At 49.8% G+C, this 72089-nt stretch overlaps 2 protein-coding genes across 2 annotated transcripts in view; one reads left to right on the top strand and one right to left on the bottom strand.

Moving 5' to 3' along the window:
* Positions 1-13979: 13979 nt before the first annotated feature.
* LOC119976114 (p53 apoptosis effector related to pmp22) lies at positions 13980-34122 on the top strand. The gene is made up of 3 exons (XM_038816293.1): positions 13980-14324; positions 31591-31728; positions 33186-34122. The coding sequence occupies exons 1-3, from the start codon at positions 14129-14131 to the stop codon at positions 33392-33394; spliced, it is 543 nt and encodes a 180-aa protein (XP_038672221.1). The 5' UTR covers positions 13980-14128; the 3' UTR covers positions 33395-34122.
* A 35485-nt stretch (positions 34123-69607) lies between these two features.
* The window catches only part of LOC119978165 (endonuclease domain-containing 1 protein-like), a 9341-nt gene continuing 6859 nt past the window's right edge, over positions 69608-72089 (bottom strand). The window contains exon 2 of the mRNA XM_038819602.1: positions 69608-71137. Within this exon, the coding sequence (XP_038675530.1) occupies positions 70418-71137 (720 nt within the window). The 3' untranslated portion in view covers positions 69608-70417. The remainder of the gene's footprint in view (positions 71138-72089) is intronic.

The following is a 72089-nucleotide window of genomic DNA, read 5'->3' as shown; positions in this document are numbered from 1 at the left end:
GGCCTCGCCCCTGAAGGTGCGGAGGATTCCGCTCCGGGGCGGCCCGACGCCGGAGTGGTTCACGCCATTCCTTCGCGCCGGAGTTGCCCGCCCCACCGGTTTTCACAGAATCCCGCCCCTGGTAAGTAATACAAGCTATAAGGGTCTGGCGACAGACGAGCAACCTGCTCCAGGGATTACTAGCTATGGAATCAGACGGAAGTCTGCCTTAGTGCATCACTAGGTGTGGGAAGCGAATTGGAATGGAACAAAGGCTGGCCGAGCCAGCAATGCTCACATCCCATGGATGAAAATATTTTTAAATATATTCATGAGGGGAGGAAGAAACTTAATAAATTGGGTAACATAATTGTATTTTCAAACTCAGGTTCTTGGGGATCAGCGATATCCAATGTTCTTCACAGGACAGACGACACAAGGCCCTGCCCCGCGTGGAGCAACAGTCAGCGTCTTACTAGCGGGAGAGGGAGCGTAGTGCATAGTTGCCAGAGGGAGCCGTACCCTGAAGATGCCTCAGGAGCAGTTTTGGACTTCAGCCAATATCTGTGAAACCTCCCACTCCGTAGAGACAAGTCAGTCCGCACAAGCAAGCTTCAACATGCAGCCTTCCCGAGCAAATGGATCCCTGTTTGCTTTGAAGTTTAGCTCTTGGCTCATTGTTGATGGTTTTCATTGGGATGGTAATTGTCATTCAGCGATCTTTCTGTCTCTGTCTCTGTCATTGAGCTGGTCATTGGCTTCAGGAAGCAAAGTACTGTACACACCCCTGTCAGCATCAACGGGGCCGAGGTGGAGAAGCAAAGTACTGTACACACCCCTGTCAGCATCAACGGGGCCGAGGTGGAGAAGCAAAGTACTGTACACACCCCTGTCAGCATCAACGGGGCCGAGGTGGAGAAGCAAAGTACTGTACACACCCCTGTCAGCATCAACGGGGCCGAGGTGGAGAAGCAAAGTACTGTACACACCCCTGTCAGCATCAACGGGGCCGAGGTGGAGATGATGACAGCTTCAAATTCCGAGGTGCACATCACCAAAAATCTATCCTGGTCCACCCACGTTGACGCTACGATCAAGAAAGCACAATAGCGCCTATACTTCCTCAGGAAATTTGGCACGTCCATACTGACTCTTACCAACGTTTACAGATGCACCATAGAAAGCATCCTATCGGGCTGCATCACAGCCTGGTATGGCAACTGCTCGGCCCAAGACCGCAATAAACTTCAGAGAGTCGTGAACACCGCCCAGTCCATCACACAAACCTGCCTCCCATCCATTGACTCCATCTACACCTCCCGCTGCCTGGGGAAAGCGGGCAGCATAATCAAAGACCTCTCCCACCCGGCTTACTCACCCTTCCAACTTCTTCCATCAGGCCAGAGATACAAAAGTCTGACAACACACACGAACAGATTCAAAAACAGCTTCTTCCCCACTATCACCAGACTCCTAAACGACCCTCTCATGGACTGATCTGATCTCTTCACACATCCTCTCTACTGAGTGGTACTACAATCCTGTATGCTTCACCCGATGCCTGTGTCTACATATTTACATTGTGTATTTTATGTTTGCCCTATTATGTATTTTCCTTTTACGTGCAGAATGATCGGTTTGAGCTGCACACAGAACAATACTTTTCTCTGTACCTTGGTACGCGTGACAATAAACAATCCATAATAATAATCACTTATTGCCACAAGTAGGCTTCAAATGAAGTTACTGTGAAAAGCCCCTAGTCGCCACATTCCAGCGCCTGCTGTGGGAGGGGGGGGGGGGGGCGGTACGAGAATTGAACCCGCGCTGCCGGCATTGTTCTGCATTACAAGCCAGCTGTTTAGCCCCCTGTGCTAAACCAATCCAACCTCTGTCTCTCTCTCTCTCTCTCTCCTTCTCTATTTAATTTGTCTGTTGAAAACAGAATTCACGTTTTCATTACTCCTCTATGCTGGCCTTGACTTTCCTCTCCATGGGCCACAAACACAAAATCCGACACATTCTTCCTCCTCGCTGCCCGTTCACTGTGTTGGGATAAAGACTTGTCTCACCTTCTTCTACACCTACCTCGCGAATAGGAGAGAAGGAGAGCCCTCTGTGTCTTCTTCCTCATACTCAGCAGAATTTGATGCTCAGTTGTTAATTCCAGGCGCGAGCCCTCACTCCCCTTCTTATTTCCTGGTGCCACCCAACAGACAGCCCGGGTGTTTTCCTCTTGGGAAGCCACCACATCTTCCTCCATCCATTCTCCTGCTGAATTTTACATTTGCCAGTCTCTTTGTATTTTAAGTCTAGCCCATGGCCCAGTTGGTAGCACCCTTGTTCTTGGGTCAGAAGGTGGTGGGCTCGATCGCTGCTGCAGAGACTTGAGTACATAATCTAGGCGGACACTCCAGTGTAGTGCTGAGGGAGTGCTGCAGTGTCAGAGGTGCCATCTTTCAGATGAGCCATGAAATGAAATTTCTCTGAGCCCTCGAAGGCAGACATGGAAGATCAGATAGTTCCATTTCGAAGAAGCGTGGGACAGCTTCCCCCCAGGACCCTGGACAATATTTATCCCTTGACCAACATCACTGTGATGATTGTCCCTTTAAGGGTGACGCAGCAGATTAAGGGTCACCTGGCCTGGGGGACCAATGGAGACTCCGAGAACGGAATCACCCCAGGGGGAGAATCCATAGAATCCCTACAGGGCAGGAGACCATTCGGCCCATCATGTCTGCACCAACCCCCCGAAAGAGCACCCAACCTGGGCTTAATTTCCTCCCCTTCCTCGTAATTCCATAACCCCACATCTTTGGTCACTAAGGGGCAATTTAGCATGGCCAATCCACCTAACCTGCACATCTTTGGACTGTGGAAGGAAATCGGACATCCGGAGGAAACCCACACAGGCGCGGGGGAAATATGGAAACTCCACGCAATCACTCAAGGCCGGAGTCAAACCCGGGTCCCTGGCGCTGGGAGGCAGCAGTGCTAATCACAGTACCTAAGGCGATTTGATAGAGATGTTCAAAATCACGGGGGGTGGGGGCTGGTCGGAGCAGATAAGGAGAAACTGTTCTTGCTCGTCAAAGGAGCAAGATCAAGCGGGCACAGATTTAAAGTGATTTGAAAAAGAAGCAAATCTGATGTGAGGAAAATCATTTTCACACAGCGACTGGTTGGGGTCTGGAGTGCGAGGCCTGGAGGTGTGGTGGAGGCAGATTAAATCAGCCATTCAAGAGGGCATTGGGTGATTATTGGAATAGAAATGACGTGCAGGGGTATGGGGAAAAGACAGGGGAATGGCGCTAAATCAAGATGCTCATTTAAGAGCCGGTACACACACGATGGACCAAATGGCCTCCTGCACCGTAACACTTCTGTGATTCTGTGACAAGACAAAACAATACAAGAGAAGAGAAGGCAAGGTTAAGCAGGGATTGGACAAAGGTGTTCAAAATCAGGAAGGGCGGGTTGACTCCCAATGGGTCAGAATGGAGGAGAGTTTGGGTAGACGGTTGGGATTGAAGGCACTAGTGGCAGCGTCGCTCCCGACGGCCCCGGGGAGATGCTCAGGGAATCTGGTAGTAATAGCTTCGTTGAGAATTTGGAGGCAGTTTCGACAGCACTTCGGGTTGGGGGCAGGGTCAAGGGAAATGCTGATTTGGGGGGAACCATAGATTTGGGCCAAGGAAGTGGGATGGAAATTTTCAGAGATGGAAGAAGAAAGGAATTAGGACACTAAAATCTGTTTCTTGGGAGTCGCGTTTTGCGGGATTGAAGGAGCAGGCAGCGAAGTATGGGCTGGAGCAGGGGGAAATATTTAGATAAATGCATGTTCGAGACTTTGCCAGAAAGGAGATACAGAGCTTCTCAGTAGAGCCAGCTTCCACATTGCTGGAGGAGGTGCTGACGACAGGGGGACTGGTGAAGGGGGTAGTATCGGCGGTTTACGGGGCTATTTTGGAGGAGAAGGCGCCACTAGAAGGGATCAAGGAAAAGTGGGAGGAAGAGTTGGGAGAGGGTATGGAGGACGGGTACTGGCGTGAGGTATTCCCGAGGGTAAACTCCTCCATCTCATGTGCGAGGTTGGGGCTGATACAGCTGAAGGTGGTGTATAGAGCCCACCTTACAAGGGCGAGGATGAGCCGGCTCTTTGAGGGGGTAGAAGATGTGTGTGAATGTTGCAGGGGGGCCCCGCAAACCACGTTCATATGTTTTGGTCCTGTCCAAAGCTAGAGGATTACTGGAAGGAGGTGTTTAGGGTAATCTCTAAAGTGGTGCACGTGAAACTGGACCCGGGCCCTCGGGAGGCCATATTCGGGGTGTTGGACCAGCCGGGGTTGGAAACGAGCGCAGAGGCAGATGTTGTAGCCTTCGCCTCGTTGGTCGCCCGAAGGCGGATCCTGTTAGGGTGGAGATCAACCTCTCCACCCTGTGCCTGGCGTGGCGGGGGGGGGGGAACCTGCTGGGATTCTTGACTCTTGAAAAAGTCAAATTTGAGCTGAGGGGAAGGATGGAGGGGTTCTACAATTCATGGGCGTTATTCATTATGCACTTGTGAGAATTGGATCACATCGAACATTGGGGGCTGGGAATGCTGGGGGGAGGGGGACTGTGTGTGTTAATGGTGACTATGGGTGATTCCAGGTTCCTTTTTGTAATTTGCTTATGCGAACATGCGGGCCAACGTCTAGGGTTTGGTGGGAGGTTGGTTTCGTTGTTATTGATATGGGGATTGACATTGCATCCGTTACTGATTATTTTTTATTGTTGGGTGTAAATTTGGGAGAAAATAAAAAAGGAGAATAAAAAATATATTTTTCTTAACAATCAGGAAGAGCCCAGACGGGAAGAAACTGGTGCCATTGGCAGAGGTCAAGAGGCAGAGGACGCCGATTTGAGGCAGTGGGGGAAAGACCTGAGAGGCGAAATGAGGAACAGCTTTTTTTAGGCAGCGAATGATTGGGATCAGGTATGCATTGCCTGAGAGTATCGGGGAGGTAGTCATGGCTTTCAAAAGGGAATTGGATCATTAACTGAAGAGAAAATACTTGTAGGGCTATGGGGAAAAGGCAGGGGAGTGGGTCTAACAGGGAGAGCTGGAATGGATATGATGGGCCCAATGATCCTCTTCTGTGTTGAAACCCTCGTGAGTCTCTCAAGGGTGGATCATGTGCCTGTTACAAAATCCCACGGAGCTCAAAGTACTTACAGGGATAGAAATCCAACCAATCCCAGTTTAACGAACCAAGACATTTTCAATGCTGACTCAGGCCTCTAATGTTTTGAAACCAGTGTTTCCTTCACAGTTACCTGGGCAACGTAATGTATTCTAAAGACTGCGTTTATTTGCAGTTTAACATGGATTGTTGGCATGTGAAGTGATGATGGAGGGCAGGTTGATTTGAGGAGCGGTAGCTATTAACATGTTTGATTAATTATTCATGCTCATCAGTATGAGAGTATCAGTGGTCAGCATTTCTGCTACATTTGGCTCACGGTCTTACTGTCAGCTATTAAGGAGACTTTTTAAGGAAATACAGATTAGAGCATATATTTCTGACTGTGATATATGTAGACTACACATTAAGGGTGAAATTCCAGTGTGTAATATTAACTTTTAAACAATTTACAGTACAGTCATCTGATAGTACAGAACTTTGCGAGTTCCTGAAAATAGAGAAATGTTGCAGCTTTTCATTTGACACTTATCAGGACACTTCGCAAGAATACCAATATAAGGGGAAAACAACAATTTGTGCTGTGTGGGAAGAGAGTGCTGATTGGTAGGCAAGTGTGCGACTTGCCAACCAATCAGCACTGTCTTCTCATACAATACAAATTTTTGTTCCACCCTTATATTGGCATTCTTGCAAAGCGTCCTGATAGGTGCAAAATGAAAAGCTTCGACGTGCCTCTTTTTTTTAAAGCAATACTCAAGTGTTTAGCATACGTGTGAAATTTCCCTCTCCACTATTTTATGGGAAGTTAAAATAACTGGGTTAGCATCTCTATTGAAACACTGGACAAAGGAACCTCATATTAGCATGTTTATGCTCCATTTTCTACAACATTTCGCAAATTAATGATTAGCCTTTCATCAATTAAATCTTTTAAATCAATTAAATACCCATCGCGGATAGGACACTCTTGAAGTCCAGAAATGTAAGAGATCATTTTCTGATTATTAATTTAAATTACTCGAAGCAATGGCAGTGGGGTGTGTCGTCTACAAGATGCGCTGCAGGAACTTGCTAAGGCTTCTCCAATCGGCCGTTCCAAACCCATGACCACTACCATCCAGAGGACAAAGGCAGCAAATGTATGGGAACACCGCCACTTGCAAGTTCCTCTCCAAGCCACGAACCATCCTAACTGGGAACTTTTTCGCCGTTCCTTCACTGTCTCTGGGTCAGAGTCCTGGACCTCCCTCCCTAACTGCACTGAGGGTGTACCTACACCACACGGACTGCAGCGATTCAAAAAGACAATTCGCCATCACCTACTCAATTAAGGGCTATTAGGGAGCGGCATTAAATGCTGGACTAACCACCAGCGCCCACATCCCATGACCAAATTTTTTAAAAGCCCTTGGACTCCCAGTTTGGTGAAATTTCGCAATAGAAACGGAAATTCAGGAACTTCTCCCTCTAACATCAAGCACGTTCGATGTTTGGCTAACACTAGGAATCCATCAATCTCCCTGCTTGTTCATTCAGGCTGAACGGGGTAGTGTACAAGACTCGCTGTTTTATTCAATCCAGAACTCTCGACTCGAGTTCCTGGCGCATCACCGAGCCAGGTCCCTGCTACACAGATGAGTTTGCATCATATTGAATTTCACATCAGAACTGGCCCAATCAAACAAGAGCAGTCCTTTTGTATGAAATAGGCCCGGCTGAAAGAAACAAAGGAAAAACATTAGGTGGAAGTCACAAATAGCGCCAACAAACTACAAAAAAACACCAGCAAGGCTATTTAAGAAAAGAAAAGATTTTCACAACCCCAGGACACTAAAACACTTGCTTTATAGCCAATGAAGCCCTTGAATTAGAGTTACTTCCGTAATGCAGGATATGTGACAGCGGCAATGTCCACAGAATCTACTTTAGTGATAAATGTTGACCAGAATTCCATTCTTCTTCAAAATAGCACCACACGATTTTTCAGTCCACTTGACGGGCAGCAGCTGAAGCCTTAGTGTAACATCCAGGCTTGGGCTGACAAGTGGCAAGTTACATTTACGCCACACAAGTGCCAGGCAATGACCATCTCCTACAAGAGAGCATCTAACTGGATTGGATTAGATTGGATTTGTTTATTGTCACGTGTACCGAGGTACAGTGAAAAGTATTTTTCTGAAAGCAGCTCAACAGATCATTCAGTACATGGGAAGAAAAGGGAATTGAACAGAATTCAAGAAAATACATGAGAATACATAATAGGGCAACACAAGATATACAATGTAACTACATAAGCATTGGCATCGGATGAAGCAGACAGGGTGTAGTGTTAATGAGGACAGTCCATAAAAGGGTCATTTAGGAGTCTGGTGACAGTGGGGAAGAAGCTGTTTTTGAGTCTGTTCGTCCGTGTTCTCAGACTTCTGAATCTCCTGCCCGATGGAAGAAGTTGGAAAAGTGAGTAAGCCGGGTGGGAGGGATCCTTGATTATGCTGCCTGCTTTCCCCCGGCAGCGGGAGGTGTAGATGGAATCAATGGATGGGAGGCAGGTTCGTGTGATGGACTGGGCGGTATTCACGACTCTCTGAAGTTCCTTGCGGTCCTGGGCCGAGCAGTTGCCATACCAGGCTGTGATGCAGCCAGATAGGATGCTTACTATAGTGCATCTGTAAAAGTTGGTAAGGGTTAATGTGGACATGCCAAATTTCCTTAGTTTCCTGAGGAAGTAAAGGCGCTGTTGTGCTTTCTTGGTGATATCGTCGACATGAGTGGACCAGGATAGATTTTTGGTGATGTGCACCCCTAGGAATTTGAAACTGCTCACCATCTCTACCTCGGCTCCGTTGATGCTGACAGGGGTGTGTACAGTACTATGCTTCCTGAAGTTGATGACCAGCTCTTTAGTTTTGCTGGCATTAAGGGAGAGATTGTTGTCGTTGCACCACTCCACTAAGTTCTCTATCTCCCTCCTGTATTCAGACTCGTCGTTGTTCGAGATCCGGCCCACTATGGTCGTATCGTCAGCAAACTTGTAGATGGAGTTGGAACCAAGTTTTGCCATGCAGTCGTGTGTGTACAGGGAGTAGAGTAGGGGGCTAAGTACGCAGCCTTGCGGGGCACCGGTGTTGAGGACTATTGTGGAGGAGGTGTTGGTATTCATTCTTACTGACTGTGGTCTGTTGGTCAGAAAGTCAAGGATCCAGTTGCAGAGTGGAGAGCCAAGTCCTAGGTTTTGGAGCTTTGATATGAGCTTGGCTGGGATTATGGTGTTGAAGGCGGAGCTGTAGTCAATAAATAAGAGTCTGATGTAGGAGTCCTTGTTGTCGAGATGCTCTAGGGATGAGTGTAGGGCCAGGGAAATGGCGTCTGATGTGGACCGGTTGCAGCGGTATGCGAATTGAAGTGGGTCAAGGCGTTCCGGGAGTATGGAGGTGATGCGCTTCATGATCAGCCATGATCAGGTGACAGGGTAACTGTCACCATTTGACATTCAATGGCATTACCATCGCTGACTCCCCAACAATCAATCCTGGGGGTTACCATTGATCAGAAACTGAACTGGACTAGCGGATGAATATTGTGGCTACCAGGGCAGGTCAAAGGCTAAAGGCTAGGAATGCTATGGCCAGTAACTCAGCTCCTGACCCCCCTCCCCCCCAAAGCCTGTCCACCATCTACAAGGCACAAGTCAGGCTTGCAATGGAATACTCTCCACTTGCCTGGGTAAGTGCAGCTCCAACAACACTTAAGAAGCTCAACACCATCCAGGACAAAGCAGCCGCTTGATTGCTCCCCCTTCCACAAACATTCAAACTCTCCACCACTGACGAACAGTGGCAGCCGTGTGTACCATCTACAAGATGCACTGCAGGAACTCGCCAAGGTTCCTCAGGTAACACCTTCCAAACCCACGACCGCTACCATCGAGAAGGACAAGAGCAGCAGATACGTGGGAACCCCACCACCTGGAGGTTCCCCCTCCAAGTCACTCACCACCCAGGCTTGACATATATCACCGTTCCTTTACTGTCCTGGAACTCCCTCCCTAACAGCACTGTGGGTGCACCTACATCTCAGGGACTGCAGCGGTTCGATTCCCGGCTAGGTCACTGTCTGTGCGGAGTCTGCACGTCCTCAGGGCCGGCCCAAGGCACCGGCAACTCGGGCAGTCGCCCGGGGCGCCATGTGCTTGGGCCGGTGCCAACCAGCGCATGCGCGGTGGCCGCCCTCCCCCAGGGCGGCCCCCTCTGCCCGCCCTCGGCCCCGCTCCCCCTCGGCCCCGCCCCTCGGGCCCGCCCCCCCCCCGCCTCGGGCCCGCCCCCCCCCCCCCAGCCTCGGGCCCGCCCCGCCTCGGCCCCGTCCCCCCTCGGCCCCGCCCCCCCTACCCCCCCCCCCCCAAGGGCGCCGAAGTTCAGCTTGCCCGGGGCACCAGCAACCCTCGGGCCGGCGCTGCATGTCCTCCCCGTGTGTGCGTGGGTTTCCTCCGGGTGCTCCGGTTTCCTCCCACAGTCCAAAGATGTGCGGGTTAGGTGGATTGGCGAGGCTAAATTGCCCTTAGTGTCCTAAAAAATAAGTTTAATGGGGGTTGTTGGGTTACTGGTATAGGGTGCATACGTGGGCTTGAGTAGGGTGATCATTGCTCGGCACAACATTGAGGGCTGAAGGGCCTGTTCTGTGCTGTACTGTTCTAATTCTAAAAAAAAAGAAGACAGCTCACCACCACCTTCTGAAAGGCAACTAGGGATGGGCAATAAATGCTGGCCCAACCAACGATGCCCACATCCCGTAAATGAATCTAAAAAAAAATTCTTATCAGAGATTGCACATCTGACAGTGCAGCCATTTCTCAGTGCTGGGGTGACAGTCTATATTTTGTGCTCACGTGTCCGTGAACCCATCGCCATCTGATTCAGGCACAGGTTCCACCAACTAAAGCATGGCTGGTGCAAGTATTCCATAACGTAAAGCATCTCAATATTGGCAGCACGGTAGAACAGTGGTTAGTACTGTGGCTTCACAGCGCCAGGGTCCCAGGTTCGATTCCCCGCTGGGTCACTGTTTGTGCCGAGTCTGCATGTTCTCCCCGTGTTTGCGTGGGTTTCCTCCGGGTGCTCCGGTTTCCTCCCACAGTCCAACGACGTGCAGGTTAGGTGGATTGGCCATGATAAATTGCCCTTAGTGACCAAAAAGGTTAGGAGGGGTTATTGGGTTAGGGGGATAGGGCGGAATTGAGGGCTTAAGTGGGTCGGTGCAGTCCCGATGGGCCGAATGGCCTCCTGCTGCACTGTATGTTCTATGTTCTGACAGTAAAATAATTGATGAACATCAGCAAATTCTATCAGGTAAATTAATCTACAAATAGTAGCGATAGATTACCAAAAAACTCAATGAATAAAATCGACTAACAAACTCACCAATAACATGGGCTGTCTCACCTACAAACACACCAACGGCAGCAAAATCACCAACAACCCATACAGCTAACTCTACAACTTTCTGTATGTAACAACTCCCTTCTTAAATCTGTTTACTTTGCATGTTTAAGGGATTGCTCCGTCCTGTGAGATGTGGCATTGGGCACACTCTGCAAGTTCAGCTACCCAAGTTGGTCAACTTATGCCCCTATCCTATTACATAAGTACGATGCCCAGCTATTGCCAAGTAAAAAAAACTGGATGGCTAGAGGAAATCTGGGGGAGGGGAGGAGAGGAGAGAGTTAGTGTAGGCGGTGGGGGCTGGCGTGAGGGGGGGGGGAGGTCGTGATTTTCACAGACCAATGATTGGAATCACTGAATGTGAATTCCTAAAGGACTAGGAAAATCCTGAAATCCTGGAACTTGACCCAGTGGAGTATCATAACCCAATAGGCTTGGAATAGGTTAGAGGAGTCTGATAGTAAAAATACAATTGTGCCTGGAATGCAAACAGAATTTGGGGAGTTCAGACATCGGATCCTGTTATTTTCTTAAATCGAAACTTCTGCTGGCAACCTGTGGATGGAAGTTGCATGGTGGGTGGCTCCCGCTAGAGTCCTCGGTTTTTGGTCCTTTTCACCCAGTTGTTGGGGGGAAGAACCTGGATGTAAACTTGGCCTGAAAGCATCGTGGACACTAGAGGATGTCGAAATCCCAAAGAAAGAATATTGGGAGAAATGGGAGCAAGCGCTTGTCCGCCGGCAGAGCCGGCCATGGTGTGGAGTTCAGTGGGAAGAAAGATGGCGGGAGTTAGCTTTCTGGGTGGGGCTGCACCCATTAAGGTGGATATGTTGGCCGAGATGATGGGGGTGGAGTTTGCCAAGCATTTTCAGCGGCCAGGGAGGGAGATGATGGAGAGATCGGCAGAGGAGTCACTGGGCCCAATAAAGGAGGCTCTTGGAAAGATGTCGGAGATGGAGCGGGAGCCTCTTGAAGTGCTGAAGGAAGGGCGGCATGGCGGCGCAGTGGTTAGCACTGCTGCCTCACAGCAATGAGGACCCAGGTTCAATCCCAGCCTGGGTCATTGTCTGTGGGGAGTTTGCACGTTCACCCCCTGTGTCTGCGTGGATCCCACCCCACAATGCAAAGATGTGCAGGGTAGGTGGATTGGACGTGCTTAAATTGCCCCTTCATTGGGGGGAAAAAAAATTTAAATCAAATTTTTATTAAAAGGAGGTGGAGGAAGCACTGTCACAACACAGTGGTCAACTCGCCTCGGTAGGAGCAGAGTTGCTGAAGGTGGAGGACAGAAATAAGGGCTTGAGGGCCAAGGTCGAAGACCTTGAGAAATGGTCGCCATGACGGAATCTCAGGATTGTGGGGCTGCCAGAGGGTGTGGAGGGCCCAAGGCCGGCGGGGTATTTTTCAAAGATGTTCGCAAAGCTGTTGGAGGGGGGGGGGGGGGGGGAGATGAGAAAACACCCCCCCCCCCTCCCGAGTGACGGCATCACTCCCACTCTCCCCGGGGAAATACTCTGGCAATCGGTGGTGATAGCGACTTTGAAGATTTGGAGGCAAGATTTCGACAGCATTTTAAGTTGGGAATGGTGTTGAAGATGGCGCTGATCTGGTCAAAACACTTGTTTGAATCGGTTAGATTAGATGCTAGGTCCCGGGGTTGGGAGGACAAGGGGGTGGGGGGTAGGAAAGAAGGATTGGTTTCTGGAGGGGTGGTTTGGAATAGTTGACGGAGAAGTTTGGGATCTTACAGCCAGAACTTTCCGGTACGTGCAGGTGCAGGATTTTGCAAGGGAGGATGTTTCCAGCGATGCTGCCCTTCTCACCGTTAGAGATAGTGCTGTTGGTGGCAGGCATGGAGGAGGAGGAGGTACCTCGGGGATCTGTGGGAGGTTTCGGAGGCGGATAGGGTACCGCTGGAGGGGGTTAAGGCTAAATGGGAGGCGGAGTTAGGGATGGTGCTGGTGGAGGGGGTGTGGTGTGAATTGTTGCACAGGCTGAATGCCACCACTTTGTGTGCGAGATTAGGGTGGATTCAATTTAAGGTGGTGCATAGGGCACGTTTAACAAGGTCGAAGGTGAGCCAGTTGTTTGCGACAGCGGAGGACAAGAGTTAGCGGTGTGGGAGGGGCCCGGCCAACTTGTTCTGGTCTTGCCCGGAGCTGGGGAGGTTTTGGTGCTTATTCTTCAGCACCTGGGAGCCATATTTGGGGTGCTGGACCTGCCGGAGTTACAAGTGCCTCTATTCCCCTCTTACCATCTGTCATCCTCCCCATTTAACTGCAGCCCCTCTAATTCCACCCTGTACCTAGCCCATCCAAGATGGCCCTGTTCTCTGCCCCTGACCATGTCTCTTCTCCTCCCTTGCCACGTTGGGTCACCCTTCCCTTCCCCCCCCACCAAGCCACCCATCCCCCCCCCCCCCAAGCCACCCATCCCCCCCCCCCCCCCCCCCCCCGGCCTCCTCGCTCGACCTTCTCCCCCATCTCACTCCCGTTCACCAGCATTACTTGCTAGCATGGCAGCCCCTGCCCAAAGGCTCCTCCCAATTACCTCCTCTCCCCCCTACCCCACTTAGGGAGAAGGCTCATCAGATTTTTTTTCAATGACAACCAATCCTTGTCGTCATCGCCACTTCTGATACTATTTTTCAATACGGATTTTATTAATCCGTGTAATTTATGAATTGAACCCATGTCCCGAGAGGACTGGAGTTCAAGATGACCAGTCCAAGGGGAGCACGGTGGCGCAGTGGGATAGCCCTGTAACCTCGTGGCTCTGAGGTCTCAGGTTCGATCCTGGCTCTAGGTCACTGTCTGCGTGGAGTTTGCCCATTCTCCCTGTGTTTGCGTGGGTTTCGCCCCCACAACCCAAAGATGTGCTGGGTAGGTGGACTGGCCACGCTAAATTGCCCCTTAATTGGAAAAAATGAATTGGGTACTCTAAACCTATAGGAAAAAAAAATTACCGGTCCAAGAATGGGCAGATGAGGCGGAGTGGCCATGCTAAACTGCCCCCTAGCGGCCAACGATGGGGTTACGGGGGAGTGGGCAGGGGCAGGGCCATCTTTGGGGGGGGGGGGGGTCCGGTGCAGACTCGATGGGCCGAACGGCCTCCCTCTGCACTGTAGGGATTCTATGATTTCCCGGTGGGGTGACATTACCCTGCAGCCACCGCCTCCCCCTAAAAACCATGGTCAGGGGACTGAACTGTGCAGGACGGGCCGAATGGCCTTCTGCGCTGTAACTTTCCTACGATTCTCTTGATTCCTGAAAGTTTGGAGCGCAGAAAGGGTTAAGAGTGAGGCTTGCCAGCCGCTGTAACCCGATGCCGGCTGAGGGAGGGGCTGGGTGTTGCAATGCCTCCCTAGCTTGGGGCTGCCCCCTCCCTGCGCTCTCACTCAGCTCTGGTGGGGTGAGGCAGGCTCGGCTCCCGCACTCTGTCCCTGGGAGAGGAGCTGTGAACAGGCTGTGAGCCTCTTACCCAAACCCCGCGCTCTCTGTGCCGCCCTCCCCCTGCCTGGCCATGTTTAAGTGCGGGCTGGCCTTCCCCCGCTGCCGCTGGATCCTGCCCCTGCTCCTGCTGATCGCCATCATCTTCGACATCATCGCGCTGGCCGCCAGCTCCGGCTGGGTGGACTCCAAGTATAACTATGCCTCCCTGTGGGATCAGTACCGGGGCAGGGAGCCCAAATGGGATCAGACATCCCTCATGGAGTTCGGTAAGGAGTGGCGGGGAGGGAATGGGGGGGAGAGAAGGGGGAAATGGGGAGAGGAAGAGAAAAGAGGGAATTGGGGAGGGGAAGAGAAAAGAGGGAATGGGGGAAAAGGGAGGGGAGAGACAAGGGGGAGGAGGGAGAAAAGGAGAATGAGGAAAAGAGGGAGGAGTGAGAAAGGAGGAATGTGGAAAAGAGGGAGATCATGGGAAGAGGAAATGGGGAAAGGAGAGGAGGGCGAGAAATGGGGAATGTGGAAAAGAGGGAGAGCGAGAAAAGAGGGAATGGGGAAAGAGGGAGAGTGAGGGAAAAGGGGAGGAGGGAGAGAAAAGGGGAATGTGGAAAAGAGGGACAGTGAGAAAAGTGGGAATAGGGAGGAGAGGAAAGAGGGAATGTGAAAAAGAGGACGAGAGGGGGAATGGGGAAAAGAGGGCAGAGAGAGAAAACAGAATGAGGAAAGGAGGGATAAAAGAGAGACAACGGAATGTGGAAAAGAGGGAGGAGAGAGAGAACGGAGCAGGAAAAGAGGGAGAAGAGAGAAAAGGGGGAATGGGGAAGAGAGAGAAAACGGAAAGAGGATAAGGAGGAGAAGAGAGAAAAGAGTGAGTGAGAAAAACAGGGAGAAATGGTAGAAAGCGGAGCGAGTAAGAGAGAGAGAATGGAGCAAAGTAAATGGAAAGCAAAGGAGAGAAAGATGGAAAAAGGAATGACAGGAGAGAACATGGAAAACAGAAAGAAAATATGAAAATAGACAGATCAAAACATCAGAAGCAGAAAGAAAGTAGGCAGCAAAGTGAAAAAGCAAACAGGAACAAAGAACATATGGGTGGGAGGCCAGAGTGAAGGAGTGAGAAAGAAGCAGCGAGAACGTCAGCGTAAATGATTAGAAACTGAAGGAGTGAATGAGAACAATTGAAAGAGAAAGGGCCAGCGGTGAAAAAGTGAAGAAAAACAGAGTGAGCGAGAAGACAGCAGAGCGAGAAAAGGGTGAGTGGAAAATCAAGTGAAGGAGGTGAAGAGAGTGTCAGAGGTAGAATGAGAGAGTGAGAAAAAAGAGACCTGCGGAGAAATAAAAGAGAACAGGGTGGGAACAAACTTCACATGTTCCTTCTGAGCTCCATGAATGAAGTTTTATTGTGTGTTCTGTGTTGCGCTCTATTCAACTTTTTCAGTTGCGATCTAGCTGCTGTGTCAGCACACACATGAATAGGTAAAGTCGCCACAGTCCCAGATGACCATAGGCCTCTGCCCCCTTTTGAGGGGGAGAGCTGACTGATGGTGGTTTAACCCGAGGATCACCACGCCTCAGGTGAGGGGCAAGGTAGGGAAGGCGAGGCCTTGGCAAATACCCTCAGCCGGTACGGGAGTTGAACCCGCGCTGTTAGCCTCGCTCCGCAACATGAACCAGCTGTCCAGCCAACTGAGCTAAACCAGTGTGGTGGGAAACTAGACCATTCCTGGGATAGGGTGGGCTGAAAACATTGGACCGATTCGAAGATCGAGGTTGTGAAATCTGTTCTCTAAGAAACCGGGAACCAGTGGCATCTGTCTGCAACTTGCATCACACCTCTCATGTAATTAAACAGCCCGAGGCACTTGACAGGAGTATACCGAACAGCATTTAATAGCAAAGCACACAGGGAGACGTTAGACCCTATGACCTAAAGCTTAGTCACAGAAGCAGATATTATAAAGCATAAAGGAGGTGAGAGAGTTATAGGGAGGGGATCGCAGAGCTTAGCGCCAAGGCACGCCCGTCAATGATGGAGCGATTATAGATTGCAGGGATAAGGGAGGGGCAAGACCCTGGAGGGAGCAGGGACCAGGGTGAAAATGCAGATAGCGACAGAGGAAAGTAAAAATTAAATTTGGGAGATAAAGAGAAGGGGGAAAAAAAACATGATGGCGAAAAGTGAAAAAGTGAAGCAGATGTCTCTGATAAGTAGGATCAAATGCAACGCAGTACAAGTTAATCCAAATTCACTTTGGTCAGATTTAGGGCAGCACAGTAGCATATTGGTTAGCATTATGGCTTCACAGCGCCAGGGTCCCAGGTTCGACTCCCGGCTTGGGTCACTGTCTGTGCGGAGTCTGCATGTTCTCCCCGTGTCTGCGTGGGTTTCCTCCGGGTGCTCCGGTTTCTTCCCACAGTCCAAAGACGCGCAGGTTAGGTGGATATGGGGAGAGAGGGAATGTGTACTGGAAGACAAAAAGGGAGAAAAAAATAATGGCGATCAGATGTGGTGTTTTTGGGAAGTGGGTTTCTAAATTATTGTCATAGATGGAAAAACAATTTTCCGTTTTCCTATAAAGTTGTTTTCTGGAGCTATGTGTTCAAACTCTTTCAGTTGTGACATTTACAAAATTCAAGTGACCCAGCTTCAGTGCTGCAGGTCCTGACTAGGTTGGTGCAACACGAATGCGAGTTCTTTCTCTCATTTTGTCTCTGTTCCTGATCAGGTGCATCTGTTGCTCTCGGCACCCGAGATGGTGATGGCCATATGCAACTGTATCCATTCCTCAACGATTGGGCAATGCGTGGAACTGAATTCCGCGTGCAACCAAATGAAAATGAGAACTTTAACTTGGAAGTTGTAAGACAAGTTAATTTTTCTTTTGACAAAATTTGCAATCCTAGCCAAGTAATTGACAAAGTGGAGCCGCAACATCATAGGGACCCATAGAACGATATGGGAGAGTACGTGGCATTTGGCCCATCGTACTTGTGCTATATTTTTCTTTGTGCTATTCATTAATTAATCCATCTGCATTAATTGTTAACATTGCCTGATAAATGCTGCTGAGTTCTATATAGACTGACAAAGCCCAGGGTTTATTCTCCATGATTGTTTTTGACCTGGGTTCCTTTGTAGAATGAGCTAATCTCGGGTAACAAATATTTGCATCTGACTAATGCGGCAGAAACGTTTCAACGCTGTGTTGAATTCGCTGTGAAGGCTTGCAGGGCGGAGTGAGAGCTCCTCCTGCCCTCAAACGATGCCCACCCATCGGTAATTAGCCCAAGCGACTATTAGGGAATTCAAGAGAAACCTATTTAGCAGAGGATGGTTAGAATGTGGAACTCGCTACCAGAGGAAGTGGTGGAGGCAAATAACACCAGTGCATTTAAGGAGAAACTGTGTGAGGAAGAAAATAATTGAAATTATACTGATAGGGTTAGATAGCGCAAGATGGTAGAAGTCTCACGTAGATCATTAGTTTTGCACTGTAAATTCCATGTAAAGCTAGGGTAAGGTGATGACAATGGAGATGGCAAGATTTGCAATGGACGGGCAGAGGACCTTGGTATGCACAGGCCATTAAAGGTGAAATGAAAATTGCTTATTGTCACGAGTAGGCTTCAATGAAGTTACTGTGAAAAGCCCCTAGTCGCCACATTCCGGCGCCTGTCCGGGGAGGCTGGTACCGTTGATAAAATTATATAAAGGCAGATCACATATCTACAACAACTTGCATTTCTATAGCATCTTTCATGTAGGGAAAAGTCCCAAGTAAATAATCAGGCAAAGGGGCAGCACGGTGGCACAGTGGTTAGCATTGCTGCCTACGGCGCTGAGGACCTGGGTTCGAATCCCGGCCCTGGGTCACTGTCCGTGTGGAGTTTGCACGTTCTCCCCGTGTCTGCGTGGGTTTCACCCCCACAACCCAAAGATGTGCAGGATAGGTGGATTGCCCACGCTAAATTGCCCCTTAATTGGAAAAAAAAATTGGGTACTCTAAACATTTAAAAAAATATATTAAAAAAAAATAAATAAAATAATCAAGCAAACATTGCCACCGAAGGAGTTATTAAGACAGGTTATAATTATCTAGGGGCAAAGAACTCAATGTACAGAGCGAGCTCTGGATTGGTAGAAGTCTTTTAGTTGGACAACACTTGGGGGTATTGTGGGTAGTAAAGGATATATGAAGGAAGGATATAAAGCGATTGGAAGAGTGAAGCATTGTTTAGGGCATTCGCAGGAGCAAGGAGATATACTGTAGTTAGAAAGAGAAACATTAGAAGTTAGAGTAAACTGAGAAAGATTGAGAATTCTACGATTGAAGAGTTGTGAGGAGGTGAATAGCGGCAGATTGATTGGTGAGATGGTACACAATTTAAGACAATTGCAGAAGTGATTTACGGAGAAATTATGAAAACCTTCTGTTTAGAATGTGCCATTCTCTGGTCACAAACTTGTTGCTAAACCTCGTCACGTCCCTATTTCTCAATCCTTGAAGATGCTCCTTAGAACCCGAACTTTTTGAACAAGCTTCTGGTGGTGGGTTCTAATAATAATAATAAGCTTCATTATTGTCACAAGTCGGCTTACATTAACAATGAAGTTACTGTGAAAAGTCCCTAGTCTCCACACTCCGGCGCTTGTTCGGGTACACAGAGGGAGAATTCAGAATGTCCAATCCACCTAACAACATGTCTTTCGGGATTTGTGGGAGGAAGCTGGAGCACCCGGAGGAAACCCAGCCAGACACGGGGAGAACATGCAGACTCCGCACAGACAGTGACCCAAGCAGGAATCGAACCTGGGACCCTGGCGCTGTGAAGCAACAGTGCTAACCACTGTGTTACTGTGCCGCCCTAACATCACCACTTGTGTTCAGTGTCAAACGTAGTTTGGTAACACTCCTATGAAGCATCCTGAGATGCTTCGGTACATTAAAAAGGTGCTATGCGAATGCTAATTATTGTTGAACCCAACCCTTGTAAAAGGAGTCAGCTACTTACTAGAAAATGTACCCAAAGTACCGTGGGAGTGAGTGAGTCAGTGTTTGTAGACGTGGCCTTGATAGACCAAAAGATCTGTTTCGGTGCTGTAAAATCACTGATTCTATGCTTATCCCCTTTACTGAAGGAGCTCAGCAAGGGGATTGTGAGGAATAAAACAGGGTGACAAAAACGGTTCAGGCCTTTGAAAGCTTAAACTGTCAGGAGAGGTTTGTCTTCTCTTAGAAAATGGAAACTTCAGTGGGACCTAATTGAAGTTTTCAACATTGTGAAAGAATTGACCATATTAATGAGGCGAATGAAAGATTTGCATCTATATAGCGCCTTTCACAACTCCAGGCTGTCCCAAAGCGCTTTATTGCCAATTAGTTATTTTTTTGAAGTGTCGGCACAGTGTAATATATTCAAACATACGAAATAGTAGCAGAGGCAGGCCATTCAGCCCCTCAAGCCTGCCGCGGCATTCAATAAGTATCTAGTCTGTTTGCGTTTCTGAATAGATCAATAATGTAGAAAAGATGACAGCTAGCCTGTTCGTAATGAACTGCGATGTGTTTGTTATCAGATTATCTGATCTTTTGTGATGTTGGCCGAATGCTAACTATTGGCTGCGACATCAGGGATGATTTTCATATTCTTCTCAAAATAGTGTCATGGGATCTTTTACATCTAACTGGGAGGACAGACCGGGGGGAGCGATTCAGCCGCCGCATTGAGTCCGGCACGGAGCCGGGAGAGCCAATCACCGATCACCTGATTGCCGTTGCCTGGCGTAATCTGGATCACGTCCTCACTGGATGGCACTACCAGGGTGCAAGGTTGGCGGTGCCGAGGTGGCACCAGCAGTGCCAGCTGCCCTGAGACCAACCACCCGGGGGGCCTTTGATCACCTGGGAGACCCCCACCCCGCCCCAGATACCGTTCCACCTGGTCCTCATTTGTGGGGACCAGTACTGAATGGCGCCCAGCTGGGGTCTCCTCAGCGAGGCCGTTAGATGTCGGGTGGCCGTTAGATTCGGCACGAGCAAGGCTAAGTGATCTGGTAAGATCTCGTGAGGCGTACTGGCTGTCGGGAATCCAGAGGGAGGCCTCCCCCGGGATCTGCCGGCCATGTAACGTCCCGGTTCCGGTGGGACGCAACCGATAGATGGCGTGGGGAATCTAGGTCTGGATCTCCCCCTAGAAGCCAGCGGGAGACACCCCGCCAAACTCAACCAAAATTACACCACGGAATTTAGGCCCTGAAGGGCCTAAATCTAATGTTTCATCAGAAAGACAGCACCTCTGACTGTACAGCACTCCCTCAGCACCAATATGGATGTCAGCCTTTTGTGCTCAAGTTTCTGGAAAGAAATCTGAAACCACAATTTCCTGAGGGGACAGTGCTACCCACTGAGCCACATCTGGCACCATAGTCGCTAAGGTGCAGGTTCAGACACTTGGAATGCAAGTTAAGGACTCAAAGAACAAAGGTAATAAGAGAAGTGGCACAAAACACCCGGAAGAGTTAAATTCAGAAGTTGGGTTGATGCATTTGGGAGACAACTAGACTTGCGGACTTCCCAGAAAAACCAGAGCACCTGGTCTTTCAAGGAAGTTCTTTAATTAAAAAAAAGGCGGTCCCTTTGTTCTAAAAAGTGTGGTCAGAAACAAACCTGCTCGGGTGGCACGGCCACGCAGTGGTTAGCATTGCTGCCTCACGGTACTAGGACCCTGGTTCAATCCCGGCCCCGGGTCACTGTCCGTGTGGAGTTTGCACATTCTCCCCGTGACTGCGTGGGTCTCACCCCCACAACCCAAAGATGTGCAGGGTAGGTGGATTGGCCATGCTAAATTGCCCTTTAATTGGAAAAAAAAAGAATTCGGCACTTTAAATTTACAAAAAAAAGAAACAAACATGTTCAAAAGAGGAAGGACTTCAGAGTTCATGGATTTGATGAGTTATAAAAGCAAGCAAAGCTAATCCTTCCTTTGAAATAACTTGGACCAATTAATCAAGATGATTGTAATAGGTTTGGGCCATGAAATTGAATGTAAATAATGCAGTTCAAAACTTTTAGGCATCTCAGCAAGCCCAGAAGCTTGAAAAAGTTAAAGAGAAATTAAATTAACTGTGAAAAATGAACTTCAAAGGTTTCCAGCACATCAAATGGAAGATGTTTACCTTCACCTGCTCCTTTTGCTGTGCTGAGGAGCTGTCAATCATAGCAAGAGTGTTTATAAACATAGTGGTTAGCATGAAAGCATGGTAATTGAGATGCAAAAAAGCATGAAGGGAAAGATAAATAAATAGACCCCCTAAGCAGCTGTGTCTGGACTAATAAGACTATCAGTCACTGGCTAGTGCAATGTATTGCTGTGCGAAATTGAATGGAACGTTTGCATTTCAAAGGCTGTCAAGGGATTTAAGTGTACTTGGCTTTCGAGACAGCCTCTGACACTTGTAGGTTGCTGCTTTAAACACTGATGCAGCAGATGTTAGGAAAGGTAAGTGAAAATGCAGTGATTTCTCACTCTACTGCTTGGACTACACTTCCGCCTTCAGGTGGGGGTGATTGATGATAGTCTCTGTTGGTGAGATCTGATGGGGGGGGGGGGGGGCATGGGTACCCTCATGCAAGAGTGTTGTGGGAGGGGGGGGGGAGTGACCCGTCATTCCACTGGTAGGGTGGGGGGAGGAGGATTCCCCTACTTTACAGCAGAGAGGGGCAGAATCTGACTTGTGGGGGGAGAGGGGGGGCCTTCCGATGGACCTTGGGGGGAGGGGGCCTGAACCCCTTGATCTACCTCGGGGTCGATCGCGTCAAGGCCACTTTTGGGCAAACCAACCCAGTGAATACCCTGCTATGCGCATTGGAGCACAACGGGGGAGGGGGGGGGGGGGGGACACTGGCTTCGAGCCTGTTAATGACATTCAAATTTATTTAAATTTTGATTTGCATCCTCCCGTTGGCACGGGTGGGTAGGCCGCTGAGGCCAGCAGCGGGGCATGGCAATGGGTTGTGGCACTGGGCGCCAAACCTGGTTTTCCCTCGGCGTTCCATTCTCTGCCCGATCAGAGTGGCGTTGAATGGAGAATCCACCCCATAAGATTCTGAGGGAGCTGGGCAGATTAAATGCTGAGAGGATGTTTCCTCGTGTGGGAGAATCTAGAAGTACGGGGCACAGTTTGAAATTATGGGGTCTCCCCTTTAAGATGAATATGATGATGAGGAGTTATTTATTCACCGAGGGGCGTTAGTCTTCAGAATCCTCTTCCCAGAGAGCCGTGGGGACTGGGTTATCGTGTATGTTCAAGGCTGGGTTTGACAGATTTTGGATTGACTGGGGACTGAAGGGATATGGGGGTTAGACGGAAAGTGGGCTTATGGTCACAATCAGAAAAGCCATGATTAGGGGCAGCATGGTGGCGCAGTGGTTAGCACTGCTGCCTCACGGCGCCGAGGTACATAGATAGAACAGTACAGCACAGAACAGGCCCTTCGGCCCTCGATGTTGTGCCGAGCAATGATCACCCTACTCAAACCCACGTATCCACCCTATACCCGTAACCCAACCTTACTTTTTTAGGACACTACGGGCAATTTAGCATGGCCAATCCACCTAACCCGCACATCTTTGGACTGTGGGAGGAAAACGGAGCACCCGGAGGAAACCCACGCACACACGGGGAGGACGTGCAGACTCCGCACAGACAGTGACCCAGCCGGGAATCGAACCTGGGACCCTGGAGCTGTGAAGCATTTATGCTAACCACCATGCTACCGTGCTGCCCAGGTCCCAGGTTCGATCCCGGCTCTGGGTCACTGTCCGTGTGGAGTTTGCACATTCTCCCCGTGTTTGCGTGGGTTTCGCCCTCACAACCCAAAAATGTGCAGGCAAGGTGGATTGGCCACGCTAAATTGCCCCTTAATTGGAATAAATGAATTGGGTGCTCTAACTTTAAAAAAAAAAGAAAAGCCATGATTTATTGAATGGAGGGTGGATCAGACTCGATGGGCCAAATGGCCTACTCCTATTTTTTTTTTGATCCTGTAGCAACGACAAGTGAAATCCGGCAGGTTCCCAGGGATTTGTTCATTCAGCATTACAGCGGGCATCAGGCCCGGTTACACATTACCGAGTCTTTATTCCATTCTCTCAGCTTCCACAGAGGCCGTCTACTATACAAATGCTGGTTAACTCCCAATCAGGACAAGGGAACAATCATCCCCAGCTGGGATGTCACATGCAGGTTAATGCAGATCTAAATGTGGATCAGAGCCAGAAACCAACGAGCGTATAGTTGTACGTTTAGAGTAGTTAGAGTGAATTAGAGACAGTCCCTAACCATTCTCAAGGTCAGAGTGAGCCTGACTTCAGCCTGATTACAGGTTCTGTTTGGCTGGAGTGTTTACAGTACTAACTGTCTGTTCTCACTGTGCTGTCTGCCTGCCTGCCAACCTTTTATAGTTTGTCCTGAACTCACGCGATCATGTTTTTCCCATGGTTTTTATTTCTGAACATTCTTGGGATTTTACCTCGATAAAGGAAAATGCCAGTCTTTGCAAATTCCAAAAACAACCCCCTTTATGAATAGAAAAGGTTAAGTCTCGAGCTGGGCGGGCGGGGGGGGGGGGGGGGGGGGGGGGGGGCGGGGGCGTTGAAACTTTTCCTGGAGTTTTGAAAGTTTATGTCAAAGAAAAGTAATAGTGACGTAAGGAGAATTGTTTGTACACCAGCGAGTGGTTAGGATCTGGAATGTACTGACCAACAACGTGCTGAAGACCGACTCTATTAATTCAATTGTGGCTTTCAAGAGGTTGGGTAATAGCCTAAAGAGAGAAAGTTTATTGGGTTTATGGGGAAGTGGAGGAGGGGCAGGGTGAGTGGGACTATCTGAGTTGCTCTTGCAGACGCCAGCACAGAGACAACGGGCTGAATGGCCTCCTGTGGTCATATTGAATGGCAGAGCAGGCTGGACATGCCCTGTGTGGTCCACCCCTGCTCCGATTTCTTGTGTCCTTGCATTCTAACACCGGCCTAGTAACAGAACGTTATTAGCCCAGACACACACAACACACCATCCTTTTCCCCCTTGGGAAGGAGAGGACGGGAGAGGCACCAGAAGAGGAGGAAGTATTTGGAGAATGTGTATCTCTGACATTGAGCAAACATTCACATTGGGTCTTGGCAGATGTAAGAGAAGACACACACACAGTGTCGGAATTTGATCTGAGCTGATCCCTTGAGCATGCAAGCTTTGCAAATTACCAACTAACCAAGGGCAGGCCAGGCTCAACTTCTCATTGATTCAGCTTTCATGGCTTGTCCCTTTGTGTTTGTAGATGTTTCCTGACTGAAAGCAGATTTTCTGCATTTACTTTTGATTTAATGTAACTTTAAGGTACTGGATGCAAAGTGGCACAGTGGTTAGCACTGCTGCCTCTCAGCGCCAGAAACCCGCTTCAATTCTGGCCTTGGGTGACTGTGTGGAGTTTGTACGCTCTCCCCGTGTCTGGGTGGGTTTCCTCCGGCTGCCCCGGTTTCCTCCCACAGTCCAAAGATGTGCCGGTTAGGTGGATTAGCCGGGCTAAATTGTCCCTTAGTGTCCTGGGATGTGCAGGTTAGGTTAGGGGAAGGGGCGGGGTGGACAGGGGAGTGGACAAGGGTAAGATGCTCTTTCGGAGGGTCGGTGGTCTCTTTCTGCACTTAGGGATTCTATGGTTTACTTTTTTCCCCTCGACCTTGTATCCCTGAAATCACTCCTCCTTGTTGGGGTACAATTCCGTTGGAACTACCCCTCCCCTTAAGCACTGACTCTCACGGAGGACACCAGTCCAGTCACTGTTGGCGTGTCCCTTCTCATATTAGATATGTCCTATTGGGCACTTTATTATCTTTACTGGGCCTTTATTACTATGGTTCCCATTTTAGTGACATTCTTTTGATGACTTATTTGAAGAGGACAGTCACCGGTTTTTAAGTATCTGAAATTTAATTGCTCCGTTTCCCAATTCCCCCGAAGTGCCTTCAGCCAGAACCATTTGATTGTTTCTAAATTAGGTTTGTCCGACAAAAGGGCTTCTGTCTCTACAAGAGGTCGTGGCCCACGGATCTGAGACTTGCAGTGAGTGGAAATAATTTTGAACATCCTTATCTCCCACCAGAAAATAATCACTTTTCCCAATTAAATTCAGTTAGTTCCACATTCATCACAGTGCTCAAACGTAATCACTGTCAATGCTGCCCGCTGTCACCCTTTACACATTCCGGACTGCGTTCTTTATCTCAATATTTGTACGCCCTGCGCCTCTATCCCCAGCTACGACACTCTGCTTCATCTGGACACTGACTGGAAGTTAACCTTTTTAATCCTTGCACACAGTCTCTGTCAGAGTGGTCCTAACCTGACCCAAGTTGCACACGGGAAAATAGTCGGCAGGGAGAGGTCCATTAGGAGAGGTGCTGGTCTAACGGTCACAACAAGGGAAGCTTAATCCTGCGGCCCAGACTAATGTTCTGGGGATTTGAGCTCAAATCCCACCATGTTGGGGTGTAATGGAATTTAAATTTGATTGATAAATCTATGGAATGTCAAGTAATGGTCACCATCGATTGTTGTAAAAACCGACCTGGTTCACCAAATGTCCTTTCGGGAATCTGCCGTCCTGACCTGGTCCCGGCCTGCACGTGACTCCAAACCCACAGCCCTTAACTGCCCTCTGAAATGATCCTATCAAGCCACTCTGTTCCAGGGAAATTAGGGATGGGCAATCAATTTCAGTCTTATCAGCGATGCCCACATTCCATGAGAGAATTAAAAAAAAAAAATTCATAGACCATAAAACGGAGGTTTACGGTACGAGGGGCAAGGTTTAGAGGAGTTGTACGAGGCAAGTTTTTTACTCGGAGGGTAGTGGGAGCCTGGAACTCACTGCCGGAGGAGGTGGTGGAAGCAGGGACGATAGTGATGTTTAAGGGGCATCTTGACAAATACATGAATAGGATGGGAATAGAGGGATACGGACCCCGGAAGTGTAGAAGATTTTAGTTTAGATGGGCAGCATGGTCGGCGCAGGCTTGGAGGGCCGAAGGGCCTGTTCCTGTGCTGTACTTTTCTTTGTTCTTTGTTCTGTTTGTTAGAAGTAGGTTATTCAGCCCATCGAGTCTGCTCCACCATTCAATGAGATCATGATTGGATTGATACAGTATGATATTCCTCAATTCTACCTTCCCGTCTTATCCTCATAGCCCTTGATTTCCTTGCTGATTTAAAAATCTGTCCATCTCTTCCTTGACCATACTTACCAAGCCAGCCTCTACAGCTCTCTGCGGTAAAGAATTCCACAGATTCACCACCCTCTAGAGAGAAGAAATTCCTCCTCATCTCTGTCTTAAATGGACGACTCCTTATTCTGAGATGATGCCCTCTGGTTGTAGACTCTCCCAAAAGGGGAACATCCTCTCAGCATCAACCTTGTCAAGCTCCCTGAGAATCCTATACACCTCAGTAAGATCACCTCTCAATCTTCCAAACTCCAATGAGGCCCATGTTGGCTCCACGAGTCACCCCCATTTTATCAACCTCATCAATCTTTCAGTATATCTTTTTATTCCATTCTCCCTTATGTACTTGTCTCGTTTCCTTTTCCAAGCATTTCAGCTATTTACCGCAACTGCTTCCTATGATAGCAAGTTCTACGTTCTCACCACACGCTTAGTAAAGACGTTTCTCAGTATTTCCCTTACGGCTTTGGGTTCATCCAAACAAAGAATCATTCTCTCCACATCCACCCTATATCCACTGGGCTCAGTGGATAACGCCTTTGTCTCCTCGTCATGCAGTGAGTGGTTAGGATCTGGAACGCACTTCCTGAGGCTGAGGCAGATTGAATCGAGGGTTGTCAGCGGGAATTGGATTATTATTTGAAAAGGAGGAATATGCAGGGCTGGGGGAGAGCGCAGTGGCCCCTTCAGTGAACCAGCGCAGAAACAACAGGGCACATGGCCTGCTCCTGTGCTGTAACCATTCTGTGATTGAGTCCCACTCCGGGGACTTGAGCAGGCAGGTCTAGGCTGACACTCCAGTGCCGTACTCTCAGGGGCACCAACTTTTGGATGAGACGTTAGACCGAGGGCCCGTCTGCCCTTTCACCTGGATGTAAAAGATCCCACATCACTATATTTAGAAGTAGTGTTCTCTGTGTCTTGGCCAATATTCATCCCTCAATCAGCATTATGATAGAACAAATTATCCAGTCCTTATGTCACTGTTTAGTGGGAGCTTGCTGTGTGCAAATTGACTCCCGTGTTTTCGTCCATTAGCAGTGACTACATGTCAAAAGTACTTCATTGCGGGCAGCTCGGTGGCACAGTGGTTAGCATTTCTGCCTATGGTGCTGAGGGCCCGGGTTCGAATCCCGGCCCTGGGTCACTGTCCGTGTGGAGCTTGCACATTCTCCCCGTGTCTGCGTGGGTTTCGCCCCCACAACCCAAAGATGTGCAGGTTAGGTGAATTGGCCACGCTAAATTGCCCCTTAATTGGAAAAAAATTATTGGGTACTCTAAATTTATTTTTTTTAAGTATTTCATTGGCTGTAAAGCGCTTTGGGATGTCCTGTAGTTGGGAAAGGCGTTTTCGAAATGCAAGTCTTTTGCTTTTTTTTTACCCATTCTTAAAGTAGACCTGATAAAGACCTTTAAAATTAAGTCTTCTCATAGAATCCAGTGAACACACCCATGGTGGAGGCCCAGTTCCTGGGTGAGTGAGGTGTACTGTATACAGAATGGCTTGTGGTTTCGTAACTGGGTGACGCCCTGAGAGACAATGGGTGCAGTATTTGCAGTTTGAATGGGTGTCTCTGTGTGAGGGCGTTGCCAGGTGCTGCAGTGCGTACCAGTTCGCATTCCTTGAACCTTACGCGACACCTTGATCCTGTGAGCCCTGCCCTTTAAAATCCGTGTAATCAGCACCGATCATGTGAGATCATCTTACAAGGGGCGGCCTTCCACTAACAACGATTCCCAGTTCCGATCTGAAATGATTTGCATTTCTATAGTACCTTTCACCGCCTCAGGATTTACAGTTAGTGCTTTCGGACGTGCAAGTCACTGTTGTAAGAAATGTAGCAGCCAATTTGGGCACAGCATGATCCCACAAACAGAACCGTGGTGATGACGGAATAATCTGTTTTGGTGATGCTGGCTGGGTGATAACTATTCACTGTAGATAACCTGCCTGCTCTCCTACAAAGCAATGCCATGGGATCTTTTACACCTGCTTGAGAGGGCAAGTGGGACCTTGGTTTGACTGGACAAGACAAAACCTCTGATGATGCAGCACCTCCTCTATGCTGCACCGACAGCATCGGCCTAAAGGTTGCCCTCCATCGGCAATGGAGCGTGAGTTTGCGCCACTAGATTCAAAATCGGGAGCCCACCCGTTGAGCCACGGCTGATACCTGACCATGCAGCGCAGGTTTATTTACGATGCGGCCTAGGGTCACTGACGGTCTGCCCCATTTTGAGCCCTTCCCCTCAAAAAACCCTGCTACACGGGTCACAATACCTGTTCATGTCCTGCCTTGCATCCCCCGCAGCATTGCCACTTTCTCTCTCGCTGTAAGAGGAGAGAGATTGGGGAAGGGTGCGGGGGGGGGGGGGTGCTGTCCAGTAGGCAGATGGGCCTCCGCTCCGCACTTCCACTCTTAAGGAAGAGCAGGGGGGACTTCCGGTGGCAGCTTTGAGGGAGTAAGTTGCACATTTGGTGGTTCTCGCTCTGGTTGGACTTTTGGACCTTTCCCCCCCCCGACGTTTTTATGCTTTTGAGTACTGGATCTGAAGGCATAGGCACTCAGGCACTGATTCCATACATAGGTGTATGGAACTAAGAAGTAGAAAGAATCGTAAACAGTTAAGGAAGAGCAGGGGATAGCTGATATGACAACGACGCCTATACTTGACAAATAAGACTTCATTGTCCGCGTGGTGCCTCGGAGTGTCCTGAGGCTATGACGGGCGCTACCTCAACGCAAATTCTCTTCCTCAATCTTCTCGTGACCAGGGCGCGCCAGTGAACAACAGCTGAATGAATGATCAGGAGGCAGAATGGAGGAGCCGATGAGCTAAATAAAGAACTAGCTGACAGCAGACTCGGAATGCAAAGGAAGGGAGGTTTTAGGAGGCGACAGCAGGAATTGAGGAATTCCACAATCTTTGGGAGGGCGGGAATGAATGTGAATTCCAACACAGTAGGAGAGGATTGTGAAGGGAAAGATCACTGGACTGTTGATAACTACGGAACTGATATCACAGTGAGGGGACGCAGCGGAGTGCAAATGGGGAAACGTTTATGACCAAGGAGATTCCATTGACCAGCTGTCTCTGATGCTCTTGTCAGTCATCACCGTCTAGAAAGTCCCACCGTTCACTGAGCAGTTGCACAGAGGATTGACTCCCAGTCCCTGCACAGTGAGTGATTGAGTTACTAGACTGCCATGTCATCCACTGTGCAAATGGACGTTTATTTTGACATGTGGACAGGTGCTATTTATAGATTCGGAGGCTGAAAGATATTTGATTGAGAGACGGCCTGGGGCCCTCTGACCACATTGTGGAGTCTGCTTCCCGATGATGCACTTTCCAAATTCTTCAAGACAGCTGCTTCTTTCCCTTGGGCGACACGTTTAACCGGGGAGCGGCCTTGCCCTATCGGGTGGATGTAAAAGAGATCCCATTTGAAAGAAAGCAAGGCCGTCCACCCCGGTGTCCCACCTGTTACCGATCACTTGACCGACATCACTTCACTAGATTATCTGGTCATTGGATTGGATTGGATTGGATTTGTTTATTGTCACGTGTACCGAGGTACAGTGAAAAGTATTTTTCTGCAAGCAGCTCAACAGATCATTCAGTACATGGAAGAAAAGGGAATTAAACAAAATTCAAGAAAATACAAGAAAATACATAATAGGGCAACACAAGATATACAATGTAACTACATAAGCATTGGCATCGGATGAAGCATACAGGGTGTAGTGTTAATGAGGTCAGTCAATAAGAGGGTCATTTAGGAGTCTGGTGAAAGTGGGGAAGAAGCTGTTTTTGAGTCTGTTCGTGCATGTTCTCAGACTTCTGAATCTCCTGCCCGATGGAAGAAGTTGGAAAAGTGAGTAAGCCGGGTGGGAGGGATCCTTGATTATGCTGCCTGCTTTCCCCCAGCAGCGGGAGGTGTAGATGGAGTCAATGGATGGGAGGCAGGTTCGTGTGATGGACTGGGCGGTATTCACGACTCTCTGAAGTTCCTTGCGGTCCTGGGCCGAGCAGTTGCCATACCAGGCTGTGATGCAGCCCGATAGGATGCTTTCTATGGTGCATCTGTAAAAGTTGGTAAGGGTTAATGTGGACATGCCCAATTTCCTTAGTTTCCTGAGGAAGTATAGGCGCTGTTGTGCTTTCTTGGTGATAGCATTATTGCATTGCAGTTTGTGGGAGCTTGCTGTCCATCCATCGCTGTGTTTCCTACATTGCAACAAGCCAGAGAATTGTTATGGCGCAAACAAGCTATTCGACCCCTCGTGTCCATATGGGATCTCTGTGAGAGATACTCTGTTATACCCCCTTCCCTCCTCCCCCTTTTCCCTTTGGCTCTGAAGATAGTTTCTCTTCAGGTAATCGTCCAATTCCCCTTTGAAAGCCACGATCGAATCTGCCTCCACCACACGGTCAGGCATCGCATTCCAGATCCGCACCACTCGCTGGGTAAATTAGGTTCTCCTCGTTTCGCCTCTGACTTTTTTTGCCAATTGCCTTAAATTGGGTGTCCTCCGTGTCACAGCCCTCCAGACAATGGGAACAGTTTTTCGCTCTCTAACTGTCCAGACCCCTCGTGATTTTGACCACTTCTACCTAATTTCCTCGCAACCTTCTCTTCTCCAAGGGGAACAGTCCCAGCTTCTCCAATCTATATCCCACTCTCCCTGGAACCATTCCCGTAAATCTTCTCGGCACCCTCTCTCACGCCCTTCCTAACGTGCGGACTCCAGAATTCTACACACAGCTGCATTTGAGACAAAAGCTTCATTGTTCCTCCCCCGTCCTTTAGTGCTCGATTCTCCTGTTTAGGAAGCCCAGAATCCTGCATGATTTTCGGCACAGCTTTCTCAAACCACCCTGGCCCCAGTACTCTTCTCTCGTGAAGGCCCCCTGATGACTCCTGATTGGCCATGTATCCAAACGTGTCACCCAAATGGTCATTGTGCGTATGCAAGCCTGGTCATGTGTTATTCAACTGTGAAAGCATCAGAAGGGCCATTCACATCCACCCCCTAGGCATACAGCTGAGAGACAGAGGTCACAATTCGAGGCAGTTGATCTTTTACAGGTCAAAGTTCTGCTTCCTAATTGTTAACTTCATAAATTCTGACCTATGACCCCTTGTTCTGAAGCAAAAACAATAACTTACCTGGATGACCATCCCCGCATCCACTGTTTACTGATCTGAGGCTGACCGTGATTAATTCCCTTCTCCTTTCTATGCGACAGGTTGGGCCAAAGCTACTGCGGCTATGCTGATTATTGGCTGCATCCTGTTGATCATCTGTTTCATCCTGTCCTTCCTGGCTCTTTGCAAAGGCCAAGCGAGCCTGTTGAAAGTAATCGGCCTCATCCTCTTCGTCGCTGGTAAGAATTTATTTTAATGTCTGTCTGGTAAGTTTCTCTCTTCTTCCCGCCCAAGGTTCTGTCCCTCTGCCTTTCCGCTGGACCGAAGCCATTTTTCCCACCCTTCTACCTCCGGGGACATCCATATCAGAGAAAATAAGACGAGGAATGGAGGCAGGAGTAGGCTGCACAGTGCCTTCATTGAACCTGCTACGCCTTCCAATATTTGATCTTCCACCATAACTCCACTTTTCCAAGGGTGGCGCAGTGGTTAGCACTGCTGCCTCACGCCGCCGTGGCCCCAGGTTTGATCCCGGCTCTGGGTCACTGTGCATGTGGAGTTTTCACATTCTCTCTGTGTTTGCGTGGGTTTCACCCCCACAACCTAAAGATGTGCAGGCTAGGTGGATTGAACACGCTGAATTGCCCCTTAATTGGGAAAAATGAATTGGGTGCTCCAAATTACCCCTTGATTCCCAAATAGCTATCGATCTCAGTTTTGAATATACTTTTAAAAAATAAATTTAGAGTAGCCAATTCATTTTTTCCAATCAAGGGGCAATTTAGCGTGGCCAATCCACCTACGCTGCACATCGTTGGAATGTGGGGGCGAAACCCACTCAAACACGGGGAGAATGTGCAAACTCCACACGGACAGGGACCCAGAGCCGGGATCGAACCTGGGACCTTGGCGCCGTGAGGCAGCAGGGCTAACCCACTGCGCCACCGTGCTGCCCCAGTTTTGAATATACTTAACGTCCGTAGATCCACAGTCAATTAGAGAATTCCAAAACTCCACAACCCTCTGAATGATGAATTCTTCCGTCTCCCAATCCAAAATGGCCGAGCCCCTTTCCTGAGGTTAATCGATTTAGCCAATTGTTTGGCATTTAGAATTGCTTGTCAGCGACTTGCGTGTCTGTGGGACATGAGTTTAAATCAGAACGAAATTCAAATTTCCCCCCCGTGAGAATGCAGTCCCAGTCGAGGACAGAATGGAGGTGTGAATCTGTTGATATATCTGGTTCTAGGTGTACATAGGTGGGCCCTCATCAGCAGGTTAGGTTCAAGCAACAATGAAGCAATGATATCGAGCCTGATTTTAAAGCTCACCCACTGTAGAGGGCTAAGATTGGGCCCATTTTAATACCGGCTGGCTGCATTGGGTGCTCATATTCTCTCTCCCCTCACCCCCCAAAAATTCCTATTTTCCCCCAATGTTTCCGACGTGTTAATGCTTTTACCTCTGCCCTCTGCACTTTGACACTTGGCTTTGCGGCTGGCATAATGTAGAGGTCAGTGACATCGGCCATTTTAGATATTTGTTTATAATTGCCCGTTGGAGAAAAGGTTTTCACAGGGCCAAAGCTGCCTCCAATTAAATCCATCTGCGTTCCTGTTTGCGAGCGAATGTTTCCCCGCCCCGCCCCCCCTCCATCCCAAAATGACGGGGCTGTTCTTCTTTCTCCTCTCTGCAGTCCTGTTTCAGGTCATCGCGCTCATCATTTACCCGGTCAAATTCACCGAGACCCAAATCAAAAATGGCGACTACGAATATAGCTGGAGCTACGGTTTTGGGTGGGGAGCGACGATCCTGATGATTGGCTGCGGCGTTTTCTTCTGCTGCCTTCCCAAGTACGAGGAAGAACTCTACGGTCAGGCCAAACCCATCTACTTTTACGGCTAAGCCCCGGGGCCGCCGGCTGCGAAGGTGGATTTGACTCCGATTAACTCTGCTGGACTCTGGTGCCCTGCACACATGTACATTTGTTGTTTCAATATGCAAGAAGAAGGATGTGTTGCTTATTTTTAAGTACACGCACATTTTTATTAAGTGCCGGATCTGGCTAAGCTCTTGTTTTTTTTTATTGTTAAAGTAGTTTTTTAAACGGTTTGCCTTGGGTGTTGGGGGAACAAGCGGTAAGATTGGCGGGCGGAGGGAGACCTCTTAGACACGAGACCCTCATCGAATGCAAGTGTCTGAGTCTGAAGGTTGACGTTGCAACACTTTCTCTTCCCCTCTCTGGCATCTACTCCTTTTAATTATTCAAATTATGGTCTGGATCAGGACAAGCCGAGTTTTGGCAATTGCAGGTAGCAGGGGAGGTTGGAATAACGTTGGTTGTTTGGGTTGCGAGAGTCTTCTACAATGTTCTGAGGACGGAATGTGATAAGGCGGGAACTATTTCAGTTGGGAAAGGACGGTGATATTTTTATGCAAGGACCATAATATAAATAGGAGGATGCTGCTGCTATCCAGTTATACCTTTTATAGTTTTATCTTTGACCAAAAACATCTATTTCTCATTCAAGTTTGGAAGAAAACGTTTCTGTTGTTAAAGTGAGATTGTACAAAAAAAAAATCAATATTGGGAACTTTCACTTTGACCACTGTATTAAAGAGTGCACAGTCTACTGGTCGTCTCTGAATTATTTCCACTCAAACTGTGATGCTGGGTGCTGGGGTTATACTCCTCGGGAACAGAAGAAATAAGAGCAGGAGGGTAGGCCATTCAGCCCCTCAAGCCTGCTCCACCGCCCCTGGCTGACCCTGACTATCTCATTGCTATTTGGCTGTACTATCCCAGTATCCCTTGACATCTTTTTCTTTCTTTTTTTCTCTTTTTTTTTCCCCTTGACTTCTTTAATACCTGGAAACCTATCCATCTCTGTCTTGAACATGTCTGAGCCTCTCTGGGGAAGTGAATTCCGAAGATTCACCACCCTCTGAGTGCAGGAATTCCTCCTCGTCTCAGTCCGAAATAGCCTGCCCTTTATTCCGAGACTGTGTTCCCTGGTTCCAGACACCCCCCCCACCCCCCCCCCCCCACTCCAACGAGGAGAACCGTCCTTTCCGCATCTACCCCGTTGAGCCCTGTAAGAACCTTCTGTGTTTCAGTGCAATAGGGCACAGCGGGCAAGGAGGAAATTTACCAAAGGGGCTTTGATAGAGTTGGGTAGAGAGAAACCGGCCAAAATCGTCTGCCTTTGTTTGCAGTTGAGATTTTCCCCTCCGGCTGCTGACCGTTCTCATTCGCAACGTGCGCCAACGTGGGCCTGACCGAGAATAATGCCCACTGCCCCCATTGGTGGGTGGGTCAGCAAGTGTTGTGATGTAAGTTTCATTTGTGATTTGTTTTTTGTTTCAGACAGTATCCCTTTAAGGAGCTGCCCCCTTTTTTTTAAATTTAGAGTACCCAATTCATTCTTTCCCAGTAAGGGGCAAATTAGCGTGGCCAATCCACCTAGCCTGCACATCTTTGGGTTGCAGGGGTGAAACTCAAACAAACACAGGGATAATGTGCAAACTCCACACGGACAGTGACCCAGAGCCGGGATCGAACCCGGGTCCTCAGTGCCGTGAGGCAGCAGTGCTAACCACCGAGCTGCCCCCTTAACTTAGATTATTTCATTTGGTTTAAATGGTTATCTGATTTACAAAATTGTAACAGATTAACGAAATGCACCAGAGAGGGGATTATTTTTATACAGTGAGTTATTACAATCTAATGTATAATGCAAGGGGAATCGAGTATAAGAGTGGAGACGTTTTGCGACAGTTGTACATTTAAGTGTTAACTTGGCTCTGGCAGTATAACCCAGGGTCCCGGGTTCGATTCCCGGCTTGGGTCACTGTCTGTGCGGAGTTTGCACTTTCTCCCCGTGTGTGCGTGGGATTCCTCCGGGTGCTCCGGTTTCCTCCCACAGTCCAAAGATGTGCAGGTTAGGTAGATTGGCTACGCTAAATTGCCCCTTAAGAGTCCAAAAGGTTAGCTGGGGTTACTGGGTTACAAGGGTAGGGTGGGGGCGTGGGCATAGGCCGGGCGCTCTTTCAGAGGGTCGGTGCAGACTCGATGGGCCGAATGGCCTCCTTCTGCACTGTAGGGATTCTATGAATCTACCCCTCATCGACGAGTCAGAAAGTTGTGCAAACACCGATTCCATTGAAGAAGCTCCCCAAATCTGTGGTTTAAGGCTTTGGGATCGTTCATACACACGTGAGGCCTCTGCTTAATGTCTCCTCGGTTTAACGGCACTTCGGGCAGGGCAGCACCCTCTCAGCACTGCCTTGAGGTTGTCAACCTAGCTCCTGTGTCCAAGTCCGTAGAATAAGGTTTACACCCACGGCGTCAGTGACTCCAAGGTGGCTGACAGAAGTGGCCATTAGAACTGCGATACCTGCCCCAACAAGCGGCTGGAGTTTGAGCTTTGCTTACTTGGCAGTTTTCTGGCGAATAAATATTTCTGCCTTTCTTTCAAAGGAGAAAACCGAGTTAGGCTCCCACGTGGGACAAGCAGCTTCAGGCAGCAACGGCTCGTTCTGGGTGTAACCCACCCTGAATTGTGAAATGTGTTCACCTCAGACTGCTTCACACTGGATAACTATATCCCTCCCACCATAACTCAACCATAAATGTCCCAGAATGTCACCTCATTAATTTTATTCTCCTCATGTTGAATAGTTTCATCAGGGCAGCACAGTGGTTAGCACTGTTGCTTCACAGATCCAGGGTCCCAGGTTCGATTCCCGGCTTGAGTGACTGTCTGTGTGGAGCCTGCACATTCTCCCCGTGTCTGCGTGGGTTTCCTCCGGGTGCTCCGGTTTCCTCCCACAGTCCAAAGATGTGCGGGTTAGGTGGATGAGCAGGAGAGTCAAACTCAAGTAGGAGAATTATTAATTGTTCAATGAATGTGTGAAACCTATCTCCAAGTCTGAACCTTCCTTTGTCAGAGTATACATCAAGGAAGCAGTTTGTAGAGTTATAGAATTTACAGTGCAGAAGGAGGCCATTCGGCCCATCGAGTCTGCACCGGCTCTTGGAAAGAACATTCTCCCCAAGACTACACCGCCACCCTATCCCCATAACCCAGTAACCCCACCCAACACAAAGGGCAATTTTGGACACTGAGGCCAATTTAGCATGGCCAATCCACCTAACCTGCACATCTTTGGACTGTGGGAGGAAACCGGAGCACCCGGAGGAAACCCACGCACACACGGGGAGAACTGCATACACTCCTCCACCCACCCCACCCTCACCAAGAACAATCCTCAGTCCCATTTTTCACTTCTGCCCCAGTCCTACTGCCTTCACAAACACCTCCGCCGCTTCCACCGTTTCAAAATAAAAGTCTTTGGAGTTGTAGGTCACCCTCAACTGGGTACACAATGCTGCACCGCACCCTGCTGTTATACAGTGCCATCTTCTCTCGGTCGAAGGCTCCTCGCCAACTCCACAGTAAAGTCCTGGTATATATATACATAAACCAGCTCCAGCCCACTGCACCTCCCGCTTCTGCTTTGCCCAATGCAGGACCTTCTCCTTCACCTGGTACCTACGGAAACAAATAGTCTTGGCGGCTCATTCGCCTTTGCTATAGGCCTCCACGTTCCATGAGCCCGATCCAGTTCTTACCGACTGGGATCTCCCCCTCCCCCAACAGCTCCGCCAACACCGTGGCAAAATACTCCGTCGGCCTCGGGCCCTCCACCCCTTCGGGCAGGCTCACGATCCTCAGATTTTGCCGCCTAGATCTGTTTTCCAGGTCCTCCATTTTGGCTCGCAGACCCTTGTTGGCCTCCAGCACCCTCTGCAGCTCTTCACCCATCGAGGTGAGTTGATCACTGTGTTGCGACAAGGCCTCTTCCACTTCCTTCAGTGTCTCACCCTGCTCCCGCACTTCGGTCGATGATCTCGATACTGCCGCCCTCCTCCACCAGCACCTTCAATACCGCCATCATCTCCTCTTCCTCATCACCTCCATGTGCTTTCCGAACTGTTTTTCAAGTTCCACAACCATCACCTCGACCATCTTTTCTGCCGTGAACAGTGCGGCCCAAACCAGCGACCCAGCCTCCGCCTTCCTTCCATTTGCTGAGCCGACCCTTCCACTCAACGGCGAATCTTCACTCGCCCCCTTCCTCACGGCACCTTTCCTTTGGGTTTTGGATATCCCTCTTCCTTTGCCTCAAGCAGGAGCCATCCAACGTGCGACCTCTTCCGACATGCCGCCATCGGAACTCCAGCATCTTGATTGGGGCCTATTCCTTCACCGTCGCTGGCTCAGAATCCTGGAACCCCCCTGCTCGACAACACTGTTGCAGTGTCTAGGGTTTAGGAGATTGAGAGGCAATTTGATTGAAAGATATAAGATCCTGAGGGGACTTGACATGGTGGATGTGGAGGGAATGTTTCCTCTTGTGAGAGAGTCTAGAACTCATGGGTTATAAGGTGTTTAAAAATAAGGGCTCGCCCATTTAAGACAGGGATGAGGAGAATTTTCTCTGAGGGTTGAGAGTCTCTGGAACTCTCGCTCGAAAGGCAGTGGAAGTGGAGTCTGTGAGTATTTTTAAGGCAGAGCTAGAGAGATTCTTGATGAGCCAGGAGGTGAAAGGTTATCGGGGGTAGCCAGGAAAGATCTCCTGCCACATGTTGAAGAGGAGCAGGGGAGTCCTCCTGTGGTTTCCCTGCCAATATTTATCCCTCCAGCATCACTAACAGAAGATCTGATCTATCTCTGGTGCTCATGGGTAGCACAGGTGGACAGCACTGTGGCTTCACAGCTCCAGGGTCCCAGGTTCGATTCCCCGCTGGGTCACTGTCTGTGCGGAGTCTGCACGTTCTCCCCGTGTCTGCGAGGGTTTCCTCCGGGTGCTCCGGTTTCCTCCCACAGTCCAAAGACGTGCAGGTTAGGTGGATTGGCCGTGCTAAATTGCCCTTAGTGACCAAAAAGGTTAGGAAGGGTTATTGGGTTACGGGGATAGGGTGGGCGTGAGGCCTTAAGTGGGTCGGTGTAGACTTGATGGGCCGAAAGGCCTCCTTCTGCACTGTATGTTCTATGTTCTCATGGGATCTCACTGCGCAGATTGTCCTCCGCCTTTCCTCCTGCTGTACCTCAGAAGTGCTCGAATGACTAAAGCGCACTGGGACGTACAGGGTCATGAAAGGCGCTATATAAATGCAAGTCAGTCGTTCCTTTCATGAAGATCAGGGTTAAAAAAAACAGACTGTAGATCTATTTGAAACCTCTGGGGACAGACTAAGCTTTAGAGTCAGCCCCAGTCTCTCACTGGATCAAGAATGTGGTTTCCATGGCTACCTGGACTTTGGAGTGTGTGTAATCGGCTAAGGATCTGAGTGTACACCTGTAGGAGGCTAGTCTGTGTTTAATTGCTCTCTGCGGGGGTCTGTTGTATTTTAACTTTCGTTTGCACACTGTTGATGCAAATTCACTTTTGCAAAGCTCATTCACCTCTACAGTGGAAGCAGGACCAGTCTATTATTCATTAATCAAGTCCCTCCGCCTGACAGGCAGTATCACCGTGACAGTGATTACCTCTCACTGTGCAGATTCAGCCACGTATGGACAATTTGATTAGAGGGCAGTTTAATCAAACACCTCACTCAGAATCTATGCAATGAAAGGGTGCAGCAATGGCAAGGTTACGGTTGGTAAAATCATCGTACTGCATACTCTGGTAATGTTACTGAGTGAACAATCCAGAGGCCTGGACTAATACTCTGGAAACATGGGTTCAAATCCCACCACGGGGTCTAGGGGAAATTCCAATTCAATTAACGAATAAATTTGGGGTAAAATGCTAGTCTCGTTAATAAAACTGCCTGTTTGCGCATTTGAGAGAGGGAGGGGGGGGGGGGAGAGGGAGGGGGAGGGGGGGGGGGGGAGAGGGAGGGGGAGGGGGAGGGGGGAGGGGGGGGGAGAGGGAGGGGGAGGGGGGGGGGGGGGGGGGGTGAAGGCGGACGTGGCCAAACTCCCATCAGTTCCGTAATGCTCATCGACAAAGGCAATCCTTACCCGGTCTGGCCCACTTTGCTCCAGGCTGACACCAATGTGCCAGTTCCCGCCCTGTTATCACATTGGGATCAGAGATCTCTCTGTCTCGCTCTCTCTTAAAGTACCGAACCCTAAGGGGACATTGGTGATCATGTACCTCCATGTTTCTTTTTCAAATTAAGGGGCAATTTAAAGTGGCCAATCCACCTAACCTGCACCTCTTTGGGTTGTGGGGGTGAGACCCCCGCAGACACGGGAAGAATGGGCAAACTCCACACGGACAGTGGCCCAGGGTCGGGATCGAACCCGGGTCCCCGCCGCCATGAGGCAGCAGTGCAAACCACTGCGCCACCGTGCCTCCCCTCCATGTTAATCTTGTTCCAGAGGTGCTTGGAGGTGGCCCATTCATAAAACTATCGTTCTTTCTTCACCAATTATACCTTTCCCATCAGACGCGAGATCGCGGAATTGGAAATGCCCAACAATTCTACCTCATTCTGAAAGGTCATCAAAACCTGCGACAACATTATCCGAGGAAAGACGCCAAGATGTCGCCCAAAGCTGCCTGGAATACGTTCAATTGTGACTGGCCATCGCATACAAATGGTAGAACCATCAGAGCCAAAGTGATCTGATCCTCTCTGAAGGGGGTTAGAGAGGGATTTCCCTGGGGTGAAGTACCATTGTTTTTGTTTAAAATCTTGAAGTTAATACAACACGGGGCATAGGGCAGCACGGTAGCATAGTGGTTAGCACAATCGCTTCACAGCTCCAGGGTCCCAGGTTCGATTCCGGCTTGGGTCACTGTCTGTGCGGAGTCTGCACATCCTCCCCGTGTGTGCGTGGGTTTCCTCCGGGTGCTCCGGTTTCCTCCCACAGTCCAAAGATGTGCAGGTTAGGTGGATTGGCCATGATAAATTGCCCTTAGTGTCCAAAATTGCCCTTAGTGTTGGGTGGGGTTACTGGGTTATGGGGATAGGGTGGGGGTGTTGACCTTGGGTAGGGTGCTCTTTCCAAGAGCCGGTGCAGACTCGATGGGCCGAATGGCCTCCTTCTGCACTGTAAATTCTATGAAAAGGCATCACAATTTACATGGGTCAGGATACATTCTCCTATCCATCCTTATTCACGTGTTTGGAATCTTTCATCTCGATATAATGGTTGATGTAAGTATCTGTATGTCAAACCTCACATTTTGCACCTCAAAAAAAATTAATTAATGGTTAGCAAGAAAAGTCTCAGGTGTTCAAACTTATAAACAAAACCAGAATATGCCCAAAATATACAATGAGCTCCTCAAAGAGCAAATAATCTCTTGGTGGAACCTTTTGACTTCAACTTTGCTGAAAAGACAATCATGTTGTTGAAGTTTTTCGTCTAGCACTCATCCGGACAAACACAAAAGTGCCAAATTTCAAACAAATCACAACAATTTCTACCACAGGAGAAAAGGGTGCTGATTGGTTGGGAAGTGGACTCTGATTGGCCAAGGCATTGCCATGGAGAAGGCAATGGGGAAGTATAGACTCCCCAAGCTCCCGGGTAATTCAAAAAATGCTCAAGGCTTCAACTTATTCCTTTTGTCTGTGTGACAATGTACATCACTTTTAGCAATTGCAAATGAGCTACATTATGAACTCAATTGATTATCATAAAATTATTGTTCGTGCGGCTGTTAAACACACCTCTTCCCAGCATTTTTGAGAATCTCAATGGGATTTTATCAGTTGAACCAAGAGTGGGTATAAATCATTGGCAAACGTGTTTCTTTCCTTTCCAACTCTGGGTTTCAGCCACCGCAGATACTGCCCCCTACTGGTGAAGCCGTTGCTCACTGGAATCGCACAGCTGCCGCCATGGTGCCAGTTACCCACCCCGCCTCCTCTAAGTCGGAACTCGTATTTATGGGGCACCTTTCCAGACATCAGGACGTCCCAAAGTTCTCCACAACCAACCGAGTCACTGTTTGGAATGTAGGGAACAGGGCAGCCGAATTGGGCACAGCGGGATCCCAAAGACTGCCACACGATGGGGACTGAAAAAAGTGAGTATCCACGGACGCAATAACGTGGCGTTCACTCCAGTCCAGGTCAGCCTGTGGGATCTTGCTGTGCACAAAAATGGCCGCCACATTTGCCCACGCAGAGTTTAATTATGCTCGAAACTGAAGTGGGAAAAAAAAACGAACGAAGCACATTCACAAGCGCTCACAATATTAATTGCGTTTCAAAGCCCCTCCTGTCATTCCAAGCTTGCCTTCCACTCAAGTCTGGTCACGTTTGGAAATGTTGGGCCTTTATGCATACACGCAGTGACAAATAGGCCCGAACATGTGTGTGTGTGTGAGAGAGAGAGAGACAGACATCCTTCTGTTTTGCTCCGGTAACGTAGCAACCACTGCAAGCAATAGCCTGAATCATTTGAGTCAATGTCTGAAGGGAGTGGTTCGGCTTGAGTGGGTGTGGGTTTCAGAGCCTGCCTTCAGCTCAATAACACTCTCTGCCTTGGGGCAGAGAAAAAACACATCTATGGCTTGTCTGGCAAATTCCTGCAGGTGTACAGACACGTTCAACCTGTTTTCAAAACTGCATTCAGCGCTTTTAGGATTGGACTGGATTTGTTTATTGTCACGTGTACCGAGGTACAGTGAAAAGTATTTATCTGCGAGCAGCTCAACAGATCATTAACTACATGAAAAGAAAAGGAAATAAAAGAAAATACATAATAGGGCAACACAAGAAACACAATTACGTAAGCACCGGCATCGGATGAAGCATACAGGGGTGTAGTGTTAATGAGGTCAGTCCATAAGAGGGTCGTTTAGGAGTCTGGTAACAGCGGGGAAGAAGCTGTTTTTGAGTCTGTTCGTGCGCGTTCTCAGACTTCTGTATCTCCTGCCCGATGGAAAAAGATGGAAGAGTGAGTAAGGCGGGTGGGAGGGATTTTTGATTAGTTTGGGATGCTGTACCCAGCCCGTCTGTGGGTCACACATGAGGAACGGGACATCTACTTTGAAACACCAGACAAAGTATAGACTTTTATTAAAGAAAGGAGGCTGGAGGCGAATTAAATCAATAAAATTCAGGGTAGCACAAGTGGACAGCACTGTGGCTTCACAGCGCCAGGGTCCCAGGTTCGATTCCCCGGGAACGGCGAATGCCCGAGGGGACGGAGCGGAGGCTCGAGGAGGCGGAGGGCGCGAGCTAGAGGCTGGCCTAAACAGGGTGATGGCTGGACGGCGGGTGGGGGGGGGGGGGGGGGGGGGGGGGGGGGGGGGAAGCTGGAAGCCCCCCCCCCGACAAGGCTGATTACATAGAACGTCAGAGGGCTGAATGGGCCGGTCAAGAGGGCAATCGTGTTTGCGTATTTGAGGGGCCTGAAGGCGGACGAGGCAATGATACAAGAGACACAACTAAAGGTTACTGACCAGACAAGATTGAGAAAGGGGTGGGTTAGCCAAGAATCCCACTAAGAGCTGGACTCAAAGACCAGGGGGGTAGCGATCTTGATCAACAAACGAGTGGCATTCGAGGCAAGGAGAATCGTGTCAGACAAAGGGGGTAGGTACATAATGGTGTCCAGTGTACACCCACATCCCCAATCCAGTGTACACCCACATCCCCAATCCAGTGTACACCCACATCCCCACCAGTGTACACCCACATCCCCAACACAGTGTACACCCACATCCCCAACACAGTGTACACCCACATCCCAAACACAGTGTATACCCACACCCCCAACACAGTGTACACCCACATCCCCCAACACAGTGTACACCCACATCCCCAACCCAGTGTACACCCACATCCCCAATCCAGTGTACACCCACATCCCCAGCACAGTGTACTCCCACACCCCCAACACAGTGTACACCCACATCCCCAACACAGTGTACACCCACATCCCCAACCCAGTGTACACCCACATCCCCAATCCAGTGTACACCCACATCCCCAGCACAGTGTACACCCACACCCCCAACACAGTGTACACCCACATCCACAACACAGTGTACACCCACATCCCCCAACACAGTGTACACCCACATCCCCAACACAGTGTACACCCACATCCCCAGCACAGTGTACACCCACATCCCCCAACACAGTGTACACCCACATCCCCAACACAGTATACACCCACATCCCCAACACAGTGTACACCCACATCCCCAACACAGTGTACACCCACATCCCCAGCACAGTGTACACCCACATCCCCCAACACAGTGTACACCCACATCCCCAAAACAGTGTACACCCACATCCCCAACACAGTGTACACCCACACCCCCCAGCACAGTGTACACCCACAGCCCCAACACAGTGTACAACCACATCCCCAATCCAGTGTACACCCACACCCCCAGCACAGTGTACACCCACATCCCCCAACACAGTGTACACCCACATCCCCAACACAGTGTACACCCACATCCCCCAACACAGTGTACACCCACACCCCCAGCACAGTGTACACCCACAGCCCCAACACAGTGTACACCCACATCCCCCAACACAGTGTACACCCACATCCCCAACACAGTGTACACCCACATCCCCAATCCAGTGTACACCCACATCCCCAATCCAGTGTACATCCACATCCCCACCAGTGTACACCCACATCCCCAACACAGTGTACACCCACATCCCCAACACAGTGTACACCCACATCCCAAACACAGTGTATACCCACACCCCCAACACAGTGTACACCCACATCCCCCAACACAGTGTACACCCACATCCCCAACCCAGTGTACACCCACATCCCCAATCCAGTGTACACCCACATCCCCAGCACAGTGTACACCCACACCCCCAACACAGTGTACACCCACATCCCCAACACAGTGTACACCCACACCCCCAATCCAGTGTACACCCACATCCCCAACACAGTGTACACCCACATCCCCCAACACAGTGTACACCCACATCCCCAACACAGTGTACACCCACATCCCCAACACAGTGTATACCCACACCCCCAGCACAGTGTACACCCACATCCCCAAAACAGTGTACACCCACATCCCCAACACAGTGTACACCCACACCCCCCAGCACAGTGTACACCCACAGCCCCAACACAGTGTACAACCACATCCCCAATCCAGTGTACACCCACACCCCCAGCACAGTGTACACCCACATCCCCCAACACAGTGTACACCCACATCCCCAACACAGTGTACACCCACATCCCCCAACACAGTGTACACCCACACCCCCAGCACAGTGTACACCCACAGCCCCAACACAGTGTACACCCACATCCCCAATCCAGTGTACACCCACATCCCCAAACCAGTGTACACCCACACCCCCAGCACAGTGTACACCCACAGCCCCAACACAGTGTACAACCACATCCCCAATCCAGTGTACACCCACACCCCCAATCCAGTAAACACCCACATCCCCAACACAGTGTACACCTACATCCCCAACACAGTGTACACCCACATCCCCCAGCACAGTGTACACCCACATCCCCCAACACAGTGTACACCCACATCCCCCAACACAGTGTACACCCACATCCCCAACACAGTGTACACCCACATCCCCCAACACAGTGTACACCCACATCCCCAACACAGTGTACACCCACATTCCCACCACAGTGTACACCCACATCCCCAACACAGTGTACACCCACATCCCCCAACACAGTGTACACCCACATCCCCAACACAGTGTACACCCACATCCCCCAACACAGTGTACACCCACATCCCCCAACACAGTGTACACCCACATCCCCAATCCAGTGTACACCCACATCCCCAACACAGTGTACACCCACATCCCCAACACAGTGTACACCCACATCCCCAACACAGTGTACACCCACATCCCCAACACAGTGTACACCCACATCCCCCAACACAGTGTACACCCACACCCCCAGCACAGTGTACACCCACATCCCCAACACAGTGTACACCCACATCCCCAACAGTGTACACCCACATCCCCAATCCAGTGTACACCCACATCCCCAACACAGTGTACACCCACATCCCCAACACAGTGTACACCCACATCCCCAACACAGTGTACACCCACATCCCCAACACAGTGTACACCCACATCCCCAACACAGTGTACACCCACATCCCCAACACAGTGTACACCCACATCCCCAACAGTGTACACCCACATCCCCAACAGTGTACACCCACATCCCCAACACAGTGTACACCCACATTCCCACCACAGTGTACACCCACATCCCCAATCCAGTGTACACCCACATCCCCAACACAGTGTACACCCACATCCCCAATCCAGTAAACACCCACATCCCCCAACACAGTGTACACCCACATTCCCACCACAGTGTACACCCACATCCCCCAACACAGTGTACACCCACATCCCCAACAGTGTACACCTACATCCCCAACACAGTGTACACCCACATCCCCCAACACAGTGTACACCCACATCCCCAACACAGTGTACACCCACATCCCCAACACAGTGTACACCCACAGCCCCAACACAGTGTACACCCACATCCCCAACACAGTGTACACCCACATCCCCAACACAGTGTACACCTACATCCCCAAAACAGTGTACACCCACATCCCCAACACAGTGTACACCTACATCCCCAATACAGTGTACACCCACATCCCCCAACACAGTGTACACCCACATCCCCAACACAGTGCACACCGACATCCCCAACACAGTGTACACCCACATCCCCACCACAGTGTACACCCACATCCCCAACACAGTGTACACCCACATCCCCACCACAGTGTACACCCACATCCCCAACACAGTGTACACCTACATCCCCAACACAGTGTACACCCACATCCCCCAACACAGTGTACATAAACATCACCAATCCAGTGTACACCCACATCCCCAGCACAGTGTACACCCACACCCCCAACACAGTGTACACCCACATCCCCAACACAGTGTACACCCACACCCCCAATCCAGTGTACACCCACATCCCCAACACAGTGTACACCCACATCCCCCAACACAGTGTACACCCACATCCCCAACACAGTGTACACCCACATCCCCCAACACAGTGTACATCCACATCCCCCAACACAGTGTACACCCACACCCCCAACACAGTGTACACCCACATCCCCAGCACAGTGTACACCCACATCCCCCAACACAGTGTACACCCACATCCCCCAACACAGTGTACACCCACATCCCCAACACAGTGTACACCCACATCCCCAGCACAGTGTACACCTACATCCCCACCACAGTGTACACCTACATCCCCAACACAGTGTACACCCACATCCCCAGCACAGTGTACACCTACATCCCCACCACAGTGTACACCCACACCCCCAGCACAGTGTACACCCACATCCCCCAACACAGTGTACACCCACATCCCCAAAACAGTGTACACCCACATCCCCAACACAGTGTACACCCACACCCCCCAGCACAGTGTACACCCACAGCCCCAACACAGTGTACAACCACATCCCCAATCCAGTGTACACCCACACCCCCAGCACAGTGTACACCCACATCCCCCAACACAGTGTACACCCACATCCCCAACACAGTGTACACCCACATCCCCAAACCAGTGTACACCCACACCCCCAGCACAGTGTACACCCACAGCCCCAACACAGTGTACACCCACATCCCCAATCCAGTGTACACCCACACCCCCCAGCACAGTGTACACCCACATCCCCAATCCAGTGTACACCCACACCCCCAATCCAGTAAACACCCACATCCCCCAACACAGTGTACACCCACATTCCCACCACAGTGTACACCCACATCCCCAATCCAGTGTACACCCACATCCCCAACACAGTGTACACCCACATCCCCAACACAGTGTACACCCACATCCCCAACAGTGTACACCCACATCCCCAATCCAGTGTACACCCACACCCCCAATCCAGTAAACACCCACATCCCCAACACAGTGTACACCCACATTCCCACCACAGTGTACACCCACATCCCCAATCCAGTGTACACCCACATCCCCAACACAGTGTACACCCACATCCCCCAACACAGTGTACACCCACATCCCCAACACAGTGTACACCCACATCCCCAACACAGTGTACACCCACATCCCCAACACAGTGTACACCCACATCCCCAACACAGTGTACACCCACATCCCCAACACAGTGTACACCCACAGCCCCAACACAGTGTACACCCACATCCCCAACACAGTGTACACCCACATCCCCAACACAGTGTACACCTACATCCCCAACACAGTGTACACCCACATCCCCAACACAGTGTACACCTACATCCCCAACACAGTGTACACCCACATCCCCAACACAGTGTACACCCACATCCCCAATCCAGTGTACACCCACATCCCCAACACAGTGTACACACACACCCCCTGACACAGTGTACACCCACATCCCCAACACAGTGTACACCTACATCCCCAACACAGTGTACACCCACATCCCCAACACAGTGTACACCCACATCCCCAACACAGTGTACACCCACATCCCCAACACAGTGTACACCCACACCCCCAGCACAGTGTACACCCACATCCCCAACACAGTGTACACCCACATCCCCCAATCCAGTGTACACCCACATCCCCAGCACAGTGTACACCCACATTCCCACCACAGTGTACACCCACATCCCCAACAGTGTACACCCACATCCTCAACACAGTGTACACCCACATCCCCAATCCAGTGTACACCCACATCCCCAATCCAGTGTACACCCACACCCCCAGCACAGTGTACACCCACATCCCCAACACAGTGTACACCCACATCCCCAACACAGTGTACATCCACGTCCCCAATCCAGTGTACACCCACATCCCCAGCACAGTGTACACCCACATCCCCAACACAGTGTACACCCACATCCTCAACACAGTGTACACCCACATCCCCAACACAGTGTACACCCACATCCCCAACACAGTGTACACCCACATCCCCAACACAGTGTACACCCACATCCCCACCACAGTGTACACCCACATCCCCAACACAGTGTACACCCACATCCCCAACACAGTGTACACCCACATCCCCAGCACAGTGTACACCCACATTCCCACCACAGTGTACACCCACATCCCCAACACAGTGTACACCCACATCCCCAACACAGTGTACACCTACATCCCCACCACAGTGTACACCCACATCCCCAACACAGTGTACACCCACATCCCCAGCACAGTGTACACCCACACCCCCTGACACAGTGTACACCCACATCCCCAACACAGTGTACACCCACACCCCCAATCCAATGTACACCCACATCCCCAATCCAGTATACACCCACATCCCCAATCCAGTGTACACCCACATCCCCACCACAGTGTACACCCACATCCCCAACACAGTGTACACCCACATCCCCAGCACAGTGTACACCCACATCCCCAATCCAGTGTACACCCACACCCCCAATCCAGTGTACACCCACATCCCCAGCACAGTGTACACCCACATCCCCAACACAGTGTACACCCACATCCCCAACAGTGTACACCCACATCCCCAATCCAGTATACACCCCACCCCATCAATCCAGTGACCACCCACCTCCCCAACTCAGTATACAGCCATCTCCCCCAACACCAATGTATACTGACTGCCCTAACCCAGTGTACACCCGGCTTCCCAATCCACTGTACAACCAGCACCCAAACCCAGTGTACGCCAATCGTCCCCAACACAATGTACACCCACCTACCCCAACCAAATTTACACCCACCTCATCAGTCCAGTGACAACAAACTCCCCTAACCCAGTGCACTGCCACCTCCACAACCAGTGTGCACCCAGCTCCCCAACCCAATGTACATCCACGCTCCCCATCCCAATGCACACCCAACTCCCCAACCCAATGTACACCCACCCTCCCCATCCCAATCCACACCCAGCTCCCCAACCCAATGTACATCCACCCTCCCCAACCCAATGCACATCCAACTCCACCACCCAGTACACACCCAACTCCCCAACCTAATGTACACCCAGCTCCCAAATCCAGTGTAAACCACCTCCAGCAATTCAATATACACCCACCTTCCCCAACCCAATGCACACCCAACTCCACAAAACAGTGTACACTCAACTCCCCAGCAAAGTATACACACATCTCCCCAACCCTGTATACACCCCACTCCATCAATCCAGTGTACACCCACCTCCGCCAACCCAGTTAATACCTTCATGTCAACACTGGTCAGAATCCATAGAATACCTACAGTGCAGGAGGATGCCATTCTGCCCATCGAGTCTGCACCGACCCCCTGAAAGAACACCCCATCTAGGCCCAATCCACTGCCCAATCCCCGTAACCCCACTTGCTCATTCCTGAACACTAAGGGACAATTTATCATGGCCAATCCACCTAACCTGCACATCTTTGGACTGTGGGAAGAAACCTGAGCACCCGGATGAAACCCTGGCAGGCACAGGGGAAAAGTGCAAACTCCACACAGATAGTCACCCGAGGCCGGAATTGAACTCGGATCCCTGGCGCTGTGAGGCAGCAGTGCTAATCACTGTGCTACCGTCTTCAATATGTGTGATTTTTTTTTTGGTTACTGCAGACAGGGCTCTGATTCATTGTAGAAGTTAACACTAAGCCCATGTCCATCTAGCTAGGGTGGTCCCTGTGCCAGAAGCTTCTGGAAAACCGAAGATTTCCAGAATTTTATTTTGGTTTCTCCGCATCTGCATTATTTTGCTGTTGAGAACTTTAAAAGCTATTGCCGGGAAGACAGTAAGCAGATAATCCGAACAGTTCTGGTGAATACCGGACCCTGTGGGCGCACAGAAGAAAAAGGAGAAAGGAGGTTCCTCACTCAGCAGGCCAAGAAAACCACATCAACTCATCAATCCCACTGTCTGAAATTTCACTTTGATGGTCCGGGAGCACCATCTGGTGGCTGGATGGCGCCAGTACAAGTCTACCGAAATATTAAAAATGACCAATGTTGGGAAATCTATAAATAAAAGCAAAAAATGCTGGGAATTGACATCAGGTCCTCACATCAGTCTGTACCAAAGAAACTAAAACAAATTTATTTACTGGTGAAGAAATTGATTGATATTTATTGTCACATTTACCGAAGTGCAGTGAAAAATATTTTTCTCCAGCCAAGGGAACGTACATAGTACGTACATGGTGGACAAAAGAATAATCGACAGAGTACATTGACAGTGGTGCATCAACAAATAGTGATTGGTTACAGTGCAGAACAAGGCCAAACAAGAGCAGCATAGGGCGTCTTAAAGAATACGGATAGCGTCGTGCCTGATCGTGCGAGGTACGGAGGATGCTCAAACCTGTAAGAAAACATAGAAGACATAGACTATTTGCTCAGTGGGTAGCTCTCTCATGTCATTAAGTTCAGCTCCCACTCCAGACACCTGACCACAAAACCTGGGCTGACATTCCTGGTGCAGTACGGAGGGAGTGCCGCACTGTCAGTGGGTCAGTACGGAGGGAGTGCCGCACTGTCAGAGGGTCAGTACTGAGGGAGTGCTGCACTGTCAGAGGGTCAGTACTGAGGGAGTGCTGCACTGTCAGAGGGTCAGTACGGAGGGAGTGCTGCACTGTCAGTGGGTCAGTACGGAGGGAGTGTCGCGCTGTCAGAGGGTCAGTACGGAGGGAGTGCTGCACTGTCAGAGAGTCAGTACTGAGGGAGTGCTGCACTGTCAGAGGGTCAGTACTAAGGGAGTGCTGCACTGTCAGTGGGTCAGTACGGAGGGAGTGCCGCACTGTCAGAGGGTCAGTACTGAGGGAGTACTGCACTGTCAGAGGGTCAGTACTGAGATGGTGCTGCACTGTCAGAGGGTCAGTACTGAGGGAGTGCTGCACTGTCAGAGGGTCAGTACTGAGGGAGTGCTGCACTGTCAGAGGGTCAGTACTGAGGGAGTGCTGCACTGTCAGAGGGTCAGTACTGAGGGAGTGCTGCACTGTCAGAGGGCCAGTACTGAGGGAGTGCTGCACTGTCAGAGGGTCAGTACTGAGGGAGCGCTGCACTGTCAGAGGGTCAGTACTGAGGGAGTGCTGCACTGTCAGAGGGCCAGTACTGAGGGAGTGCTGCACTGTCAGAGGGTCAGTACTGAGGGAGTGCTGCACTGTCAGAGGGTCAGTACTGAGGGAGGCTGCACAGTCAGAGGCTCAGTACTGAGGGAGCGCTGCACTGTCAGAGGGTCAGTACTGAGGGAGCGCTGCACTGTCAGAGGGTCAGTACTGAGGGAGTGCCGCACTGTCAGAGGGTCAGTGCTGAGGGAATGCTGCACTGTCAGAGGGTCAGTACTGAGGGAGCGCTGCACTGTCAGAGGGTCAGTGCTGAGGGAGTGCCGCACTGTCAGAGGGTCAGTACTGAGGGAGTGCCGCACTGTCACAGGGTCAGTACAGAGGGAGTGCCGCACTGTCAGAGGGTCAGTACTGAGGGAGTGCTGCACTGTCAGAGGGTCAGTACTGAGGGAGTGCTGAACAGTTCTGGTGAATACCGGACCCTGTGGGCGCACAGAAGAAAAAGGAGAAAGGAGGTTCCTCACTCAGCAGGCCAAGAAAACCACATCAACTCATCAATCCCACTGTCTGAAATTTCACTTTGATGGTCCGGGAGCACCATCTGGTGGCTGGATGGCGCCAGTACAAGTCTACCGAAATATTAAAAATGACCAATGTTGGGAAATCTATGAATAAAATCAAAAAATGCTGGGAATTGACATCAGGTCCTCACATCAGTCTGTACCAAAGAAACTAAAACAAATTTATTTACTGGTGAAGAAATTGATTGATATTTATTGTCACATGTACCGAAGTGCAGTGAAAAATATTTTTCTCCAGCCAAGGGAACGTACATAGTACGTACATGGTGGACAAAAGAATAATCGACAGAGTACATTGACAGTGGTGCATCAACAAATAGTGATTGGTTACAGTGCAGAACAAGGCCAAACAAGAGCAGCATAGGGCGTCTTAAAGGATACGGATAGCGTCGTGCCTGATCGTGCGAGGTACGGAGGATGCTCAAACCTGTAAGAAAACATAGAAGACATAGACTATTTGCTCAGTGGGTAGCTCTCTCATGTCATTAAGTTCAGCTCCCACTCCAGACACCTGACCACAAAACCTGGGCTGACATTCCTGGTGCAGTACGGAGGGAGTGCCGCACTGTCAGTGGGTCAGTACGGAGGGAGTGCCGCACTGTCAGAGGGTCAGTACTGAGGGAGTGCTGCACTGTCAGAGGGTCAGTACTGAGGGAGTGCTGCACTGTCAGAGGGTCAGTACGGAGGGAGTGCTGCACTGTCAGTGGGTCAGTACGGAGGGAGTGTCGCGCTGTCAGAGGGTCAGTACGGAGGGAGTGCTGCACTGTCAGAGGGTCAGTACTGAGGGAGTGCTGCACTGTCAGAGGGTCAGTACTGAGGGAGTGCTGCACTGTCAGTGGGTCAGTACGGAGGGAGTGCCGCACTGTCAGAGGGTCAGTACTGAGGGAGTGCTGCACTGTCAGAGGGTCAGTACTGAGATGGTGCTGCACTGTCAGAGGGTCAGTACTGAGGGAGTGCTGCACTGTCAGAGGGTCAGTACTGAGGGAGTGCTGCACTGTCAGAGGGTCAGTACTGAGGGAGTGCTGCACTGTCAGAGGGTCAGTACTGAGGGAGTGCTGCACTGTCAGAGGGCCAGTACTGAGGGAGTGCTGCACTGTCAGAGGGTCAGTACTGAGGGAGCGCTGCACTGTCAGAGGGTCAGTACTGAGGGAGTGCTGCACTGTCAGAGGGCCAGTACTGAGGGAGTGCTGCACTGTCAGAGGGTCAGTACTGAGGGAGTGCTGCACTGTCAGAGGGTCAGTACTGAGGGAGGCTGCACAGTCAGAGGGTCAGTACTGAGGGAGCGCTGCACTGTCAGAGGGTCAGTACTGAGGGAGCGCTGCACTGTCAGAGGGTCAGTACTGAGGGAGTGCCGCACTGTCAGAGGGTCAGTGCTGAGGGAATGCTGCACTGTCAGAGGGTCAGTACTGAGGGAGCGCTGCACTGTCAGAGGGTCAGTGCTGAGGGAGTGCCGCACTGTCAGAGGGTCAGTACTGAGGGAGTGCCGCACTGTCACAGGGTCAGTACAGAGGGAGTGCCGCACTGTCAGAGGGTCAGTACTGAGGGAGTGCTGCACTGTCAGAGGGTCAGTACTGAGGGAGTGCCGCACTGTCAGAGGGTCAGTACTGAGGGAGTGCCGCACTGTCAGAGGGTCAGTACTGAGGGAGTGCCGCACTGTCAGAGGGTCAGTACTGAGGGAGTGCCGCACTGTCAGAGGGTCAGTACTGAGGGAGTGCTGCACTGTCAGAGAGTCAGTACTGAGGGAGTGCTGCACTGTCAGAGGGTCAGTACAGAGGGAGTGCCGCACTGTCAGAGGGTCAGTACTGAGGGAGTGCTGCACTGTCAGAGGGTCAGTACTGAGGGAGTGCCGCACTGTCAGAGGGTCAGTACTGAGGGAGTGCCGCACTGTCAGAGGGTCAGTACTGAGGGAGTGCCGCACTGTCAGAGGGTCAGTACTGAGAGAGTGCCGCACTGTCAGAGGGTCAGTACTGAGGGAGTGCTGCACTGTCAGAGAGTCAGTACTGAGGGAGTGCTGCACTGTCAGAGGGTCAGTACTAAGGGAGGCTGCACAGTCAGAGGGTCGGTACTGAGGGAGTGCTGCACTGTCAGAGGGTCAGTACTGAGGGAATGCTGCTCTGTCAGAGGGTCAGTACTGAGGGAGTGCCGCACTGTCAGAGGGTCAGTACTGAGGGAATGCTGCACTGTCAGAGGTGGCGTCTTCCGACCAGCTTTTAAACTTCGGCCTCTTCTGCCCCCTCAGATGTCATTGAACATCTCAAGGCCAATATTTCAAGAAGAGTTGGGGAGGAGGAGGAACGTTCTCCCCTGTGCCCTGACTGTTTGATTGATTGATCAAACAATCAACATCATGCGTAAAACAAAGCAGATTCTCTGGCGAATATCACATTGCTGTTTGAGGGGTCTTGCTGTGTGCAAATTGGCCGCTCTAATTGCTGCATTAAAGTCAGTGACTACCCTTCATGAGTACCTATTGATTGTAAAGCACTTTGGGACCATGTACCCAAACGCAAAATGCTGCAGATGCTGGAAATGTGAAATAAAAACAGGAAATGCTGGAAAAAGCAGCAGCATCTGTGGAGAGAGAGAGTTAACAATTCAGGTCTGCAACCTTTCACCAAAGAGTTTGTCCTGTTTTTCGGGCGGACTTTGCAAAATTAATATTTTTTTATCGGTGGGGAAAGGGTTGAGTTCCTGATTTCTATTATGTTTTTATGTAGGCATACAAAATGATCAGAGGGTTAGATAGGGTGGACAGCGAGAGCCTTCTCCCGTGGATGGAGGTGGCTAGCACGAGGGGACATAGCCTTAAATTGAGGGGTAATAGATATAGGACAGAGGTCAGAGGTGGGTTTTTTACGCAAAGAGTGGTGAGGCCGTGGAATGCCCGACCTGCAACAGTAGTGAACTCGCCAACGTTGAGGGCATTTAAAAATTTATTGGATAAGCATATGGATGATAAGGGCAGAGTGTAGGTTAGATGGCCTTTCGTTTTTTTTTCCATGTCGGTGCAACATCGAGGGCCGAAGGGCCTGTACTGCGTTGTATCGTTCTATGTTCTATGTTCTATGTGATAACGTGCTTCCTGTCACCATCCCCAGATGGCCAGGACCCACTTTTAAAGTTATGTTTACCTTGATTTGGACTCCAGAGGAAATAAAATCCAGGATCGCCATTCCTTTTTTTAATAAAAAATTTAGAGTACCCAATTCATTTTTCCTAATTAAGGGGCAATTTAGCGTGGCCAATCCACCTACCCTGCACATCTTTGGGTTGTGGGGGCGAAACCCACGCAGACACGGGGAGAATGTGCAAACTCCACACGGACAGTGACCCAGAGACAGGAATCCAACCTGATACCTCAGTGCCATAAGGCAGTAGTGCTAACCCACTGCGCCACCGTGCTGCCCCTTGGATCGCCATCCCTGACTGTCAGCGCTGAGGGTGCACCTACACCACAGGGACTGCCGCGGTTCAGGAAGGCAGCTCGCCACCACCTCCCCAAGGGTAATCACAGATGGGCAATGAATGTTGGCCGAGCCAACGACACCCACATTTCTTGAATGAATAAAAGGAGCCACAACATCCTTTGAAGACTTTTAAGTCCTGTCAAAAACAGGGGTCACCCGGGAGCAAAAAGCGAACCGTCAGCCTGGCCTGGACGGTTGTTATTTTAAAATGCCATAGGCATCCAATGCAAACAGTGAGGATGTCTTCTAATTTCACCCAGTGGGCAGCACGGTAGCAGTGGGCAGCACGGTAGCATGGTGGTTAGCATAAATGCTTCACAGCTCCAGGGTCCCAGGTTCGATTCCCGACTGGGTCACTGTCTGTGTGGAGTCTGCACGTCCTCCCCGTGTGTGCATGGGTTTCCTCCGGGTGCTCCGGTTTCCTCCCACAGTCCAAAGATGTGCGGGTTAGGTGGATTGGCCATGCTAAATTGCCCGTAGTGTCCTAAAAAGTAAGGTTAAGGGGGGGGGGGGGTTGTTGGGTTACGGGTATAGGGTGGATACGTGGGTTTAAGTGGGGTGATCATTGCTCGGCACAACATCGAGGGCCGAAGGGCCTGTTCTGTGCTGTACTGTTCTATGTTCTAACTCCCTTATCAGCCTGAATCACCTGCTTTGCCCCTTGCACCTGATTATATTGAATAGGGGCGGCACAGTGGTTAGCACTGCTGCCTCACAGCATCAAAGACCCGGGTTGATTTCCGGCCTTTGGTGACTGTCTGTGTGGAGTCTGCACGTTCTCCCTGTGTCTGCGTGGGTTTCCTCCGGGTGCTCTGGTTTCCTCCCGCAGTCCAAAGATGGGCAGGTTAGGTGGATTGGGCATGATAAATTGCCCACTGGTATCCGACAAAGTGGGACTATGGGATAGGGTGTGGAATTGGGCCTGGGCGGGCGTTCTTTAAGAGGGTCGGTGCAGACTCAATAGGTTGCTCAGTAACCCACCCAGACGTCAGTGACCACTGTGAGTCACAAAGCCGCGCTAAAATTCTGTCTCCCTCAGGAAGAGTTTTGATTATTCACTTCTGAAGGTATAGCCTGCTTGGTCCCCGGCACCCGATTATATGGTATAGGGGTGGCACAGTGGTTAGCACTACAGCCTCACAGTGCCAGGCACCCGAGTTCAATTCTGACCTTGGGTTACTGTCTGTGTGGAGTTTGCACGTTCTCCCTGTGTCTGCGTGGGTTTTCTCCGGCTGCTCCGGTTTTCTCCCACAGTCCAAAGACCCCTGTAGGTACACTCGATGGGCCAAATGGCCTCCTTCTGCACTGTAGGGATTCTACAGGTTCTGTGGTACCAGCAAAGTAAAACATCCATTTTCGGGATGGGAAATTAAGGCCGGCTTCTCATGTAAGTATCAGCGGGTCGTGACTGAAATGAAGGGGTCAGCTTATACCGCAAGTGCATATTTTCAATGTCAGAACGAGGACTTGTCTTAAATGCTGTGTGAAGAATATCTAGGTCTTCATTCACGTTAAAGTTTTAGAGCCAATGTTTACTTCTGAGAAGATTAAACTTTTTCTGTAGAAAATGGTATCAATGTAACTAAAGCAGCTTGGATTCGCTTACACTTAAAGGTTGGGGCCATTGTTGACTTAAAGGGTTAACAGCTAGAGAGGTAAAAGCCGTGAAACAGCAGATAAGCTGACTTTGCTGCAAACATGGGGCTGGACGGCAGCACGGTAGCATGGTGGTTAGCATAAATGCTTCACAGCTCCAGGGTCCCAGGTTCGATTCCCGGCTTGGGTCACTGTCTGTGTGGAGTCTGCACGTCCTCCCCGTGTGTGCGTGGGTTTCCTCCGGGTGCTCCGGTTTCCTCCCACAGTCCAAAGATGTGCGGGTTAGGTGGATTGGCCATGCTAAATTGCCCGTAGTGTCCTAAAAAGTAGGAGGGGGGGGGAGGTTGTTGGGTTACGGGTATAGGGTGGATACGTGGGTTTGAGTAGGGTGATCATTGTTCGGCACAACATCGAGGGCCGAAGGGCCTGTTCTGTGCTGTACTGTTATATGTTCTATGGATTCTCCCAAAATGAGACTACGTCCCCATGCCAGCGTCAAAATGGTGGAGTTTTACTCCTGAATTTCCTTGGAAAAAGTTAGATGGATTCCTAGCCCTGCAGGGGGTTAGTAGGGACCCAGAGTGGGAATCTCGCCGATTTTGCTGCAGATATGGGTCCCCGCACTTCCGGGTCAGAGGCTGCGCATGTGTACGGTGGCAACCTCCAGCGGCCATACCGTGCTCCACGGTGGAGCGGAGCCAGCCAAAAATAATAAACCCCCCCTGATCGGCTGCGCGCCCGAGCATCTAACCCCGCACATTTAATCGCCGGCCGGCCACAAGGCCTCCCCAGTCTCCGATTCGCCCGCCCCCGACCAGGGCGGCCGAGGACTGAATCCGCGGCCGCCACGCCAGCATTCTGACCGGCAATAGATGGTTAGTTTCACGCCGTCGGGAACGCGGCCGGTCGGCAGCGGAGGTTTGATGGGCGGGCCTCTGCCGTACTCCATGGCGACGCCGAATACGGTGTGAAACTGGATTCTCCGTCCTGGTGCCAGCCGCAATTTCGGCGGGGGCCTGTGGAAAATCCAACCCATGATGTCTACACCGAGTGCAGAGAATCGCAGTCCAGAGAGATGGTTTGCTTTGGGAGTTAGGGTGAAATTAGTTTAAAAGCATTCAGTAAACCTTGAAGGATAAATCATCATGGGGATGGGCGGAGCTTCAGTAGGTTCTCTGGTTTAAATTTATGTTTGCTGGGAGAGGGAGTTGGTTGCAGTGTGGACCTTGTGTGGTTGGCAGCTCACACAGAAGCCTGGGAACTGTTAGCAGGCACCAAGCAGTGAGGGCTCAGAGAGGTTCATGGAGCTGTGAAGGTGATGGAAGGTTACTGGCTCTGCCCCAGGCAGTGAGGGCTCAGAGAGGTTCATGGAGCTGTGAAGGTGATGGAAGGTTACCTGTTCTGCCCCAGGCAGTGAGGGCTCAGAGTGGTCCATGGAGCTGTGAAGGTGATGGAAGGTTACTGGTTCTGCCCCAAGCAGTGAGGGCTCAGAAGAAGCCCTGGGAGCCATTTATTGGTCAGTGTACCAGGGAGAATGGAGTTCAGAGATACTTTGAGGCGGTGTCAGCTTTTAGTGAAGCTAGCGGTCTGCAAAAGAGTTGGGAGTGTGCCAGTAATTAGAGGCAAAGAGTTCATGTTTGTACGTCCCGCGGAACAGCCTCAGAACCATTGGGGTGGTGAGCAATCATTGAGACAGTCCAGGTCAAAGCATCTTTTGAGGTACTTCAGAGGCGAGACCATCAAAAGTGAAGAACCAGACACTTCCTGAGGGAGACAGAATTTTAACGCGACTTTGTGACTCACAGTGGTCACTGACATCTGGCTGGGTTACTGAGAAACTTATTGGCTCTGTCTTGGTTGCATCTGCCATTTAATGTACAGTGTGGTGTGTTCAACCACAGTTTTCCTGCAAATCCATATTGACATCATGTTTATTCTGAATGTCAGGAGAGAGATAGTGTGGAATGTTTTACATTTCTGACTTTCTAAGTAAGGTTTATTTTGTTTATTTGAAACTGTGGGAACCTGTGTCTTTATTCTCCGAGTGGATAACTGGGATTTCAAACTTTGTCTGCCTTAAACAAAAAGTTAGTGATCCCTAGCCAGATCGTAGCAGGCGGGTAGGCTTATACGCCGTGCTTTATGGTGTTTTAAACCTCCCTGATTTGCAGCACGTTAACTAGACTGGTTTTTCAGTGCAACCCTAAAGTCCCATCAGTTCAAGAGGATGTTAAAATACCAAAAGCAGTTATGTATCCTGGGCAACATATCTCTCAATAAATGTCACCCAAAAGCAAATATATCACTCAGTTATTTTTTTTGGCGATTGTTGATTATGAAACAAGAGTGAGAAAAGTCTGAAATTTAATTATTGAATAAAAGCGAATGTGAACAGCTTTCAGATGTGATAAAAAAGCTTTGCAGCCCAAGTCAGAAGCGATAGAAACTTATGATTCATTTAGTATGTTCAGCTAGCTTCCTGCCTCCTTTCGCTCCGTGTTGTTTTCTTTTTTTTTCTTTTTTTTAAATTAATGTACTCAATACATTTTTTCCAATTAAGGGGCAATTTAGTGTGGCCGATCCACCTACCCTGCACATCTTTGGGTTGTGGGGGCGAAACCCACGCAAACACGGGGAGAATGTGCAAACTCCACACGGACAGTGACCCAGAGCCGGGATCGAACCTGGGACTTCGGCGCCGTGAGGCATCAGGGCTAACCCACTGTGCCACCGTTTGTTTCTAATGGTAGTTTTAATCCATCGGAGATAAGTGAGGATATTTCACATCCTGTGAAATCCAAAGACATAAACTAGCAAAAGCTTAGTATCTGCTTCCAAACGTCTGGCACAGTTTCAAACTGGGGGCAGATGTGGATCTCTATTGGTACTGGCAGCTGCTAAATACATCTGTTACTGGTTTAGGCAGCACTGTAGCACAGTGGTTAGTGCAGTTGCTTCACAGTAATTGGGGACTCAATAGTCAGGGGCACAGATAGGAGATTTTGTGGGAGCGACAGAGACTCACGTTTGGTATGTTGCCTCCCAGGTGCAAGGGTACGTGATGTCTCGGATCGTGTTTTCCGGGTCCTTAAGGGGGAGGGGGAGCAGCCCCAAGTCGTAGTCCACATTGGCACTAACGACATAGGTAGGAAAGGGGACAAGGATGTCAGGCAGGCCTTTAGGGAGCTAGGATGGAAGCTCAGAGCGAGAACAAACAGAGTTGTTATCTCTGGGTTGTTGCCCGTGCCACGTGATAGTGAGATGAGGAATAGGGAGAGAGAGCAATTAAACACGTGGCTACAGGGATGGTGCAGGCGGGAGGGATTCAGATTTCTGGATAACTGGGGCTCTTTCTGGGGAAGGTGGGACCTCTATAGACAGGATGGTCTACATCTGAACCTGAGGGGCACCAATATCCTGGGGGGGAGATTTGTTAGTGCTCTTTGGGGGGGTTTAAACTAATTCAGCAGGGGCATGGGAACCTGGATTGTAGTTTTAGGGTACGGGAGATTGAGAGTATAGAGGTCAGGAGCACAGATTTGACTTCGCAGGAGGGTGCCAGTGTTCAGGTAGGTGGTTTGAAGTGTGTCTACTTCAATGCCAGGAGTATACGAAATAAGGTAGGGGAACTGGCAGCATGGGTTGGTACCTGGGACTTCGATGTTGTGGCCATTTCAGAGACATGGATAGAGCAGGGACAGGAATGGTTGTTGCAGGTTCCGGGGTTTAGGTGTTTTAGTAAGTTCAGAGAAGGGGGCAAAAGAGGGGGAGGTGTGGCGCTGCTAGTCAAGGACAGTATTACGGTGGCGGAAAGGATGCTAGATGGGGACTCTTCTTCTGAGGTAGTATGGGCTGAGGTTAGAAACAGGAAAGGAGAGGTCACCCTGTTGGGAGTTTTCTATAGGCCACCTAATAGTTCTAGGGATGTAGAGGAAAGGATGGCGAAGATGATTCTGGAAAAGAGCGAAAGTAACAGGGTAGTTGTTATGGGAGACTTTAACTTTCCAAATATTGACTGGAAAAGATATAGTTCGAGTACATTAGATGGGTCATTCTTTGTACAATGTGTGCAGGAGGGTTTCCTGACACAATATGTTGACAGGCCAACAAGAGGCGAGGCCACATTGGATTTGGTTTTGGGTAATGAACCAGGCCAGGTGTTAGATCTGGAGGTAGGTGAGCACTTTGGAAACAGTGACCACAATTCGGTGACCTTTACGTTAGTGATGGAAAGGGATAAGTATACCCCGCAGGGCAAGAGTTATAGCTGGGGGAAGGGCAATTATGATGCCATTAGACATGACTTAGGATGTGTTGGTTGGAGAAGTAGGCTGCAAGGGTTGGGCACACTGGATATGTGGAGTTTGTTCAAGGAACAGCTATTGCATGTTCTTGATAAGTACGTACCAGTCAGGCAGGGAGGAAGGGGTCGAGCGAGGGAACCGTGGTTTACCAAAGAAGTGGAATCTCTTGTTAAGAGGAAGAAGGAGGCCTATGTAAAGATGAGGCGTGAAGTTTCAGTTGGGGCGCTTGATATTTACAAGGAAGCGAGGAAGGATCTAAAGAGAGAGCTGAGACGAGCAAGGAGGGGACATGAGAAGTCTTTGGCAGGTAGGATCAAGGAAAACCCAAAAGCTTTCTATAGGTATGTCAGGAATAAAAGAATGACTAGGGTAAGAGTAGGGCCAGTCAAGGACAGTGGTGGGAAGTTGTGTGTGGAGGCTGAGGAGATAAGCGAGATACTAAATGAATACTTTTCGTCAGTATTCACTCAAGAAAAAGATAATATTGTGGAGGAGAATGCTGAGACCCAGGCTATTAGAATAGATGGCATTGAGGTGCGTAGGGAAGAAGTGTTGGCAATTCTGGACAAGGTGAAAATAGATAAGTCCCCGGGGCCGGATGGGATTTATCCTAGGATTCTCTGGGAAGCCAGGGAAGAGATTGCTGAGCCTTTGGCTTTGATTTTTAGGTCATCATTGGCTACAGGAATAGTGCCAGAGGACTGGAGGATAGCAAATGTGGTCCCTTTGTTCAAGAAGGGGAGTAGAGATAACCCCGGTAACTATAGGCCGGTGAGCCTAACGTCTGTGGTGGGTAAAGTCTTGGAGAGGATTATAAAAGATACGATTTATAATCATCTAGATAGGAATAATATGATTAGGGACAGTCAGCATGGTTTTGTGAAGGGTAGGTCATGCCTCACAAACCTTATCGAGTTCTTTGAGAAGGTGACTGAACAGGTAGACGAGGGTAGAGCAGTTGATGTGGTGTATATGGATTTCAGTAAAGCGTTTGATAAGGTTCCCCACGGTCGTCTATTGCAGAAAATACGGAGGCTGGGGATTGAGGGTGATTTAGAGATGTGGATCAGAAATTGGCTAGTTGAAAGAAGACAGAGAGTGGTAGTTGATGGGAAATGTTCAGAATGGAGTTCAGTTACGAGTGGCGTACCACAAGGATCTGTTCTGGGGCCGTTGCTGTTTGTCATTTTTATAAATGACCTAGAGGAGGGCGCAGAAGGATGGGTGAGTAAATTTGCAGACGACACTAAAGTCGGTGGAGTTGTAGACAGTGCGGAAGGATGTTGCAGGTTACAGAGGGACATAGATAGGCTGCAGAGCTGGGCTGAGAGGTGGCAAATGGAGTTTAATGTGGAGAAGTGTGAGGTGATTCACTTTGGAAAGAATAACAGAAATGCGGAATATTTGGCTAATGGTAAAATTCTTGGTAGTGTGGATGAGCAGAGGGATCTCGGTGTCCATGTACATAGATCCCTGAAAGTTGCCACCCAGGTTGATAGGGTTGTGAAGAAGGCCTATGGTGTGTTGGCCTTTATTGGTAGAGGGATTGAGTTCCGGAGCCATGAGGTCATGTTGCAGTTGTACAAAACTCTAGTACGGCCGCATTTGGAGTATTGCGTACAGTTCTGGTCGCCACATTATAGGAAGGACGTGGAAGCTTTGGAACGGGTGCAGAGGAGATTTACCAGGATGTTGCCTGGTATGGAGGGAAAATCTTATGAGGAAAGGCTGATGGACTTGAGGTTGTTTTCGTTAGAGAGAAGAAGGTTAAGAGGTGACTTAATAGAGGCATACAAAATGATCAGAGGGTTAGATAGGGTGGACAGCGAGAGCCTTCTCCCGCGGATGGAGGTGGCTAGCACGAGGGGACATAGCCTTAAATTGAGGGGTAATAGATATAGGACAGAGGTCAGAGGTGGGTTTTTTACGCAAAGAGTGGTGAGGCCGTGGAATGCCCTACCTGCAACAGTAGTGAACATGCCAACATTGAGGGCATTTAAAAATTTATTGGATAAGCATATGGATGATAAGGGCATAGTGTAGGTTAGATGGCCTTTAGATTTTTTCCATGTCGGTGCAACATCGAGGGCCGAAGGGCCTGTACTGCACTGTATCGTTCTATGTTCTATGTTCTATGTTCTATACAGCTTCAGGGTCCCAGATTTGATTCCCACTTGGGTCACTGTCTGTGCAGAATCTGCACATTCTCCCCGTGTCTGCGTGGGTTTCCTCCGGGTGCTCCGGTTTCCTCCCAAACTCCCCGAACAGGCGGCGGAATGTGGCGACAAGGGGCTGTTGTGTCTGGGATAACACAGGCTGCAACTCGATGCAGCTTTGACCAAAAGATACTCCAGACTTTGAAGTAAGTTCAATGTGATTCATTGAACCATTAGCACTGTTCTCTATGAGTTCGACTCGCCTGCTAATCTTGCTACAGTAACTCAGTCTAACTAACCAGTCTGCTCTAAGCCACGTGGTGGGTGTGATGCTTCTGATCTGCCCCTGTCCTACTCTCTAAGTGTCGCCTGTGGAATGAGACAGAGCCTGTGTGCCCTGTCCTTATATATGGGTTGTGTAATGCCTCCTTGTGGTAGTGTCAGCTCTGGGTGTCTTGACTGCCCATTGGTCGTGTCCTATTCTAGGTGTTCATTAGCTGTATGTCTGCATGTCATGACGTCTCTGGTGCTCCCTCTAGTGTTTACTTAGTCGTACTGTATTTACATTAACCCCTTGTGTATTTACAGTGATGCATATCACCACGGGGCCTTTTCACAGTAACTTAATTTGAAGCCTACTTGTGACAATAAGCAATTTTCATTTCATTTCAAAGAGGTGCAGGTTAGGTGGATTGGCCATTCTAAATTGCCCCTTAGAGTGCAGGTTAGGTCGGGTTATGGGGTTACAGGGTTAGGGCCTGAGTAGGGGGCTCTTTCAGAGGGTGGGCGCAGACACGATGGGCCGAATGGCCTCCTTCTGCACTGTAGGAATTCTATAATTCTGTGAGAACTGTCACAGTAGCCGGGTAAGTACTTTTCTCCTCACTCCCGTGTCTCCAGTTCAGGCTCTGTCTCCCTCCAGTCTCCTGGGAGGAACATGAACTCCAGGTGGGGCCGAACGACCTGTTTCCGTCCTGTGAATGTTGCGTAATTCTACCCCCAGTTCATCCTCACTCACTCTCTCATCCCAAATGCAGACAAGCACAAATGGACTTTGTCTGAAGCACGGCTGGTTGGGATTCATGTTTAATTTTACAAAGCATTAGGCCAAACAGTCGTGTGGTGGTACAGAACTTGAATCTTGCTGAAAAGAGAGACAGGGGTCGCTGAAGCTTTTCACCTTGCACTCATCAGGCCAAATGCAAGAATGTAAAATTTCAAATAATTTCGCACGGTAGCACAGTGGTTAGCACTGGTGCTTCACAATGCCAGGGTCCCAGGTTCGATTCCCGGCTTGGGTCACTGTCTGTGCCGCGTCTGCACGTTCTCCCCGTGTCCGCGTGGGTTTCCTCCTGGTGCTCCGGTTTCCTCCCCGAAAGACGTGCTTGTTAGGTGAATTGGACATTCTGAATTCTCCCTCAGTGTACCCGAACATGCGCCGGAGTGTGGCGACTAGGGGATTTTCACAGTAACTTCATTACAGTGTTAATGTAAGCCTACTTGGTACACTAATAAAGATTATTATTATTACTGCAGGAGAACAGGGCTTAGACTTAGAATCCTTACAGTGCAGAAGGAGGCCATTCGGCCCGACCCTCTGAAAGGATACCCTACCTCGGGTCATATCCCCACCCTATCCCCTTAATCCAGTAACCCCACCTAACCTAACCTCTAACCTTTTGGACACTAAGGGGCAATTTATCATGGCCAATTCACCTAACCTGCACGTCTTTGGACTGTGTGGGGGGGGAAACCGGAGCATCCGGAGGAAACCCACGCAGACACGAGGAGAACGTGTAAACTCCACACGGACAGTGACCTGAGGCCGGAATTGAACCCGGGAAAAATCAAGAACTCGGTTTGAAAACATGAATAATTGCGAAGGAATCATAACCAGTGAACTCACTATTTTTAAAACCCTTTATCATTCAATTTTAATTTGGCCAAAAGAATGAACCTCCATTGCTGTATGATCGGTAATTTTGCATGTGCCTGTGTGTGTGGGCTGTGAAGGTCGGGACGTGTGTTTAACTTTTTAAAATATCTTAACCTGGCAGGGTTGGAAACACAATGAAAACTAACCTCTTGTATTTAAACTGAAGAAAGTTTGTTGGACTATGTCCTTTGCAATCAGCACATGAAAGGTTAAGTATGCACTGAATTAACGCTTTTACAATCACAAATTGCAAATAAAACCCTGCTGTCATTAATCGAGGAGCAGCAGGAAAGAGAGGCCATGTCCAGGTATCCTCACTGGTTGTGACAATAGGAAGACATATGTACATAGGGCCTGTTCCGATTTCACAATGACGCAAAGTTTGAAGTGTAGTTACTGTTGTAATGTCGGAAACATGGCAGCCAGTGTGCGTACAGCACGTCCCCACAAACACAAATATGATCATGCTCAGATCATTTGTTGTAAGTGTTGGTTGAGGAACAGCAGGAGAACTTTTTTATTGCTCTGCTTTGAACAATTTTACAAGGGGGGGGGGGGGCCCTCCGCTGTGACCTGGCCCGTGATCAGGGCCCATCGATCGGCGGGCCGGCCTCTCTGGCTGGGGGCCTCCTTTCCTACGCGCCGGCCCCTATAGTCCTGCGCCATGTTGCGTTGGGGCAGGCGCGTTGAAGGAGGCCACTGCGCATGCGCAGATCCCGCGGCGCCCAATTCGCGCCTGCAGGGGCCAGAATTAGCCGTGGGTTCAGGCCCGTTCATGCCGTCCTAAAACGCGATGGCGTTTACGATGGCATGGACACTCTGCCGCGGGATTAGAGAATCTCGCCCATCATGTTACCAAGGGGCAGCACGGTAGCATGGTGGTTAGCATAAATGCTTCACAGCTCCAGGGTCCCAGGTTCGATTCCCGGCTGGGTCACTGTCTGTGCGGAGTCTGCACGTCCTCCCCGTGTGTGCGTGGGTTTCCTCCGGGTGCTCCGGTTTCCTCCCACAGTCCAAAGATGTGCGGGTTAGGTGGATTGGCCATGCTAAATTGCCCGTAGTGTCCTAAAAAGTAAGGTTAAAGGGGGGGTTGTTGGGTTACGGGTATAGGGTGGATACGTGGGTTTGAGTAGGGTGATCATTGCTCGGCACAACATCGAGGGCCGAAGGGCCTGTTCTGTGCTGTACTGTTCTATGTTCTATGTTCTCATAAGGGCACCCAGCTTGATAGTAATGGTGACAGGCCATGGTGATTTAGAGACTGAAAGCTGATTTCCGTGTGTGTTCCTGGTAGGGAAAATTTCACTTTGTTCGTGCTCCGTATACCGAGAAACGCAAAGAGCTTGATGACTGGGCCACAGGAGGAAATTTCAAAACAAGGGTATTGGGACAGCCTGGGGCATGTTGCTCGCCACTTCCTGGTGGCTGTTTCCTGTGGGAAGTGGTCCCCCAGCACAGGACTGGGCTCACCAATTACTGTCACTCGTCCCCAGACAAGCTAATTATTGACCAAATAAGTTCATCTTTAATTGGGTTCTGCTTCCTCGTGTCAGCTCTGTTGCTGATCCAGCTCACTTTATCGAGAAAACCCATGTTGGTGACATTCACATTGAAATAAACACCTCCCTTTCCAAAAGGCCAAAGGTGAAAGATTCAATTCCCCATTTGAGACATTTAGCTGTCCAACACGGTAATTAATAATAATAATCTTTATTATTGTCGCAAGCCGGCTTACATGAACACTGCAATGAAGTTACTGTGAAAAGCCCCTAGTCGCCACACTCTGGCGCCTGTTCGGGTACACTGAGGGAGAATTCAGAATGTCCAATTCACCTAACAGCACGTCTTTCGGGTCTTGTGCGAGGAAACTGGAGCACCCGGAGGAAACCCATGCGGAAAAGGGGAGAACGTGCAGACTCCGCACAGACAGTGACCCGAGCGGGAATCAAACCAGGGAAGCCGGCGCTGTGAAGCAACGGTGCTAACCACTGGGCTACTGTGCTGCCCATGTCGCAGAATTACTTACTTTTCTTTTAATAAATTTAGAATACCAATTCATTTTTTCCAATTAAGGGGCAATTTAGCACGGCCAATCCACCTACCCTGCACATCTTTGGGTTGTGGGGGTGAAACCCACGCAGACATGGGGAGAATGTGCAAACTCCACACGGACAGTGACCCAGAGCCGGGATCGAACTTGGGACCTCGGTGCCGTGAGGCAGCAGTGCTAACCACTGTGCTGCCCTAAGAGCTACTTTCTAACAGCGCCAACACCACAGGGACTGCAGCCGTTCGCGAAGGCAACTCGTTACCACCCACAAGGGCAATTAGAGACAGGCAATAAAGGCTGGTCTAGCCAGTGACGCCCACACTCTCATGAACAAATAAAAATAAAAGCAGCCATGGAGATGCCCTTGGCCAGAATCATTTCAAGGACTAGCAATGGTGAACAAAAGTAGCCATTGACAAGTGATCAATGACTTCAAGGTTAATACATTCAATCCTGGGCAGCACGGTGGCCTAGTGGTTAGCACTGCTGCCACACGGCGCTGAGGTCCCAGTTTCGATCCCGGCAATGGGTCACTGTCCGTGTGGAGTTTGCACATTCTCCCCGTGTTTGCGTGGGTTTCGCCCCAACAACACAAAGATGTGCAGAGTAGGTGAATTGGCCACACTAAATTGCCCCTTAATTGGAAAACATAATTGGGTAAACTAATTTTAGTTTTAAAAAATACATTCAATCCGACCTGTCATGAAACTTAAAGTTAATGTCCGATATGTTTAAAGTTGCATTCAACAATACAGAAGTTATGTGAAGAATCTGAAACAAGAGCAACAGTCGACAGAGAGGGTTAACTGCTCTGCTTGACTTCAAGGCAAGAACAAAGCATTCAGACGCACACAGTTGCATCACATCAGATTTTTAAAAAATAATACCCAATGAAAATGATCGTCATTTCGTTGTTAAAAATGACAAATAAATCCTTTGAAACATTAACTTTGAAATAAAACATTCCACATCCTAAGTTAAACTCTACTTGTTCCCCAAAACCATTTGAGTGTTCTGTAGCTTGTTAGCGAAGTCTGTTAGCACTGTTGCCTCACAGCGCCCGAGTTCAATTCCGGCCTCGGGTGATTGTCTGTGTGGAGTTTCTCCCCCTGTCTGCGTGGGTTTCCTCCGGGTGCTCTGGTTTCCTCCCACAGTCCAAAGGTGCGCAGGTTGGGGGGATTGGCCATGTCAAATTGCCCCTTAGTGTCCAAAGATGTCTCGGTTAGGTTAAGGGGTTACCGGAATAGGGCAGGATAGTGGGCTTGAGTGGAGTGCTATTTCAGAGGGTCGGTGCAGACTCGATGGGCCGAATGGCCTTCTTCTGCACTATAGAGATCATAAGTCATCCACTTTGGGTCCAGGAAAAATTGATTGGATTATTTTTTTTCTATAAGACGAGAAGCCAGGAATTGCAAAGCAGCAAAGAGATTTAGGAATTGACACAAGAAATTACTACAAGTTAGTAGAGGACGGATACAAAGTAAACAATTGAAAAAGCTAATGCTATGTTCACCATCTCAAACAGATACTTTAAAAATTTTTTTAGAGTACCCAATTATGTTTTCCAATTAAGGGGCAATTTAGAGTGGCCAATCCACCTACCTTGCACATCTTTGGGTTGTGGGGGCGAAACCCACGCAGACACGGGGAGAATGTGCAAACTCCACATAGACATGACCCAGGACCGGGATCGAACCTGGGTCCTCAGCGCCGTAGGCAGCAATGCTAACCACTGTGCTGCCCTTTCTTAAACAGATACAAAGGAACGTGGCTCGAAGGAATGGAAGTTATATTAGATTTCTCTTTAGTTTTGGATAGAACTATAGAAGATGTTCAAGATGATTAAAGAAATTGATAGATTGGTTGGAGTCAATTTATTTCCTCTAGTTTAGAAGAATGAGATGTGATCGTATTGAAACATGTAAGAATTGACAGGGTAGATTCTGAATGGATCTTTCTCCTTACAGGAGAGATTGCAACTAGGGGACACAGTTTGAAAATCAGGGGTCTTCCATTTAAGATGGAGATGGGGAGAAATGTTGTCTCTCCTCAGGTCCTTAGTCACTGCAATTCACTTGCCGAGAGAGAATGTGCAAGGTAGGTGGTTTGGTCACTGAATATTTTTACCGCTGAGTTAGATAGATTTTAGATTGACAAGGAAGTCAAAGGGGAAGAGACAGGAAAGTGGAATTGAGGCCAACATGAGGTCAGACCTGGCTTTATAAAATGGCAAAGGAGGTTTGAGGAGCTGAATGGTGTACTCCACTTTGTATATTCATCTGATCTGGGGAGACAAGGACAAAGGGGGCATTAAAATTAGACCGAGGCCACTCGATGTAAAAGCAGGAAGTACTTCCCAGCACAAAGGGTACTGGAAATCTGAAACTCTCCCTCCACCCACCCCCAAAACAAGTTGATGAAGTTGGGGTTCAATTGAGAATGTGAAAACTGCGGTTGATAGTTTTCTGTTAGTTGAGAGTATTAAGAGGGATAGAACCAAGTGGGTCAATGGAGTTGAGACACAGATCAGCCGTCAGATAATTGAATGGCACAACAGACTCGAGGGGCTGAATGGCCTCATCCTGCTCCTATACTGTGCCCTATTACTGAGTGTGACAAAGTATGAGATTGCACGGAGATCTGAGGAAACAGTCAAATAGTTTGGCTGGAGTCTGAGTCATTGTGTTTAACAATGTGACACTCAAGTGTCATTTTTGTGAAAACCCACGTCGAGTGTGACAATCCTCGGACACTAAAACCAATTCAGCCCCATCTCCAAAAGGAGACAGCAGGTGACTGTAAATACCCATGACCATCTCCTGAGCGAATCCCCTCTGTTAACTGCGGGCACCTCTCCCTGGATCAGCAGAGTGACCTCTTTGAAGGTCTCTGCTTCATCATCTTCACTCGTTCCTCTGCAACTCTCGAACATCTTGCCCACTCCCAGTTGCTCCTGCAGCTCTCTCACGGTCAGTCGGACCCCGGGCTCTTCTGGCTGCATCCGTTTCCTGAAGGCGGCAGAAAAGTCTTTGTCGTACGTCAGCACATTCTGCCCGCCTGGGTCCACTTTCTTATTGAGACAGGGGTCATTATTCCGGCGGGGCGGGGAGGTGCAGCAAAGGGCGGTCCAGGCTACCTCGGGCACCATGACCTTGTTCTTCAGCTTGATGTTGGTGGAATTGGCCGAACCCGTCACTACGTACATGGAGCGGCTGGAATTGTGGCATATCTTTGCCAAGTTGAGAACGATAGATTCTGCCTCTTCCGCCCAGTTCACGTTGGCTTTGTGCTTCTGCGGGACTGCATTAGTGAGGGTGCAGGTGGCTGTGGCACTCTCTTTCCGATTAAAGGAATAGGGATAGAGGTGACCTCGATCATACCCTGAATGCAGGTAATCGGCATCCACCGCCTGATGTTCACTGGCAGTCCCGTTGCTGCTTCTCATTTCAGCCGAGGCGTGGCGATCATCAATCTAAAACCAGCAGAAAATAACACATTAAGAAATAGTCACAATGGGACTCCCGGTGGCAGCTATCAGGGAGTAAGTCGCACATTTGGTGGCTCTCGCTCCGGTCAGGCTTTTAGACCTTTTCCCCCGACTTTTTAGAACTTTTGAGCGCTGCAGTGGAAAACAACAGCACTGTAGAACTGGATCCATACAGAGTTGTATGGACTTCAGGAGCAGAAGGGAGCGAAAACAGGCGAAGAAGGGGCTGAATAAAGGCGGTGTGGAAGTTCCAGCGGGAGGAAAGATGGCCGATGAACGGACCTTGGAACGGACGGCACAGACAGCACTGGACAACATGCTGAAGGTGATGAAAGAGAGCTTCGCAGAGCTGAAGCGGGATAATCTGGAACCGCTTCAGAAAGTGTTTGAGCGGCTGGACCAAAGGCTGGACGCCTCAGTCCCGGAAGGGGCCGAGGGACTGGAATATAGAACATACAGTGCAGAAGGAGGCCATTCGGCCCATCGAGTCTGCACCAACCCACTTAAGCCCTCACTTCCACCCTATCCCCGTAACTCAATAACCCCTCCTAACCTTTTTGGACACTAAGGGACAATTTATCATGGCCAATCCACCTAACCTGCACGTCTTTGGACTGTGGGAGGAAACCGGAGCACCCGGAGGAGAACGTGCAGACTCCTCACAGACAGTGACCCAAGCCGGGAATCGAACCTGGAACCCAGGAGCTGACCCCCCCCCCCGGTGGTCAGGTTCCACAGGTTCGTGGACAAGGAGCGGGTTTTACAGTGGGCCAAGAGCACGAGGAGCTGCTCATGGAACAACAATGTCCTGCGCATCTACCAGGATCTGAGCCAGGATCTGAGCCAGGAGGAGGCCAGAAGGAGGGCAGCCTACAGACAAATTAAAGAGATTCTGTTTAAAAAGGTGAAGTTTGGACTACTTTGGGTCTTTGGGTCT

The sequence above is a fragment of the Scyliorhinus canicula genome, chromosome 1, assembly GCF_902713615.1.
Source record: "Scyliorhinus canicula chromosome 1, sScyCan1.1, whole genome shotgun sequence".
Classification (NCBI taxonomy): Eukaryota; Metazoa; Chordata; class Chondrichthyes; order Carcharhiniformes; family Scyliorhinidae; genus Scyliorhinus; species Scyliorhinus canicula.
This window is presented reverse-complemented; position numbering and strand designations above follow the sequence as displayed.

What these genes read in the sequence shown, in the direction of transcription:
- LOC119976114 (XM_038816293.1), top strand. Translation starts at nt 14,129, where the DNA reads ATGTTTAAGTGCGGGCTGGCCTTCCCCCGCTGCCGCTGGATCCTGCCC. An exon ending in GACATCCCTCATGGAGTTCG is followed by an intron (nt 14,325 to 31,590) that starts GTAAGGAGTGGC and finishes TCTATGCGACAG; the next exon opens with GTTGGGCCAAAGCTACTGCG. An exon ending in CCTCATCCTCTTCGTCGCTG is followed by an intron (nt 31,729 to 33,185) that starts GTAAGAATTTAT and finishes TCCTCTCTGCAG; the next exon opens with TCCTGTTTCAGGTCATCGCG.